A 72,089-nucleotide genomic window follows, 5' to 3' on the forward strand; every position below is an offset into this window, starting at 1 on the left:
TCTAAAACACAGATCTAAGTGTAATTCTGAAAATATTAAAATGTGCTTAACGTCAATTATAGTATATGCAACATAAAAACATCTGGATTAGCAGCAACTGTTGTCTTCTGTTTCTGAAAACAGCATAATGGAATTAGTGAACAAAGATGCTCTATTCCTTAGTAAAGGAAGATACTATTCCTTAGTAAAAAATATAAGTAGGTATTATATCTGTATTTATACAGCCCATTCTACCTAATTCACTGCACAAACTTCAGCACTGTAAGTCTGATAATTAGCAAATAGATGGAATTATAAGATTCATTCCGATATGTATCATCCTGGAAATCCTTTCTATTAGCTGTGTTGCATTTCTGACAGTAATGAGATTTTCTTCTCCCTTTTCATGTCATGTTTGTTTAATAAATAAGAGAGTTAACAATAATGTACTCAGAGGCTTACGGAGACCACCTATTACACATAAGAGAACTTTCACAGAGGCCTTTCTTTCCTGGCTGTACAGAGAGCTAATTTTCTTAGAGTTACCCTGAACATACACAAGTCAATGGGACCTGATGAAATCCATCTGTGGGTCCTGAAGGAGCTGGCAAATTAAGTTGCTAAGCCACTGTACATCATATTTGAAAAATCATGGCAATCAGGTGAAGTTCCCGATGAGTGGAAAAAGGGAAATATAACCCCCATTTTCAAGAAGGGGAAAATGGATGACCCAGTCAGTCTCACCTCTGTGCCTGGGAAATCTTGGAGCAGATTCCCCTCGAAGGCATGCTCAGGCACGTGAAAAACAACAAGGTGCTTGGTGACAGCCAGCATGGCTTCAGTAAGGGGAAATCCTTCCTGACCAATTTGGTGGCCTTCCATGGTGGGGCTACAGAACTGACGGACAGGGGTAGAGCAGTTGATGTCATCTATCTGGACTTGTGCAAAGCAGTCGACACTGTCCTGCATGATATCCTTGTCTCTAAATTGGAGCGACATCAATTTGATGGGTGGACCACTCAGTGGATAAAGAACTGGCGGGATGGCTGCACACAAAGAGTTGTGGTCAATGGCTCAATGTCCAGTTCGAAACCAGTAACGAGTGGTGTCCCTCAGGGATCGGTGTTGGGACCAGTCTTGTTCAACATCTTTGTCGCTGACATGGACAGTGGGATTGAGTGCGCCCTCAGCAAGTTTGCCAATGACACCAAGCTGTGTGGTTTGGTTGACACATTGGAATGCCATCCAGAGGGACCTCAACATGCTTGTGAGGTGGGCTGATGCCAACCTCATGAAGTTTAACCATGCCAAGTGCAAGGTCCTACACCTGGGTTGGAGCAATCCCAGGCACAGCTACAGGTTGGGCAGAGAAGAGATTCAGAGCAGCCCTGCGGAGAAGGACTTGGGGGTGTTGGTTGATGAGAAAATGAACACGAGCCAGCTTCAGTGTGCGCTTGCAGCCCAGAAAGCCAACCATATCCTGGGCTGCATCAAAGGGAGCGTGACCAGCAGATCAAAGGAGGTGATCCTGCCCCTCTACTCTGCTCTTGTGAGACCTCACCTGTGTGCAGTTCTGGTGTCCTTAACATAAAAAGGACATGGAACTGTTGGAACAAGTCCAGAGGAGGGCCACGAGGATGATCAGGGGGCTGGAGCTCCTTCCATATGGAGACAGGCTGAGAAAGTTGGAGCTGTTCAGCCTAAAGAAGAGAACATTACATGGAGTCCTCATATCAGCCTGCAGCCTTCCAGTATCTGAAGGGGGCCTACAAGGACACTGGACAGGGACTCTTCATTAGGGACTGTAGTGACAGGACAAGGGGTAACGGGTTAAAACTTAAACAGGGGAAGTTTAGATTGGATATAAGGGGGAAGTTCTTTTCTGTGAGGATGGTGAGGCACTGGAATGGGTTGCCCAGGGAAGCTGTGAATGCTTCATCCCTGCTGATGTTCAAGGCCAGGCTGGACAAAGCCTTGGGTGAGATGGTTTAGTGTGAGGTGTCCCTGCCCATGGCAGGGGGGTTGGAACTTGGTGATCTCAATGTCCTTTCCAACCCTAATTATTCTATGTTTCTACGATTCTATGATCTTAAGTTCCTTTCTAACCCTAGCTATTCTATGATTCTACCCTGAGTCTAGATATTAAAGTTATGAGACAGCACTTATATAGCAAGAAGAATTAATATGGCTTATGACCCCTAACTGCTGGACTTAGAGTGTAACACTTCAAATTGCTACCCTTCCATAACAAGTTCCACTTACTTAAAAAATAGCTTATATTACTGAAGAAATGAGTTAATTTTCAGACAGCTATCTAATAAGTGTACACTATAAGGCGAAGTAAGTGTTGATATGAGTACTTTTCTTAAGTGGGTCTGCATCTTCAGCTTATTGAGTTACAGAATTCTCTGTTCAGGAAAAAATGTTTAATGGTTGCATGATGATGGGCATAGTATAAAAGTAGCCTGAGAAAAACAAAATCAGGGAAAAAAAAAGGCAAAAACAAAACCAAATGAAGCCAATAACATTAGTTTTATGTGAATGTCTTGTTTTTTCTCAGCTTTAAATTTGAAGGGTTGTACTTGTTCTTGGGTATGAATTATGAATGTTCACAGAAGCTGCATATATCTCTGCAATAAAATAATACTTGTATTTATTATGTAGGCCTTGTTTAACTGTTTCAGAAGTTCTTCATCTATTTGGTTTAGTACTGCATTTAATTTTCTTCAGCTCACTAGATTAGCCATCAAAAGACATCAAGAGACATTAAAAAATAATAATAATATTTAAATGTTTCATTCTTAAAACCGTTTCCCTAGTGATAATCTGAGATCTTCATTATTACTCCACAGGCATTGATCCTTGTTAACAACAAAATCAACAAAATAAGCCCACAAGCTTTTGCTCCTCTGAAGAAACTGGAGAGACTTTACCTGTCCAAGAACAACCTGAAGGAACTCCCAGAAAACATGCCGAAGTCTCTTCAGGAGATACGGGCTCATGAGAATGAGATCTCCAAGTTGAGGAAAGCTGTCTTTAATGGACTGAATCAAGTGATTGTCTTAGGTATGAGCATAAGAAATTATAACAAAAACAACTCAGTGTTCTTTCAAGATGTTGTTTTTTAGCTCAATAGGTGATTTTTGGTAGAAAACAAAGAAATGTTCCAATAAATTGTACCTCCAAATTAGCTTTGACCTGAAGGATATACGTACCTACACTGCAGTACAGCTCATGACCATGTTTTGTTGGCAGAACTAGGCACCAATCCAATCAAGAGTTCAGGCATTGAAAATGGAGCTTTTCAGGGGATGAAGAGGCTCTCCTACGTCCGTATTGCGGACACCAACATTACTAGCATTCCAAAAGGTAAGAAATTCAATTAGTATTTCAGAGATTTGCAGAGGTATAATGCTACTTCTAGTCAGCTGGCAAAAACTGGTTATGGAAGCCTTTTGAGTCAGTCCCTAGAGTAGCCATTCCTTGAGTATTTCTCCTTTTTTGGTTAGTTGTTTTTTATTGGTTTGAAAAAAATTAGTTTTCGATTATGAGAAGCTCCACAATAGGTGTACTGTCGAAAGGAAGCCATTTGATGTTATTTTGTTTTTCTTGTCTCATGGCTGAAATATAAAGTGGAAGAATGTTTTCACCTTCCAACCGTGGCTGGTGAAGCTGATCAGCATTACACAGATGTATACTCATGTAGTATTAAGTGAAGTTCTACAAACATAAAATCAGCCCTCTACAAGTCTCTGGGTTTGAAGCCAAAAATACTATTCCTATAAAACCCAGAAACATATGCTTTTCTTAAAAGTACTTTATTGCAAATTGTTGCAAAAGAAGAGCAATTTCAATTTAACCTGTTAAGAAAAAACAAAAAACCAAACCAGAATGGTTCCAATCCAGAGGAAATTATATTGTTTATTCATACTTTATTCAGCAGATTGTTTTGAAATAGATGAAAACTTTTTGAAGATTAATACTAGTTGTTATTTCTTTCTTCCCACATTTCCTGTTTTGGATGTTCCTTTCAGGGACCTCCAATAGGTAAAATATTTTTTTCCTATTTTTTTTCCTGATAAACAGAATTTGCTAATTATTATATGCCTTACCTAAAATAACATTAAAATTATTTTACCGCTCTTTATATTCTCACTTTCTGCTACTGCTCTTTGTTTACTATCTAGGTGCAAAATATTTGTAGACTTATGTATGCTGATAGTCTGGTTAAAATGAAGGCACTTTTACACAATTATATGTGTACCACTTGCATAATCATGAAGGCTAGAATTCATATCTGAGAAGAATTTCATTTAGCTATTTTTAAAGAATTAACTGTTCTATAATTGACTTTAGGAGCTTAGTCTTATTTCATGCCAAATATGTTGCTAGTTTCCATGATTGTGTAAGTTCCTTGCTTCATTCAGTGAATTGTTCTTGGCACCGTCTAGTGAAAATATTTTTTTTACTGTAGAAGTGCCTCAGTATAACACAAGTCTCTTTAAAAAAATACTAATCCAGTTTTATCAAAAGTAAATTGATGGTGTGCTCTCTTTCAGGCCTCCCCCCATCCCTTACTGAACTTCACCTTGATGGCAACAAAATCACCAAAATTGATGCTGAAAGTCTGTCTGGACTCACCAACTTGGCAAAGTAAGAATTATTTTCTTCATTTCAAATAAAATATTGGTTGAAGTTGCAACCACTATGCACACAATTAGAAAACATCATTCTGGGCTTCATGAGTGTTATCATTGAAGCGGTACAAAATTTAGCAGCACAAGTTTCTATGGATTTGTGTACTTAAGAACAAAATTTATTTATTTATTAAAAAAAATAGATGATACAGCATAAATTAAAAAGTGAAATTTTTTTTTAGGGTGATTGCACCTTGCTAATTTGTGAATATGTTCTTGAATGTTTTTCTAACTTTAGGAAATGTAAGGAGAATTCCCAAAGATCAGTTATAAATATACAGAATTATTTGTGAATTAGTTCACAGTAGATAACATGATAAAAAAGTGATATGGGACTTTATTAAAAGGTATTTTAATACTATGATACTTTGAAACTTTTTTATGAAAATAGTAGTGTAATTGACCATTAATCAGATTACTGAATCTAATTCCTTGATCTTCATTTTAATCATTCTGCTTGTCATAGTCAAAGAAATCAAAAAAAGATTACTGAAAAACAGGAGTTAAGTTTACCACTTGGTAAACCACACTGGACATCAGTGTAGTGCAATGAAGTACATAGTAACTTAACACTTACCTAGAATCTGGCAACTCCAAGAGATAAATCTTTCTAGAGGTAAGTAAGACATCTCAACTCATGTTTGATGTTCATATTTGATTCATCCCCAATTAAAAAGAAGCTGCCCCTGGATTTTAATGAAAAAGTAAAAATACCATAATTATAAGTGGGGAGACTATGAAGCAGTGGTGTGGAAATGTAGGGCTTCTCAAAGCAGGTTTTAAGCTGTTCTATTCCTCTGAATTGCTCTTAGGCAGGCAACCTAAGCATAGTCAGAAATCCTGCTTAGCAAAGTTGAAAAGTAAGGCAGAATACAGACTGGTGGAAAAAGGAACACATTGGACATAACAGAGCATATAGTTTTAAATCTTCAGGAACATCAGTACAGGGTCAGATCGCTCTTCTCCTGGATCATATCAACTCATGCTCAACAGTGTAATAGCTGCCCTAAAGTACAGTCAGACCTAGAGAAACAGGTCATTATTCTGACTGTGTTAAGGTGTGTTTTGAACTTTAAAATGCTCCACACAAGAGCTTGGTGTAGATCTAGTGCTCATTCTCTTTGAGTTCTTCAGTTCTAGAAGGCCAGCAATATATGTCCTTTTCGTTCGGTTTTTCCTTGTAAAATTACTCTTAAGTCTTTCAAAAACCTTCATATAGTGCTTCTAATAAATCTCATTAATGTAAACCATACAAAGACTTTGCTGGTTACATGCAGAAATGAGCCTCACAGGAAGGTATACACATTACATAACTGATGTTTCTAATGTCTATAAGCTATTAAAGTTTACTGAAAAGATATAGCTACATACAGTGGGAGTTGCATCAAGCCCAAGGATGTTGAGCAGTGTGAAGTTTGTTTTTAAAAAGTGAAAATGAGCCAGTAGGGTTGCTAGAGACAAAAGAAAGTGTAAAATATTTGAGAATTTATTCAATTTTTAGATATGTTTTTGATGATGCTCTTCAATGATTTAGAACACCATTCCCATTTCAGGCTGAGGAAGTTGGGGCTTTTCAGCCTGGAGAAGAGAAGGCTGCATGGAGACCTCATAGCAGCCTTCCAGTATCTGAAGGGGTCCTAGAGGGATGCTGGAGAGGGACTCTTCATTAGGGACTGTAGTGATAGGACAAGGGGTAACGGGTTAAAATTTAAACAGGGGAAGTTTAGATTGGATATAAGGAAATTCTTTCCTGTGAGGCTGGTGAGGCACTGGAATGGGTTGCCCAGGGAGGTTGTGAATGCTCCATCCCTGGCAGTGTTCAAGACCAGGTTGGACGAAGCCTTGGGTGATGATTTAGCGTAAGGTGTCCCTGCCCAAGGCAGGGGGGTTGGAACTAGATGATCTTAAGGTCCTTTCCAACCCTAACTATTCTATGATTCTATGACTAAATCGGCTAAAACATTGGAGAAATTTATATTGACTAATATAAAAGGAAGCAATATGCCAACATATTAAACAAGACTGATTTTTTCAAATTCTTCCCTTCTTTTTTCCCATGGGAAAAAAAAGAGAGATTATATTCTTTCCAAACATTCTTAATCACCCTGTATTTTACACCCTAATCTTGATTTATTTCATTTGTAAACATAGCCCCAGGTGATGGAGAGTTTGTTTGTAACACATTTAGATGAAATGTAATTACATATAATATCACTGCTTACGGGAGTTAGACTCACTTTTCTACAGACTCCTCCAATTTCACTCTTTCCCTTAAAGGCTTTTCCTGCATGAGATAATGCAAGGTCGGATCTTTTCCGTCCTTATAGTATATGTACTTTTGCTTCAACAGACCAGTATGGAGTCAGACCTGCTTTTTTCGTGCTGGTCTCCTCATGTGTGACACATCTGCTTGTAGACCTGCATGTATAGCAAGTATATATATTTAGATATGTGACAACCAAGAATTTATAGCCTTCTGCCTAAGTGTTGTTTTTTGGTTTTTTTTCCCAGTCCTATTAAAAATGTTCACTATGAGCACCCATCACTGAAGTCCTTTATAGACGTTCTGTAGATCTTCAAACCAAATTACTCTGTAGGATCAAATACTACATGTACTCTACTCAAAAGTAAAAAGTTCTAATGATTTTTAAATATAAATTATATATTAATATAAATTCATATAAATTAATAAAAATTATATTAAGATGATTTTTAGATTATTATGAAAATTTTTCCAAACTCTAGAAAATATATGGGATACTGTGAACTGATATCTGAATGAAAGAAATCCATTAATGTCAGTGGGAGATCTCACTAAGCTCTCCTTTGATATTAAATATTTTGACAACACTGCAATGTTTAAATGAGTATGATATGGCTATTTTGTTTTATATGTATAATACTGAGAGCTTGCTTTGTTTATTTTTAAAAGGAAAAGAATAAAATACACTTCCATTCTTGGATAGCATTATTTCTGGGAACATCTCTGCCATAAAGATCAAACAAGAATTTTTAGTTCTGTGATTCTATACCAGGTCCCGATTCTGACTTTCGAATCTCTCACAAGCCACATAAAATTGCAGGTAGTAGATTACTGTTCATCAGACTTTCTTTAAAAGTGCTCATCCATAGCAAATTATTAAGCAAATTATTATATCATAAGGCCTCCACTATTTAAAGGATGGCTACAAGGAAGATGAAGACCACCTTTTTACGAGAAGTCCCATGGATAAGATGTGGGCAAGGGCACAAATTACTCTTGGGGAGATTCCGACTGGACACAAGTGGAAAAGTTTTTACAACGAGAACAACCAGCCATTGGAATAATCTCTCCAGGGAAGCAGTGGATTCCCCAGAACTGGACACTTTTAAGATTCAGCTGGACATCTAGTCTTGGTCATGCTTTGCCTAGAAAGATTGGACCTGATATTCTATGATTCTGATTACCTATTTTAGATTTGTGAATTGATTCAGTTAGTAATAAGTCTCAGAGTATTTTTTTTCCCTCAAAATTAAGAAAGATTGCTTAAAGAAAGAAGATAAAGCAAACTAGATGAAGTAAATTTAGCCCTTACAGAAATAATTTCCACAAAATTATACTCCTGATGTTGGCAACATCTGCAGAATAACTACTGAATTCCTCACTGCAACACAGAGCACTGTAACTTAGGAGTTTCTTGTAAAAATTCTGCAGTTAAGTAATTGCAAACCAAAATAGTATTAACACAGAAATACATACGTAGGACTAGATTTTCCAAATTGGACATAAATGTGCTAGTAAACCCAGAATGTGGATTTATGAAGGCAGGAAGGATGATTTTGTAATGAAAACTCTGGACTGGAACCTAGGAGAAATGTGTATATCCCACTTCTGTCTCCTGCTGAATAGATCATTACTTACGACAACTCCTGTTTCCAGCCTGTAACATGGCTCTAACTACATAAGTATCTGATAAGGATGGGGCAGACATTTAAACTTAACAGTTCTGGTCACTTTGGTTTATGTAGTTTGACAAAGCAAGTTACAGCCAGTGTTTCTAAAGTCATACAAGAAACTCTTATTCAGTTTTTGGAGAAAGACTTGTGCCAGTGTACATACACAGTATGTGCTTGCAGTGGGATTCATCATGTAGCTCATGGAAGCATGCAGTACCATGAGCACATGTTTAATGAATATAACAATAATTATGATAGTTCACATCAGATGTCAAACATTTAAACAAATTTATCTAAACTAGTTGTAAGTGGTGACTCTGTACCTCGTGTAATACTGAAAATTAGCTGGTCTAGTCTACAGCAGTGATATAAAGAACTAACCCAAGAAAGATGGTTAAGTGGGCAATTTAACCTATTTGTTTGTTTGTTTCAGATTGGGTCTCAGTTTCAACAGCATTTCTTCAGTTGAAAATGGCTCTCTTAACAATGTACCTCACCTAAGAGAGCTCCATTTGAACAACAATGAACTTGTCAGAGTACCTGGTGGGCTGGGTGAACACAAATATATCCAGGTACTTATAATATGGCTTTTGAGAGCAATAGTTGAAAGATTCCAAATGGTATTTGTGCGGTTATTCAGTCTTGAACAAAAACATATACAGTATTTGTGAAAAAGTAACTTAGTGAATGTTTCATAAACTGTTGAATAGGCATGGAAAAGTTGCATATGACAAGATGACTCTTATTCTGATTTTTGTGTGGATGTGTATAGATCTGGAGGTGTGCATTCGTTGTCTCTGTGTGTCTGAGGGGACACAAGAAAGATGGAATTATGTGTGTACTTCAATTTCTTTTTTAACTCGAAAAATGCTTTCAAAGAACATTTCTTCTGTTGATTTTTTTTTTTTTTAAATTCTACTCAATGACATTTCTCAACTTTTACCAAGACCCTTCCATTTGGCGTCTCACAAAGCTGTGCCTTCAGGATAACAAAGAGACACAATGTGCATTTCACATCTGCAGTATTTTTGATGTCTGTGTGGCTGGGTAGCTAGAAATATAACCTCTGGGAACAATTAAAATTTGTCTTCAAGTGGACTAACATTTTACAAAGAAAACTCCCAAAGAATGAAGACTCTCAAAACTAAATCATCTCTTGCATGTAGCTTGGGAATAGTAATCAGAAATGGTGATTCTCAAGCAGAGTAATATTCATGAGATATCTTAAATTATCATTAGTGATTACTTTGGCTCTGAGTCCTGTTCAGTTGCACTCATGAGAGTGAAAGCATTAGAGCTAGAGAGAAATCAATTAGCACCAAATGCATTCTTTATTCAGAAGCACATGCTTCTGAACCACAGCACTGTATTAATAATTCCACATCTTTGACTCCTGTTTGGCTACAGTATGATCAATTGATAGAAATATTAGATTGCCTTGCACATTTTCTGCTCTTTCTGTAGAAATAATTTCTAATTGGGTATGCTCTAAGTATTTCAAAAAGTAAGAAGAATCAAACATTCGTTTGGAAAAAAGGATATATTGTTACTCCATATAACATTGGACAATACCTATCAAGCATTTGATACCAAATCATCTTATTTGTCACAGTAGCTCTGTTTCTCACTTCTGTACTTTTATGCTTTTCAGGTGGTCTATCTTCATAACAACAAAATTGCTTCAGTTGGAATCAACGACTTTTGCCCTCTTGGCTACAACACCAAAAAGGCTAGCTATTCTGGTGTGAGTCTCTTCAGCAACCCCGTGCAGTACTGGGAAATCCAGCCCTCTGCTTTCCGATGTATCCATGAACGCTCTGCTGTACAGATTGGAAATTACAAATAGATATCTAAAGATGGGGTTCGGTTGTGTTTCAGCTAAAGTACCTGTTGTTATAGGCCTGTTCAAAAAAATTGTTGCTAACTATTAATGCCAAATACCAGAAAGTTCACTTTAAAGTGGAGATGATCCACTGATGTAGAATAAAAAAATCATTACAGATGTACAAGATCAAGCATACCATCAAAAGGAATTGCCGACTGTGCTTTAAACTGATTTATTTCAGCCTTCTTTTACAGCATGCTTTCTGTGGTATTTTTCAGTTTGCTGAATGCTACAGGTTTTCAGATTCCACTGTATATGAGATTCGGAGTAAATATTTGTCAAGCTATGATATTAAAAAAAAAAAGAAAAGATAGTAATTAAGGTTATTTTTATAGCCACACACTCAAAAATAGTAGAGGAAATAAGGACTCTCAAGTCATCTTGAGACCTGAGAAGGCGAGAGTTACCTCCTTTAAATTTATTTCAAACCCTGGAGGTTTAAAAATATCCACTAGAACACTAAGCCAATTCTGAATGTATCTGTTTAGCAGAGCAAATAAAGTTGTTGCTAATGTTATTATTTTGGAAAAAAATACAATAAATTCATATTGTACACATAATTCTCTAAAGTTTGCAATTCTTCTAGAGCAATGCTATTCAGGATTAGCCTAACATAATCCTACTGAACAAAATAATGAGTAGTCTGCAGTACAAAACCTGTAACCTCTGTCTGGAGCTCTAGGACAAATCCCTCTCACCTTAGTCACAAGAGCAGTTATAATGACTTCAGTGAGACTGCCTTGCAGAGTATGGTATTAGGGTTTGGTCATTGGTATCAATCCATGTATATATCTAAACCAAAACCAATCGCAGTTCACTGTTCACTTGTTCTGCATTGTACATTTGTCAGCATCCTTTACTGTTTTTGTTTTTTAAACGTTTTTAATTGCCAAGTAGAGATATGCAAGCTTCCCATGTGACGAATTTGTGGAATTTAGGTTGTAAGAAAAAAAGTAAGGTATAGCAAATATGAAGTGAAATAACTGCAAGACCTAGCTGGACATTACCGGGACATCATTTGTAGAAAAGTCTTAGAACAATTTGAAGCCCTCTGCAAATTGGGATTCTTCAATCCATACCAGTGGGTAGCAAGCACATCAAAGGTAGGCTGCACATTTCTACTATCAATCTACAAAGCTAAACATATACTCAATAAAAATGTCACCTTAAAAGAATTTTCTGCAGCCTTTTAATACTCCTAGGTCAATCTCTCTAATTTGTAAAACTTATATGTCATTTATATTAAAGAATAATGTAATACAGGCAAACTCCAAAGTGTTTGTCTTTATTTTCTGTTTTGATAAGAGTAACAGAACATACTGTGTCACAGTGTTAATCATTCTTAAGTCTTGAAAACCGAACATCCTTGTAATGGTGATAGTTAAAATAAGAAAAAATTGTGTGAAATTCACTTCCCTCAAGACAATTTTTCATGCCTAACACTCATAGTTTTTTTTTTCTATAAAATTATTATATTTTCTTTATAGCTGTCATTTCTACAGGTAGTAAATAATTGGAAGCAATCGTGAATCACTAAAGCCATTACACATTAAAAAATGTTTACATTCTTGTTAGCTGTCTTCTTCATGTAGTAGTCACTGATTTTCCCCATTTGCCTCTGTTTTTTGTTTCTCTTTCACATTTTCTGAGTGTTTTTTTTTAAACAAAACTAACAGTATGTGATATCCTTCTGTCACTGGAGGGAAAACCCTCCAGAAAGCAGTTAGATTTTTTCTTTTGGTTCTTGGTTGGATATTTGTTATCATTTAAAGAGAGATTTGATACAAAAGGGAAGCACTGGCATTTCAAAAGAGAACTAAGGCATTGTCTTAGCCTGAACAACTCCACAGGGTTTGTATGTTCAAATTAGATATAGCTAAAATCTTACAGCAAGAGATTTATTCAATAAATGATAACAATCACATATGACATAAAACTTCATATTACATAAAACTTCACATAACATGCATGTAAACTTCCCATTTCTCCCTCCGTGGCTTTCAAGTCTCTACATACTAACGCTTTTCTTTCAAACCAGAAGCAACTTTAAGTCCAGAAGAAAATACCTGAGCCTGCTCCTCCTCTGTAATACACATGTATGTCTCACAGAAAGCTCGCTGCCCTCTGTGCTAATGCACAAGTTATTCCTCATAAAATAGAATTATCAAACCATGAAATAGTTTGTGTTTGAAAGGACCTTCAAAGGTCATCTAGTCCACCTCCCCTGCAATGAGCAGGTTGCATCTTTGAATGAGATCAGGTCACCCAGAACCACATCCGGCCTGGCCTTGAATGTCTCCAGGGGTGGTGCATCCACCACCTCTCTGGGCAACCTCTGCCAGTATTTTACTATTCTCATTGTAAAGAGTTTTCTCCTCATGTCCAGTCTGAATTTCCCCTCTGTAGTTAAAAAAACATTCTGTGATAGTAACCATTGGCTGCAAACATTGCAGGATGTTCCTAATTCCCAGTCCTGTGAAATAAAACTGAATAAACAAATCCTATAATATGAGACCTCAGCAAGATCATGACAAATTCGAAAGGTAAACACACTGTTGGCTTCCCATAAATTGTGCAACCATACCTACAATGTCTGACCAACAGGACCCTGTCCATATACAGCATCTGCAAAGACTTCAAAGCAGTGGGAAGCCCTATACTTTTAGAACTGTTTTTCATATAAATACAGAACAGATGGCTCTTCTACTTAAAAACAAAATTAAAAAAAAGAAAAAGAAAACGAAAACAAAAAAAGAAAGAAAAAAAGAACAAACCCAAACAAACTATAAACAGTTGGGAAGAAAGAAATAAGAGACCTAAACTGGAAAGCCTTTAAGCCGAAGAGTGCATCTCTGATCCTTCCATAAAGTACAAAGATGGTAAATAGTCACAATCTCAAACACATAAGGAACTAACCTGTTGTTTCCAGGTGCAGCCTGAGGCATCTCATGCTATACAGCAGGCAAGGGTGTGACTGTCTCTTGGGTGCGAGAATAGACCCTGAAAGGAAGCCTGAAACAAAACATATCCTAATATTCAGAAAAGTCAAGCCAGTGTAAACAAGAGATATGAGAATAAATAGTTGCATTGACAAATCCTCAGCTAAAAGATTATATTAAAGGCAGAAAAATAAAATTATAGACAGCAGTGTATTTTCTGCTATCTTAAATTCATAATGCCTGTGATTCACCACACTACTCAGGAACATGCCTGAGTAAATATTTGAACTTCCCTTTTTCTTATTTAAAGTGCTTTTTGCAATTATGGACAGTATTTTCTGCTACTTTTTGCTATCTAAATGTATCATTCTTCCCCTAGTTGTGAATTATTATTAAAGAGTTAATTAAAATTCCTGTAAGAGGTTTTTAACTGAATTGACTAAATAAGTTGGAAATTAAAATGATGTGTTGCAGAAGTGATGCTTTTTTAAGTTTTTACTGCAGTTTGATGGCAATCCTGTAAATTTATTCTTTTGCTTTTGTTGTATCCTTCCCACATTATTTTCTTTTTTTAATTAACAATATCCCTCAGGTTTAGGTTTTCCAAAAGTACATACACATTTTTTGTTAGCAAAAGCATATGTTGCTAAAGAACATTACTTTTCAAAACTTGACTACAAATCAACTAGCTCTTTCATACTGCCCTGGTCTTTTAAGGCCAGAAGGGAGCTGGCTGGTTTCTCCTAAAGTGCATCAGGTTATGGATAGTCATCAGGTACTATGCTGACGTATCAAATGCTGATGACATGAAATGTAATTTAATTTCCAGGAAAGGATCAGTTCTTAAGTCCCTTGCACCAGTGTGCTGTTCTGCTTTCAGGCTCTATAGATCTTTTTTTCGGTTCTCTCCACAAAATGCTTCTCAAATCCTCTAAACACAATGCCTGGTAACATCATTTTGGCCCATAACTTGGGGTTTTAACCTGTTAGTGAACCACGCTTTTATAATCTCTTTCTGCTTATGCTTGTTATTTTTTGAAACAGATAGTATCATCCAGCTCACAGTCATACATACAAATTAGCAGAAAGCTGGGAGATTGCTTTTGTTTGATGTAATCATTATTTTCATGTATCTTTAATATCATAAGGGAAGTAACTAGAAAAGATTGCAGAAAACTGATCCCATGACTACTCTGAAGTGCCATCTAGTGTCACTGAGGGACAGTACAAAGTTACTGTTCACTAATTGCGAAAACCAGGAGGAAAGATGCTTATGAAGTTTTACGAAAAGAAGCTACACAAATTCACATACTTTAGTCTTTTTGTACATCCACAGTCAAATATGCTGGCTTTGCAGATGGATGTGGTTTTACTCATCCTGTCTGAAAGCACACATTGCTCTGAAGTCAGTTTTGCTGCAGGGACTGTCCTAGAGTTCTGTTTCTTTGTTTTTTTGTTTTCTTTTCAAACGAGTTTGCCTTATTTTCCATGGTCATTACCAAGCTATTGCTAGGTGTTCTTTTCCATTTCAAATTTTAAACCAGCAAAGGGGTTTAGTCAGTGCTAATTTAGTTGGGAGCAGTTTATTCAGTAAAAAATAAATCAGAAAAGTAAGGAATATGTTAGTGACCAGTCTACACAGCACTGAAGAAGAAACATGGGGTGTAAGATGTTCAGTATTAAGTTCATCATCTTCAAACTAAAATAGCGGAACTAAAAATAGTTGATAAATTTTAGCATAAAATATTATGCTAACAGTGCTCCCACAGCTCCAACTGCAATAGAACAAAGTATTTGTGCATCTCCTGAAAAGGCACAAAGACTGTTTTATTGTTTGAATTACACTCAACACAAACACTCAAACAGCTAGGTTCATCAATGGATACATTTCAAGTGACATAAACCACCCTTTGGCTTCCTGCCCCTCTTCCTGCTCTGGAAGTTCGGGGCTGTTAGTGCACTGTGAGTGCCTAAGGATCGGTCTGGATGCAGGTACTACAGAGGGCTGCTTTCCCTGCCTGTTGAATTCCACGCTTCCCTTTCTGAGATACAAAGATGTGGTTTCTTCAAAACTGCTTTGTCAGGCTGTTCTCTTACTCAGTGTGTACATCATGCTGCCTGAAAGCTTTGGAGATGATTACCTCTATCTGGGTGCCTTAAGTCAGCAGACCAGAAGAATGTTAATGCTGTGTTACTGCCTGCTTAAACCAAGACTTAAATCTGTGGCAAAAAAAGTGGCAAAACTATAGCAAAATATATTGGTCTAATTATATATATATGCACACACACACATATCTTTTTAGACTAAAAAAAATATAATAAAGGGGACTAATAAAATCATGGAATCTGCAGCAATGGTCATGTTTCTGAATCCACGCATACAGATGCAGCAAGCAATACAATGCAGAACTTTTTGGAAATTGACAAATATTGTAGGTCTTGCATTTACAAATATTTATCAACATGAATAGTTACAGTGTTTTCAGTCAAAGGAACTGAAAGCTGCAGATGGGTACTCAATTGTGAAGGGAACTTAAAAAAATGCCACCCACTGTCTAAATATAATGGGCACTTTTCAAACAAACAAAAAACTGCTGAAACCACCTTTTGTTTCATCCAGAACAATTGTCCCAAAAGGTACTGTCTTTGGTTAAAACCCAGTCAAAGACAGATAAGATAAATACTTGGTAATTATGATTTCTGGTGATAAATGGCATGATATTTTATTTATATGCACAAATATTAATAGATAGATTTTATTCGTCCTACTATTTGGCAGAATGGACAACAGAATATGTACTGGTTTATTATATACAAATGGTTACAATTTACTATAATTTTTATTTTCATAGCTGACATGAAAACAGTCAAAATTCCATACTTTTTTCCCAGCTCTTTATGTTATTGACTCAGCAGCATTGAGGCATATAATTTGTGATAAATCATACTTACATCTTTTATTAATTTTTCAACTATTACGTTAAACTACGCATTATATTTGAATGAAAAAGCCTTAAGGATTTTGCTACTATTTTTGCAAACTTCAGATTTGGACAACTTACATTATTGCTTCCAGATGAAGACATAATTGAGATGAATTAAGCTAGTGCTTCTCCACACTGTAACTTTATGAATGTGTTTGAATTCCAATATAAAGGCATAGAAAATAAGGATCATGTGTCTACTACTAAATGCATATTAGAAAGCCCAATCAACAGGAAACCTCAGAATCAGCTAAGTTAATCATTTAGTATTCTGCTGATGAATCCTTTAATCTTTTAATTTCAAGGTATTGAATCTTCACTGGAATCAAAAGATTATAAAAAATAAGCTAAAATCCTGAGGGCAGGGGGGAAAAAAAAAGGAGTTTCAAAATGCATAAAATAATCTTGACATGAAAGACAGAATAATTCTAAATATTGCTTGGCTATGTTAGAAACTCCAGACAAGTGAAATATTTCAAAAGGCTCATTTGCTTCTGAGAATAATCCTTCAGAGTTTCATCCATACACATCATTTTAATGTGGAAGGAGAAAGTGGGTATGTTGCAATGAAGTCCTGAAACAAAGCATTGTCTTTGAAGTGTTGGCTAATGGAGAGCAATTTAGAGGTTCTAAACCTCAGGCAATTTAATATTTAATCATGGCATCACGAAAATTAAATAAAAATGTTAACCTTTTGGGTGTTTTTCTCTTTTCTGTCCCTTACTGCTCATTTCCAGCACCAAGTTCTTTAAAGACTTGCCAATCATTTTTGATATATAGTAGGAGTTACTGCATGTGTAGTTTAAAAGGATATAGAGAAGATTGTCCGAATTTCTGTTCAACAGATGCAGATAATTGGATTGTTCTGGAAGAAGTTAAATATTTGGACTCCTTACTACTGTCAAAGGACTAAATTACTGTGAAATGTTAGTATTTCCTTTGAACTTCCTTGTCAAACTTCTGACGCACAGGATTGTTGTGTTCCTTGCATCTTATGCCGTGGGAATGTGCTCACACTATGGAAAAATACAACTGCACAATGATTTTAGATTCTTGTGCAGAGCTGAACACAGAAAAAGGTAGCAGGAACTAGAACTGGAGAAGATGTCCCATTTACCAAAGCTCTGCCTTACAAAGGAGGAAGCTAAGGGGATGTTTCCCACCCACTCCACCTTTCCTCACAGTTCAAGTCAGAGAGGGGAGATAAAAGATCTTTCTAGCTACTTGGCTACATCACGGACAGTTTTTGGGCTGGTAGGAGAGCATGTGCAGTCGTACATGAACATACGTGAACCTCATGAAGGTTGAAGCAATCACAGTATCAGTATAGACTGGGTGATGGATTGAGATCATCCTTGCAGAAGACTTTGGTATACTGGTGGATGAGAAATTGGATATGAGTTGGCAATGTGTTCTCGCAATGAAGAAAGCCAATCACATCTTGAGATGCATAATGAGCAGCATGGACAGCCAGTCAAGTGATTCTTACCCTCTACTCAGCTCTGATGAGAACCACACCTGGAATACTGCGTTCAGCTCTAGGGTCCCCAGCACAAGGGAGACATGGGCCTATTACAGTAAATCCAGAGGAGGGACACAAGAACTGTCAGAGGGCTGGGATACCTCTCCTAGGAAGAAAGGCGGAGAGAAATGTGCTGTTCAGCCCAGAGAGGAGAAGGCTCTGGGTAGACCCCATTGAAGCATTTCAATATATAAAGGAGGCTTACAAGAAGGTGGAGAGAGAGGTTTTGCCAATATTTAAGTTGGACATAAGGAGACATTCTTTATAATGCGGGTGTTGAGACATTGGAACAGGTTGCCCAGAGAAGCTGTGGATGTCTCATCACTGGAAGTGTCCAAGGCCAAGTTGGATGGGGGTTTGAGCGAACAAGTGAAAGATGGTCATGTCAGGGGAATTGGACTAGATAAAATTTAGGTTCCTTCCAACCCCAAGCATTCTGTGATTCTATATGTAGTGCCAAAGCCCTGAGTATACCGGGAGGCTGTTGCCTCTTCCTGATGAGCGTCTTCCTACCTGGACATCCACCACTTATTGTCCCAGGAGCTAGACTTAAGCTCAAGTCCTTGTTCTTTTCTTGAGCTTATTATTGGAGCTCAGCAAGATAAGGCTAGCTGTGCAAAGGAAGGCAAGCTGGGAGCCAGCAGTTACACCTCATGAGCAAAATGCATAGTCCCACAGCAACCTCATGAGCAAGGCGCACAGTCCCACAGCATCTAACAGAGAAGAGCAGAGCTGTTTTGGCGACTGTAATGAGGACTAGCCAACCATCCGGTGACAGATGTCCCCTGAGGAGGCAGGTCCAAGGTCAAGCTCATCTATGAAGTCAATAAGATAAGTCCAGGTACAAAACCAGGCACAGCATACCCATAACACAGCTAGGACTGGGACTTCAGCTTAAATACAGCTGTTGGGTCTATGAGGAGAGACAGCATGGCTGGAGAACATGGATGAGCCTGGTCAGGGCAATCAGAGCCTGCTGGTGTGCTCAAGGTGCAGAATGTGGTGTGTTGTCACATGCAGAGATTGCAGAAGTTCCCAGTCACTCCAACAGCCTTGTTTGCAGGCTTGAAATAGGGGAAATAAATTAGTTTCTTCCCTCAGGACACTCTTAGCTCCAAGTTGAACAGGCAGTTCAGGCATAAACAAGATGGCTTTTACTAAGCACATAGGCATGGAGTAAAATATTAACCATCACCTGAGTGATTTAGAAGCCCAAAAGTCATTTTCCAAGACCTTGAAAGACACATTTCTGATAAAGTTTTGACATGTGAGTATGTGACAAGTCATTGACAGTGGCTTTCAGGAGAAGGATACCATGCTCATTGATAAAGCAAACAGCTTCTTCTCTTCACCTGACTTTAAATCAAAATGTCATGGGCTATCACCTGTACATCTATTCCCTACCTATGTGAAAGAATGACCTTCGTGGGTTCCTTGGAAAAGCCAGCAATCTGAAACAGCACAAACCTCTGGTGGGTCTGGATGCAGGGGGCATGAGGATGCAGGGTCACATACGTGCTCAGAAATAGCCTTGCACATTCATCAACATTCACATGCCTTAAAAAACTTTCTACTAAGTCCTAGAAAGAGGGAAGAGCAAAAGGGGGAATGGACAAAAGCAGGAAAGCCTCAGCAAATCTCTTTAACAAAAGATGTAGGTCTTTCTAATGTGATCACATTGTTTATATTGTTTTTCTTACACCAGGTACTTTCAGTGTTATTCAATGATTGTGTTGTGCTAAAACTTCCATAATAAATGTGAGGATTTAACAGCTAAAACACAGTGTAAAACTGTAAAACTTTTCCATTCATGATCAAAGTTATCACAAATGTGTGATGTTCAGCTCTGGAAACAAGATCTTGTTCTTCTTTCATGAGATAGGAATAGGTGCAATGGCTTTTGCTATACTACAACTGTCTAACCATATTATCAAAGTTATCTATGGGACAGGAACATGACCTAAATTATAGTGTTGCTCACTGGTAGAGCTGTAGCTAAGTTTGTGTCAGCAGTTCTATGCAAAACCAGCTTTTCCACTTAAAAAATATTACTCTGCTAAAGCTTGTAATCAGGTCTTATTTCTGGACCATGTTTTCTTCTCTTTTGAAAATTAAAAATAATCCATGTATCTTCATCGAAACTTCAGTGTATAGCAAGAGTGACATGCAGGCACACATGCAAACACACATAATTTTTGAGAAAATGGTGAAAGCAATGGAAGTATAATTTGATAAAATTCAAATTGTGGGTCAGCTAATGTCAGCAGACCTTAGGACCTAAATGTCTATTTTTGTATTGATGACCAAGGTTATAATCAAGAGACTAAGCTGCATCTGTATTACAAAGAGAAATCATGCCATTTTCCAGGTCTGGACCAGCTATTATGACTTAACCCAGTCTCGTCTCTATGACTATCTTACCCCACAAAACAGAGTGACTTCATTTAAACTCTCTATTGAGAGTGTTAAGTACTAAGCTATGGCTAGGAATTGTTCAGATCAGGCTAGAATCATGATAAATCCCAATCTAACAACTTAATACTATAAGGAATGTCTTGTCAGTGCCAGGAGCACTGTGCGATTTACTGGTGGAGGCAGAGCCTTAAGGGGAGATAAGTCATCCATTTGTTTATATACCATAGTTTTAAGTGTAGTGACATTAATATTTTGCTTTAATCCATCCAAATATTGACAATTACCTGCTTGCTATCTAAATGCTTTCTTATTTTTTTCTTCTCAGTCAGTTGTAATACTTTCTTCAGCCCTTCATGACAAAAGTTTAACTCTTTTTTTTATATCTTTGAACAGCTGATAACATGGAGTTTTGATCTGACTGAGTTTTGAGGAGATACAGCACCTGATTGTTTTAGTCAAGTGTTTTACTTTCCATACCTACAATCCAAAAGAAATTACAATCCAGCATTTGAAGAGAGAAGGAAAGAATTTTCCTCTAGCTTAGCTTTACATCACTATCTCAAAAAGGAGGAGCACCTTTGAGAATACTATTCTGGTTTGTATTACAATGTACCTATATAAACAAAAATAATTTTAAATATTAAGAAAACACAAAAAAGACTACTGGGAAGCTAAAGGGATAGTCATTGATTTCAGGTTTTGGTCCAAATCAGGTTGCCATTTAGCAAACAGACATACATATGTATAAATGTGCAGAAACTATCCAAATAGAATTGCTAAGTGGTTAATGAGGTCCAAAACCCACAAAAAGGTAAAGAAAAAAGAGTCAAGCTAAGCAGGCACAGATATAAAATCTATGGAAAGGACAAAGAATACTTGGGAAGTGGTGTATTCTCCTTAATCAGAACAGGATTATGGAAATGTTGCTCCATCTTGTCCCTTCTTGGGGTGGATGGAGAGCACATTAGACCTTTAAGCACTTATGTGTCAATTCAAAATAAGCCTATGAAGCTTGTGACACAAAAATCTCTTAAATTGCTTCTGTCCTTTTTAATGTGTGTAACTTATGCAATTATATATGAAATCTATTGAAAAGCTTTGCTTGTCTAAAACAGTCGGTGGGGCTCGGGTGATGATTTAATGGAAGCAGAGGACTGTCTTCTAAAGCTTGATTTGACTTTCAAAAAATTCCCTATTTTATTTCTTTTAGTATTATGATTTTTAAAGGTGGTAAGAAAATGGAAAATACCTTTGGTGGAATAGAACATGACTGTTTCCAGTCTTGCACATCTCATTTTGCTTGGCTCTGTTTCTGTGACATTTCTTTGCAGACATTGTGCTGAATGATCAGTTAAGAGAAGTCTACAGAGAAAACTGTTGGAGAAAATAATCTTCAGACAGTTTACGTAAAGTAAGGATATTACCTCACAGGAGACTGACTATCTCCCCGACTGGCACTCCAAGGGTATCAAAACACGTCTAATGTCATTCTAGATTACTTAGATGTATCTGGCCTTCAGCCACTACTTCAGGACAGAGCAGGTTTCTTCAAGATCCTGAGTCACAGCAGCTAGCCCCATTTGGATGCGCTGTAGTGTCCAAGGCATGTGAGACAGTGGTAGATGTCTTTGCATCACCAGCTCACTGAAGCCCTTTGAAAACAAGCAATTGCCTAAATGCAGATGCCTTGCTATTAGGCACTGTGGGGTACAGTGCTTTATCATCAGCTGCCACTTGAAAGGTGACAGGTCTTCATGTCCTTTTTCATAACTTATACAAATGAGTTGAATGCCTTAGAGCTTCTCAAATGATACAAGATGCCTACATTCAGGTAACTGAAGACTTTTATTGCATCTATGTTAAGGAGTTGAACCACTTCCTAGGCTCTATAACTCTATATACTAGAACCCCATTGACCTTGAAGAATGCTTGGCCTACTAGCACACATGTAGACACCTATGTCTGCTGTTTTTCAGGACCAAGTGTGAGATACAGTATCTGAGACCATTTATAAAAGAGGTGGTCTGCATCACACAGAGAAATGGAGGTAATCTTCATATAGGATGGAGCAATTTATGGAATAAACATCTTTTGTAATGGGAATTTTTTTTCCATGAGATGTTGCTAGGAGTGCTATGCAGCCCATAATAGAACATTAGTAGAGTTTCGCAACACTGCATAATTCCTAAGACAAAAGGTATTGGATACAACATGAGGTAAATACATCCTGGACCTCATTATGATGAATAAAGACAAGTTAATCACTGGATTGGAATATGTGGTTGCCAAAGCTGTCCATTTAATATGGTTAAAAGCATATTTCCAGCCAGTATTTCAGAGAAGCTGAATGTCCCAAAACAGGAAAAGGATGATCACATTTGTCTGGAAGAAAAAAATTACAAGAAAAATAAGAATACCTATAATTGAAAAGAATTTAAGAGATTGTCCTCAAATATCTTATCCCCCTTGAGTTTAAAAAAAAAAAAAAAAAAAAAAAAAAAAAGACCAAATTTAGCACAAAAATGTTACATTGAAAAATGTGGGATCTGAGCATGATGTATGGAATGGTATGGGATAAGGGGTGGATACTGTCCTGCGTTCAGCTGTCACAGTTATTTTTCTTCTTCCTAGTGTCTGGTGCAGTGCTGTGGTTTTGACTTTCAGCCTGGGAGCAGTGCTGCTAACACACCAATGGTTTTATTTGTTGCTAAGTAATGCTTACATTGATCAAGGACTTTTCAGTCTCATGCTCTATCAGTGAGGAGGGACATGAGAAGTTGGGAGGGAACAGAGACAGGAAACCTGAGCCAAACTATCCAAAGGGGTATTCCATACCACAGCACGTCATACCCAGTATATCAACTGGGGGAGAGTTACCCAGAAGGCCCAGATTGCTGCTCAGGTTGGGTTGGGTGTCTGTCAGTGGGTGATGAGCAATTGCATTGATCATCACTGCTGTTTGTTGTTGGGATTTTTTTACCTTTCCCTTTTAGTTTTATATTCTGTCCCATTGTTATTTCCCTTATCATTATTATTATTGATGGCAGCAGCAGTGGTTTTGTGTTATACCTTAGTTACTGGACTGTTGTTATCTCAAGCCATGGGATTTACATTCTTTTGTTTCTTCTCCCCATCCCTCTGGGAGTGGTGGGGGGGGGAAAGGAGCAGAGTAACCAAGAGGATGTGTGGTGCTGAGTTACCAGCAGGGCTTAAACCATGACACCTGGGAACAAGCCCTCTTCTTCTGGGTACTGCCTGCAAGAATAACAAGGATAAAAACTAATAAATAAGCCTCACTCAATTGGCAGTCTAATTATGTCAGTTGCCACACCAGGATGCAACCTTCTGCCCACAGGTAGGAAAGTTCTGAGCACCTGTCATAACCGGCCATATCCTGAAACCAGCCTGGGCAAAAATTAATAGATTCTTGCACCAAACTAGAGACCTCCCAAGCTTTCCATGTCTTGACCATGGTCATACGTTTTCTGAAGCATAAGTAGGCAAATATGTTTTGTTGAACTCAGTATAGCTGTAACAGGACGAGGTTCAGTGGTTTGTGTTATACAGCACATTGGGGTAGACAATGCAACATCCCATCTGACCTTAAACAATAGCAATCTGAAAACAGGCAGACGTTACTAATGCTTAGATTAGGGGAAAGTGTTTAGCACCCGATTATTTTCAAAGGAGGTCTATGTTGATACAGAATTAGTATACACAAACAATAGACAGTAAGCAAGCCAAGTCTGCCAAGTTCACCTCTTTCTATTCCTACAGATTAACTGTACTGTTTAAAAAAGAGCTGCTACTAAAATTTTTATCTGTAACCACAACTTTCCCACAAACTCAACAACTCCTTGAGATCCTCTTACAGTCTTTACATTAGCAATCGTTTAAATTGGTTCATGTTTCAGGGCCACCTGACTTTCTTTTATACATGGATCAGCATGTAACTTTAATACAATATGCAGTATATATACATAGAAATCTGTTTTAAAAACAGTATTTTGCCCTCATCTGTGAAGCTCTTGTCATAGAAGAAGTTCAATCAAAGAGTTTTGAATCAACTCAAGGGAATTTTGCCGTTGACAATTCAAGTAAAATTAAGTGCAGTATCGTGCAAAAACAGTCTGAAAAGCAGTGGAGAGGAGGCTAAACAGTATTAGAATACAGACACTGTCAAGTTTGAGGCAAAACAGTGAACAATTTTTTTAGAATGACAAAAACAAAGATTCATGCACAAGTAAAATATGTGTTGTGGTCTGCTAATAGGTTGTACCGCTATTACCATTTTTGTAAATTTCCAAAGCTGTTATTTCCTTTTTAGGAGAGAGGGAAAAAAAGGTTTGGATTACCACAAATTTTGTAATGCTTATAGTATGTGTTCTAACACTTTCCATTTAGCATGGAAGTGCAGTGTAGAGGCTGAACAAATAAAATTTCAATTTGGAGGGATGGAAGTTTTTAGATGAAAAAATAATAAGCACCCACAGCCTTCAGAGTCTGGAACTGAATTGTTTTTAGTGGAACTCATTTGATATGAGCCAGCCTTAAGTGTTATTTCCAATATGCTGCAGGACTTCACAAAAACATTGAACTAATTATTACTGGAGATTGAGTTAATATCATATTTTTGTTTATTCAGCCTGTATTGGCTATCAGGCTATATATTCATTATTTAGAGATATGGAAAACTATGTAAAAATAGTAACTATGTAAAAATATGTAAACACTATTACGTTATAATTAAGTGGCTTGCTGCATGGCGCCCATGGAATTGCCTTTTTCCTTAATGGAGATTTCTTTACCTTCTGTTGCAAGTAGCCAATTAAATTGTATTAATCTTCATTTCATCTTGAGAGTTATATTTATTTTAAGTTATGAGTGATTGGTGGGAAAACTCATTGCTCGTTTTGTGTGGCAATGTGAAAATTTCCACAAGTACTTTTTCTGGAGCTATATGCTCCTAAGATCCAGATCTCCTACCCCTAATTCTGGGCACCCAAATGGCTTGTTTTTTAGTGTACACAGCTGGTAAGATGACTTAAGACTAGAAAAAAGTGGTTGATGTAGCTAATATCTGTTAGGTTTTAGTAACTTAAATTGTTTGTGAAAAATGGGATTAAAAGCAAAAGAAGATTGGGAAGAGTTTCCATTCCTTCAGTGTATCAGTTATAAAGAAGGTTTTCTTACAGGAGAGAGAAAGCAGAAAGTGTGTCACTTCTGAGTGAAGAGAGAAAACTGATGCTGTAACTTGACAATATCTGAATGCTAGAACTAGTGACTACAAAGTGATATACAGATGCAGTGATCTCTGCTTTCAGGTTTTTTCACTGTAATCTATCAGACTTCTTGGCCATCTCCAGCTGTGAAAATATGAATCAGCAAGAAAAGAGCTTTGAAACAAATAAAAGGAATATTTCTGTTCATGTCTCAGAAGCTGAAGAAAACTAGATGAGAACAGGTTTTGATGACATTTTACATCAACAAAAGATGAATAAATAAATAATAGGAAGAAAATTAATTTTAGATAAAACATACTGAGATGGCTTAATTAGGAGCACAGTTGCCCTAAAGGTAAAATATCAACTACCAGGTGTGAAGCGTATTCATAACCCTTTTTCAACTTAGATGTCATAGGTGAATTTACATAGTATTTTGTGTATTCCTTGGAAATTAGCTAGACTATGTTCACATGCTGTTCAATGGCTTTTGAGAGCTACAAAAAAAAAACACAACAAACCATCACCAAAACCCATGAAATAAAGCCAGAAAGACAAAATCACCCACTTGCTTTCCTACCCTTTGCTGCAGAAGAAGCCATACCTTCATTTTTTGGACTTCAGTTCCTACCCGATCTCCCTCCCATACAGAGGTTTAGGAGGTGAGTGCTTCATGATTCAGAACAATAAAATCAGAAAAGCATATAAAATTATGCTGAAGGGACAGTATTAAATAACAGAGTGGGAAGATTAAAAAGAAATCTTATTAAAAAAGGGAAAAAAAATCTATTGTTTAATATTTTATCTTTGGAAGGCACATGATTCTTCATCTCAACTATGCAATTCTAGCTAATTTAAACCACTTAGCAACACAAGAATATTATGAATGAAAAAGTCTCAGCTGAATTTTATGTGACCCAAACATTTACCATGTGTTAATTGCAAAAACCACTTCTGTTTAATAATATTTTTCTACAATTTATAAATATATGCATGTTTTGTAATTCTGTTAATAGAATGAGAAAAAGGGTACATATTGGACCTACAGAAATCAGTGTAATAAAAAACTGGTGCATAAATATAACAGGGCCAAAAACATTTTAAGCCTGCACTATCCTGTATTTGCAGACAATGTGCAGTTGTACTGTAAATATAAATCTACATCTATTATCAAAAATCAAAATATGTATTAATCTATTACAATATCAAGCTTCAAAACAAATCTCTACTGACAGAAAACACAAAGAATGATTTTTACTGTGAATTTTAAAATTCTCTTTACAAACATTGTGCTCCATTGCTCAGCTTGCTGCACCCTTCTTCAAAAGAACAAACCTCAGTACTTCCTTAATGGGAAAATATTTAAAAATATTTTCTTTATTCCAGTTGATCTTTTGCTGAATGCCTCTGCTTGTTGTCCCATTTGTCAAAGCTACAGTTCAGCCTTTCCTTGGTCTGCGGAAACTAATTCAGATAAGAATCATACTGTGCATGAGAAACTCCATCTGGTCTCTGGTTGTCCACAGCCAGAACAGCTTTGCCCACTTTTACATGTCTAGTTCTGATACCATGCATCTCAGTGTTTCACATTCATTTACTTGCATCATTTGGTAGTTATAACCTGTCATCAGCATGTTTCCTAATGTGTAAATAGTTCTCCCATGATAGGAATAATGTCAGAACATCAAAAGAGTAGTGTTCACTCTCTATGGGCTGCACTGGTATTTAGTGCTCTTTCTTGAGAAACTTTGCTAATTCTGTTACTGCAGAAGCACGGGTCTGTAACTGTTTGGTGCCTTTCCTGTTCTCTGTGAAGGGCAGTGAATTATGCCAGGCCTTTCCCTGCTCCCAGTAACCTGCACTGACATGGAGGCCCAAATGCACCAGAAGCAGATTTTGGGGGAAGCTCACATCCAGGCTCCTCTTCTTCAGGAAGCTGTTAGGCTTCTCCAGCCCAGCCACATGCTGTACCACAACTTTTCATAAAGATAGCCAGTAGATAACAAAGAGACTTAACTTGTACGCACAACAACTAAACTTAAATACAATTAAACAGACAGGACACTTTAAAATGTCTTGCACATGCTTTCTATATGCACATTTCATGTTTGTCCCTATACAACTTTATAAGAAAGAGCTTGCCTCCCATAAAAAGGGAAGACATCCACCATTTAGAGATAAGGGAAGGTTCTCATGGAAATATTAAGACTCACTTTAAACAGTTACTTAGTGCATTATTTTTTGGCATTGCCTGGTGAAAATAACATCTTATCCAAGCCTTAAGATGCATTCTTGAACTACATCCATGGAATAAGAAACAGACAACATAAAGCTGAGTAGTTCCAGATTCTGAAAAGCAGGAGAAAGCTGTAAGTGCAAAAATGAACAAATGTATAAAGTGAGTTTACAGTAACTGCTGAAAAGCCGTTTCTGGGATGTGTTTTTATTAAGCAAACATACATTTAGTCATCAAAGAAAATCTCCAGACCAAATAAATTCCAATGCTTTGCAGAAGAAGCTTTAAACTCAGTATTTAGTGCTGTGGAAAAGGTTACAATTTAAAGATAATCCTGCATCTTTGGTACTGATCATTAAGCTAAAACTTTTATTAAGGGTGCTTTACTGTGGACATAAGATAGTTAAAAAAAAGGCAGAAAAAATGAATGAGTCACTTGGCTGAAGAAGCCCAGCAGCACTGAGGTCTGAGTGCTATTTGTTAGCTCATGTCTAGCAGCATAAAATAAGTTGGAAAAGAAAAGTCTGTTTGTAATTCATTTTACAAACTAAAATGTTTTCCCTCTAAAATACAAAAAAATCTTGTATAAGGTTATGGCTAGTGGTCTAAACTTTCTCAGGTTTGTGAAACACTGATCATTCCTTCATCCCGCAGGAATAACAGATGGGTTGTGCTTGTACAAAATATGGTATCCACCTGCACTTCATTAGAGGGCTGCATTTTTGTACATGCCACACCACAAGATCACCATGATGACATAGCAGCTTCAGAGAACAGCGTGACTAGGGCTTTTTTTTTTCTCTTGTAACACAGAGGATCTGGCAGACTTGTACCTCCTGACACCGTTTACAGCATATATTGGTCGATACAGTCCCTTATTGCATCTGCTCTGGGAATTGAGGAAAGCAGCTTCAAGGAAGTAAGGTAAGTGCTGCTGCATGTTTTAACCGTAATATTCAGCTATTTAAAAGTGGCTATAATGGGAACGTGAAAACATGTCAGGCTAAGTTTGCCAATTTGTAAATTGAACACAAATCAACTGTTGCTTAGTGGATTCACTTTCTCTGTTTCCTTAAAACCTCACATATTTTGTGCATCAGCATTGGACTGTTGCACTTTTTTTACAGTCTGTTTGTTCTGTTTCAAAAGAGGAGCTGATGTACAGTCCAAAGACATTTTTAAGAATACTCACTGCTCACTTATTCATTCATAATTTGTTAAATCATTTTGCTTCATATACAAAAGAAAAGGTATCCTGATATTTAAATAATTAATCAAGTAAACAATGAGAGGAAAGTTATAAGTATTTTGAAATTTTGTGTTAAATTTAAAGCACATTTTAAGCACACTATTGAAAATTTAACTTAAGGTATATTTAACTTAAGGCTGATTGAATGATACATTCATTTTTATTTTGTTTCACGACAACTTTAGTATTAAAGTGGCATAGAGTAGCTCCAAAATACTTTGAATAGTTTGTCTATATTGTAGTAAGCATTTTCCACAATCAGGGATTTGTCATTTAGTATATTTTGGCAAGTCGCCTGAGCAACTTCAAAAATATTTTCACAGGTATTTTACAGCATAACTGGTCAGAACAAACACAGGCAATTAGTTCAAGCATGTTTATGTTACAAGAGAAATGTCTAAGAATGTATTCTGATTTTATCTTTTGGATTCATACAGTTCAATGCAACAAACAACTATGTGTACCCAATCTATTTACCTTTTACACTTCTGACACAGAAACATGAATGAAAATCCACGAATAAAACAAGTTAACCATACTACATATGTACTTTACTGTGCTCTTTTATGTTACTTATATGCCCTTGTACTACAGAATTGTCACCCACATTTTAAAATGTTGCTGATAAAATAATTCAAAACACTTGATATTTAGCATTTTAAATTTCTTCCAGGGTTCTGCAGGGCAGTTAAACATTGTATGTTGCTTAAAAGAACTGTAAGCCTATGATATCAATAATAAAATTTAGCATTAAAAATATGATTTGAAACTAGAATAACAATAGAATTTGAATTTAAAATAGGATGTTTATGCCACTTTATCAGGAAGACTATAAAATGATACAGATGTCTAAAAATGTCATTGTGAGGCCAGAGTGTAGTCTAAGATGTTCATTACATTATACTTTGAATACAGAAGCAGTAGTTGTCCATCCTTAATGTTTAGTACTTAAACAGGACCAGATTTTGAGCTGAATTGGGCCACTGTAGTGTCTTTGCTCTCAGCAGAGCTGTACTTATTTATACCAGCAGGGGACTGAAGGTTGAGTTTGCATGTTCTCATGCAGCAGTGAAGAACAGACAAAGGAAATTACACTGATAACTCATACAATGATCACTATATTCTCTGTTTTGTGATGTAATGGGAGCAACACCATGGTAAAGGTATATTCCCCTTATTCAGGGAGCGGCAGCTCAATACATAGCAAAGGAACTTTGTGGGTAACTGGAGATAACATGATTTTTCAGAAATTTTGTGGTGTACTGTATGAGATCAACAGGCCCTGCCCACAGGTACCTCAGTTGAAATTATTAGCTAACCAGAATGCGATGTGGCTTTTAGCAAGTCAATAAAAGCAAAAAAATTTAGAATTAAGGAAGACTATCTAACTATGGTCCTGCATTTTACCACTATGTATTCTGTGTAACACTAAACAATGACAATAGCAAGGCAAACTTACTCTGCTGGAAGATTGCCCAGATCTGAGATTAGTGTCTGGTGGTCTGTTTACAGGCTTTGCATGCTTTCTGAAATTACTTGAGAATAAGAAGGTTCTAAGGATTTTCCTAATCATCTCACTCTCAGAACAGTAGTTTTCCACACAACAGCTATCTAGGTAGTAAGAAGTAAAAGCAAGGTACTAATCTTCACATATTAGCATCTTGTGGAGTATCTGATGAGAAATGCCCTTAAAAACTGAGGTGAGATGACTCACACTGGATCACAGCAAAACAGCTCCAAGGGCACTGAACATTCTTTTACTGTTATGTGAACTGGGAGACCAACTATATGAAGCTTTATGGCTCTATTGAATTAGAATGGTTCTGCAATATGATCAGTGCATTTATTGTTATATAAGAGAGTTTGCAAGAACACTTACCCTATCTCAAATCCAGTCATTTCAGATCTGTGGTAAATAGAATATACTCATGCACACATAGGCAGTGCTGCTGATTGTTTTGACATGCCCAGGAGAATATGTTATGTATTTTTATTAGTTTGTTCTTTAAGTGAATATGAAAATTAGTGGACCATGCTTTACTGGATGTGCTCCATGAGAAGATATTTCAAGCTACAGGCATCTTAACAACACACTATACAGTACAACATTACCCTCAGTTTGTAACTTCCCTGGCTTTTTTAAACTTTGGTAATTTCACAAAGTGTTATTTTTATATAAAGCAATTTAGTATATTAGGAATGCTTGATACAATCTAAGTGGCAGAACCGCCTCTGACCATGACCTTCAGCAAAACTCTTCTGTGCCAAGTTTAAAAACCTTGGATTTTATCATCCTTCTTGTGACTTAATGAATGAATTTGGGGAGATGTAAAGAACAGTTTAATTACAACAGCAGAATGGCCTGTAGTTTTCCATTGCAAAAGCAGATTATAACAAGAGAGGGACTGTAAGTTTATAGTAGTAACAATGTAATATTAACAATTTAATATACTTTTTCCTTAATTAATAGTTTTAGACAGGAAGTCTTAATTCATTTTTATTTGTAATACTTACATGGTAAAATATCAAATATTGCTGAAAGAGGAAAACAAATAAAGTTTTAACTTTTTTGTTTCCTTTTACCATACAGGTACAAGACGCATTGCAAAGATGGCTTTAAACTCCCTACCCATCTTTCTGTTACTGATTAGTGGCATTTGTTGCCAATATGACTATGGTCCTGCAGATGATTACGGTTATGATCCTTTTGGGCCATCTGCAGCAGTCTGTGCCCCAGAATGTAATTGTCCACTAAGCTACCCTACTGCCATGTATTGTGACAACCTTAAACTGAAAACCATTCCAATTGTACCAAGTGGAATAAAATACCTTTATCTTCGAAACAATATGATTGAGGGCATTGAGGAGAATACATTTGATAACGTAACAGACCTTCAGTGGCTGATCCTAGATCACAACCATTTGGAAAATTCAAAAATTAAGGGAAGAGTCTTCTCTAAACTAAAGAATCTGAAAAAACTTCACATTAACTACAACAATTTGACTGAAGCTGTTGGACCACTCCCCAAAACTCTGGATGACCTGCAGTTAAGTCACAACAAGATCACAAAAGTCAATCCTGGTGCACTTGAGGGGCTAGTGAATCTGACTGTCATTCACCTTCAGAACAACCAGCTGAAAGCAGATTCTATTTCTGGGGCTTTTAAAGGCCTGAATTCCCTTTTGTATCTTGACTTAAGCTTCAATCGACTTACAAAGCTACCAACAGGACTGCCTCACTCCTTACTCATGCTGTATTTTGATAATAACCAGATCTCAAATGTTCCTGATGAATACTTCCAAGGTTTTAAAGCCCTGCAATATTTACGGTTATCCCACAATAAATTAACAGATTCTGGAATACCAGGCAATGTCTTCAACATCACATCACTGGTTGAGTTGGATCTCTCCTTCAATCAGCTGAAGAGCATTCCAACTGTCAGTGAGAACCTCGAAAACTTCTACCTCCAAGTCAACAAAATTAACAGTGAGTTAAATTTAAGTATTTTCATTAGTATTTGCCACAGTCTAGACACCGATGGTCAACGCAAGTATCTAAAAAGGTAGATCAAGCCATCTGAAGAAATGGTACTGGTTAGATTGTTTAGTACACTGACACTTCTCTGTTGTCCACATTAATGTTAAAAGACAGACACTAAGCTGTTTAAATTATCCTTAAAGAGAGAAATTTCTGTCCTTGTACCACTGTGTGTATTACTGGGCAAAATCTCATGTAAATTGGAGTAAATCCATAGAAGACAATGGAGTTTTATTATACAGCTGAGGAAAAAGAATTGGGAAAGGATTGATCAGTGTGAAAGATGTTCAGGGTTAATAAGTCAGCAAAAAGAGACATATCAGCAGAGCATCAGACTATGGTATGTGTAACCTTTCAGGAGGCTGATAGAGAAAGTGCTGGAGGGAGGAAAGAGGGAGAAGACAACAAATTCATAAGGTATCAGGCACAAAGCACAGTGAAAAAGATACAACAAAGTAGCTGCTTTTCTCTCTTTCCTCTCTTCTCTCACGCAGAATTGCTCCAAACCCATCTTGAAATCCAAAGACCTGCAACTGTTTCTTTTAGTTTTCATTCCCATTTCACACATGGTATCATCAGGTGGCAAACTTTTCTCCAGTCGTGATTTGAAAAAATGTTTCTCCTGAAGTCAATAAATGTCACACCTTGCATGAGATCATGGAGGTTTTTTACTGAGATGGATTTTACAAGGTTGTCCTTATCCTGAGGTGGGAAGGAGGTGTTGGAGAGTGGTAGAGGCCTCAACATCATGTCGGAAGCTCTCCAGCTGCACCTGTGTCAGTGGTGGTCTCTGACAAAGAGGCAGATATGTCAGACATAACAGTGCTTCTGCAGGAGGACTTACATTATCTTGCTAGCTGTCATAAAACAAACCATAAACCCCTCTCTTCTGTTTGCCTGGTTGCGCCTATCAGGGTTTTAGAATGTCAGTGTTATCTATTCCATGCACAGCTAACTCCATGAAGATGTAGCCTTTAAAAGACAAATGTTTTACTGTAGATCGTACCAGCCACAGAGCAAGATCTTTCAAAAGGTTTTGTATTTACTATACTTCACATTTCTTTCAGTGTTCTAATTCTTTTTTTTTTTTATTTTTTTCCTATTAGATCTCAATCCCTTGTTTTGCTGAGGGGAAAAAAAAAAAAAAATATTTCTCACCTACGGCACCATATACAGTGACCTGGAGAATCTATCAGATACTCCTTCTCTCCTAAAAGAGCTAACAATGATGTTTAGTTTCTCATGAGATACATAAGGCAATTTTACACACTTAGAGTAGTTGTTCTGAGCCTCCTGCAAGGTACACACGTACTGAAGTTTGCTTTCCGTTCACATTTTCAAGGGCTTCCAAGTCAAAGGCTGAGACAACAATTTAATTTTGCAGTGAAAGCCGTACTTCCAGAATGGTGGTCAGCAGCAGAGCGCGTGCACCAGCTACTGCTGCACCATCATTGCTACCCTATGGACTCATGCAAGCTAGCGTAAGACCATGAAAGGTTTATAAAAGCCTTTGATTTTTCCATACCTCAAACCTGAACTGTCACTTCAAATAGAATCTTGATTTTTAAATATTTCTTATTAGTAGTAATTTAAGGGTGGAATTTTCTCTTTAATAACAACAGTGGTTTGCCACCATGTTTTAAGATGCCGTTAGGATTATGCACAGACTCATGCACACACACACAAACGCAGACACAGAAGCTTGTTTTACAGACTCCTCAAGGAGTGGAAAAAAGTGAAGGAATCAGAGAATCAGCGACACAAGAGCATCAAAGGCAGACTTCACCATATTTCATTTGTAATTGTAGGGGATAAAGGAGAGTTGTTGCTTCCACATGAAACCCCAGCAAGAAGACACCATGTGAATGAAGGGTAACAAGGGAGAATGTGAAAATGTTCCACGCAACAGTTAAGAGGCCACGTATTCTGCTCCAGTCCATTGTCTGAATCAGTACCTATACGATAAATCATACTTATTCTAAACCAGAGTTAGTTATGGAGGTTCTTTGAGGTTTTTCATAATGGCTCACTCCACCAGCCCAAAAAAAGATTTTTTACAATGGCCTGTGCAAAAATGACTAATGTATGATTACTGTGGGACCGCAAAACAGCAAAGATGACTATGGGACTTCAGATACCATTAGGATTGCCCACTGTATCGCACACCTGAACAAGGAAAATTTAACACAGTTAATCTTTCTCTCAGCTAAAGGCTACTTACACTGCTGGTGTAAAAGGGGTAGACTCTCACACAGCATATAGTAAAAAATTAATTCTGTCTGAGATATGTGTTTCTATACTCCCATTTTGCTCTATAGTCATGGAAGAGGAGGAGAAGGAGAGGAGAGAAGAGGAGAGGAGAGGAGAGGAGATGGAAAAGAGAGGAAATGCCTTTTCCTGTTTCCACCCACACACCCCCCAGATATTTCAAATATACATGTAGCTTGTTAGAATATCTGAATTTCTTATGGCAACAGACACTTTTCATGAGAAAGTAATTGTTCAGATGAAAAATCCAGTTTTCATTCAATTCTTTTTATCCTTAGTGTCTAGTTCATGCAGAAATTCTGTGTTGGGAAAATATGAATGCTACACTAATGGGAAAATTCCAGTTACACTGTCTCTGAGCCTGAGTATTAGAAAATCAGGAAGAGATTTTAACACCTGCAACATTAGTAAGTGTAATAAAGGAGGAAGTAAACTACTGACATATTTTATTCAACTATGCTATAGTCTCACAGACTGCAGCTTCCATACAGACCATGTAACAGTACATTAAATGTATTTACCAGATCCAAGTAGAGACTGAAATTAGAAAACAAACATTTTTAATACACTTCTAAAAGTGAAAATTATATGAGCTGTATAAAAATTTAATACCCAAATGAAAACAGTGCACATGAAATACTGGAGTCAAATCCCTCTGAAGTCTATGATAGAGTTCTTTTGACTTCTGTGAGGACTACATCAATATTCACTTCCAAAGTGGTTTCAGTCTCAAAAAATAATCAGCACAGGTTAGTATTTTGGGAACACAGAAAAATTCTGTGGTTTGCATGCACAAAATTTACATCCTTTGAGTAGTTAAACGTCTACCCAACTTCTATAAGCATACCTTGGTTTGCAACCAAATGCTAGCATTTTTGCTGAAAAGTAACAATATGGTAAAAAAAAAAAAAAAAAGTTTTTAAATGCCTAATTTCAATGAAAATTTACTTACAAGGTAGTTGTTGAATTACAAGAAAAATGGGAAGAAAAAAATCTATATTAGAATTTGTGTTTATTTTAATTTCTATAAATTACACCTAACTATCAGCAGAAAACTGGATCTAAATAGTTAATGGTATAGCCATTAAGCCAAACAAATGAGTTCAAAGTCTCAGGAACTTATGTTTTCACTTAACAAAATTCCACACAGATCTAACCCTATAAACATTTATGAAATTATTTGATCCTAACTCACAAGAATCATCAGTTCACTTCAGCTGGTACATTCTGAATCTGAAGAGTATCAGAATTGGTCTGCAGTCTTAAAATTATTGTAATATGGACTGCACAATAAATGTGCATTAAGGATGCATTTTATCTATCAGACTTCCAAAAGAAGGCTGTACAATATGCAAACTCTAGGAGATTGTTCTGATTTGCTTTAATCAAATTGGTGATCAAGGTCTAACATTTGAAATACATTTCCTTAATCCCTACTCAAAACAACTTAGTTTGGGAAAGATACAATCTTTACCCATTCTTCAACATGATATCTTACTGTCCAAAAAATTACCTAAGCTCTCAGACTTTACAAAGCTGCCTGTACAGATGGGCATAAATTTTTACTTAGTTTTCACAAGCCATATTTCATTAATGATAGCAGATTATCATAGTGCCTGAAAGTATCCAACTGAATTTAAAACGGAGATATAAAGATACTTCCTCCACTTCCTTTAGTAGTGGAGGTCATCACATTTTCTTAGATACATTAAATAGTTATGCAGAAAAGATGTACGAGGCGGTGCTTTCAAAACTCCATGAATGACCTATGATTGGTATCTAAAATGGCATTTGATTTTGAGAACACTACCTTGGTTTCTCAAAATTTATGAGGGCTAGTCATTTGCAACATAAAAGCAACTGAAGATATGAAATTTGGCTGCATACTGGTGAATGGGTTCATCAAAGGAGTCCCTGTAAAATATTTTCTATGATGTGAATTCAATGGATGTCAATGTCCTGAAGAAGAAGTCTCTCACACTGCTTCTTTAGTAGTGATGGAGCTTTTCAATAGACTAATCCTCTCTGACTCAAAGGAAGCACAAAGGATCATCTTTACAGAATTACACAATGTGGTGTGTAGGGGACATCAAGTTTATTCACATACATTCTCTCTTGAGGATAGATCTCTGCATGTTATAGGTGTATAATATGTATATGTATATATGTATGTATAATATGTGTGTTTATGAAACTGAGTACAGAACTCTATTTCATGTAATTTCTAGCTTACAGTTAATACTGCTCATAAGATGTGAGACAGTTTTACATTCAAGACTGGTCTGTTGCTGTGTGAATAAAATAATACTTCAACTGAATAGAGGCTACATATATCACTACATAAAAGTTATGATAAATATAAATACGTTTATAGATATTTTTTACATTTATACTCAACTTCCAATCCTGATGTTCTGGAAAGGTTCAACTGTACAATTTAAATAGAAAACTCTTCTCCAACCCCAGCCTCAAATTTCATTTTGAAAGTAGTAAATTGGAATGACACATCCAAAATGATATTTGACAAAAACATCTATTGAACAACCCATTCTTTGGTGAAAAGCTATATCATGATTTCAATTTCTCCAGAAACTTTTTCGTTCTTCAATATTTTACCCTTCCATCATAATGTATCCCTCCACAATTGATTCCTCCCTCTACACCTCCAGTTTTACTGGAGATTATTTTTCTTTGTTTTCTCTAACTGTCAGGTCAGACTTCCATATAAACTCAAAAAATCAAATGGGTACTGGGAGCATAGCACTTGAAAAACTCGTTCTTAAAATTCTGACCTCTCACAACTAATGGAAAGAACCTCTCCTAACAGAAGGCCCTCGAGTTCCAGTAAGTGCATGGAGAATTACACCAATGGACATGCAAAATATTGAAAAATATTTTAATAAATTAAAGCCACATTTCCCAAACAATATTAAGCAAGTAGAAAAATAGTGAGTTTGCCCTATTTGTCCTACTTATTAATGCTTTCTCTTGTTCATCTCCTTTTCTTTTCAGAGTTCCCATTGAGCAGCTTCTGTAAGGTTGTTGGGCCAACAACCTATTCCAGGATCACACATTTGCGCTTGGATGGAAACAATATCACTCGGGCTGACCTGCCACAAGAGATGTACAACTGCCTCCGGGTGGCTGCTGAGATATCACTGGAGTGAGATAGCTGGGAACATCCATATCCCTTCTAGGGGGAGTAACTACAGGAATTACATCATAATAGCTCTTTAAAACTAGGATATGTCTTAAAAAAGTGTCAATCTGCATATTATCCATGCTGTTTGTTAATATTTAGCATGCACTTGGCAACCTTAACAAAATGTGTGCGTATTTTTAGAAATGGTTGTATTTAGGAAGCGCAATAACCAAATGTGGTGCAAAATGTGCCTCCATCTGGATAGGCAAGCTGATGGCAAGCATTCAGCTTCATAGAAATTGATGTTCATGCATGCAACATATGCCAGCTGGTACCAGGCTTACATGGAATCAGGTAGGTTTAATCAGAGTGCTGAGCTGTATGGGCTAGCCTGTGTAAATACAAGATTTTTCTCCAACCAGTCCAACTTTGTTAATTATTCACACTTTTTCATATTGCTATAAGTTACAAAGGAAAAAAAAAAAAAAGAATTAATAATCTAAGAACAATTTGTGAAAATATGTTTTCAGAGGTCATGAATATTAAATTAACAGAATATGTGAAAGATAACAGAGAAACATTTTTCAGGTTAAAAAATTCTTTAGTCTTCTTTTTTGTCATACTTTCCTTTAAACTTTCATGGTAAGATTTTTATCCATTGCTGATAAAATTGTTATGTTGAAATAATTATATATACAACTATTTTTATTCAATTATTTGCATGCTACTTTTAACCAGACTGTAGAAAAAAAAACATAGCAAATTCAGGTTAAGACAAGATAAACTAAGCTATTCTATTATTATTAAAATTTATTGTAAGGTTAAATAAAATGTTTTCTCTACTTTCAAGTATCAAAATATTTGTAAGCATATAATTTAACGTACTCCACTGCACTTGTGTCGGCCTTTTAGTCAATGCTTTATGGAATTTGCAGTATTGGAGTCACAACACTATGAAATAGTGCAAATTAATTTCTCACTATTGCCAAAAGGAAATGTAGTCTCCAGAAGCCACAAGCAATGAGTAAAATGCAAGCCTAGCTACTGATGATAGAGAGATGATAGTATATGCCATCTGGGAATGGATAGTCCAAATATTGTCAGCATTTTGGAACACACAGTAAAATAAATGTGCTAGTAACCGAGAGACATACATGGTTTGCTTGCAAACACAGATCATCCCACAGCTACTATTTTCCTTTCAACTACTAGACTATTAAACCCTCAAACAGAAACTCTGCTAGTTCTTGTTGCAAAACCAGAAACAAACACCTCTGAATAAAAAAGCAAAACCCCATACCAAAACATTTAGTAGGCACATTGCTGATTCCAGATGTTTAGAATCAATACACAGTTCACAGAAAAACCTTGGACTGAAAAGGAGAGATGTAGGAGATAATAGAAATATTTCCCTCTTATTTTTTGTTATTTTGGAATTCATAAGTGTCATTTCTTTTATTATCCAGATACAGGAACAACTGAAAATAACCTTTGTAAGTAAGCCAGAATTTTTATAGAAGAATAAAGTCTAAAGCTGGGGCTTCCTGAACATATCAGGATGGGAATCATTATGGAGTAGTATTTTAGGCATTGTAATATAAGAGAAGAAGAAAGAAGAGCATGCAAAAAAAAAAAAAAAAAGAAAGAAAACAAACCCCAAAGCAACCTAAAGAACATAGAAAGAGATGGGAAAAAACCTGATACTGAATTGTGCCACCACACAGCTGTGATCTAGCAAACAGGACGTAAATGTTTTCTTTGCAGCTTGTTTCAGCAAACCAGTTATCTTTATGCAAAACAAAACAGCATGAACAGTGAAACTGAGAACAGTCCACTTCAGGATAGACTAAAACTTGCTGATCAGGGTATTTTCTACATACATGTATGTTGCAAATAAAACATCCACAGATATTCACAATGCATTTTGAAGTTCTGCTCAAGAGACACAGTAGAAAGAAGCCCTCTGTGAGAATATCAAAAAGTACCAATAATCTCTCACTGAAACTGGGAAACTTGCACCTTACAGTGAGCACTTGGACAGCTGAGAGAAAACGGTATTTGGCAATGCAATTTTCATCTTGAACACCTCTTTCCTGTAGTTCAGAAATTCCCAGTTAGTTGGGGAGAGATAACATTGCACAGCTTGCTCTTCACATTACCTGTGAAAAAAATACAAGGTCCTTCTGGTAAAAAACTGGGACACTGTAAATGTGCTTTCAGGAGCCACAGAAGCACGGGTTTCTACTTCTGCAGTAATGAATTGGTCTAAACCACTATAAAGTCTAAGTTCCCAGTCTCTACATATCTTACAAAACAAATAGGCAGCGATATACATGTATCTTTTTTTTCAGTTTATGAAAGCTACATGAATTGTTTTCTAGGCACTAGGCAGAAAGGCAGGTGTTTGGAATATTTAACAGAGCTTGATCCTTGGAAATTCAATCACTGCATCTTCATGGAAAGGAAGGTGATTGAACTTGGTTAGAAATCCCTCAGTATTCTGGATACTGAAAAACATGATGCATACATGCCTGATCCCACTTAAACTGATCATATTATAAAATACTTACATGTACAGGTGCAAACACATTGCTTAAAAGTAGGCAGACATGAACAGCTAATACCACAGCTGCAGTAGTATGGAGACAGCTGAGAGGGTAAGTTAGCCTAAACTAAATTCTGTTTAGGGCTACATAATATGTAGTCTACAGTATAGCTTTGCAACCTCTTTACAACATATGTCCCTCCTCCTTTCAGGTCAAAATGGGTAAATTTGCCAGGACACGTTCATGTGAAATTTCATATGGAAGAGTTGACAAAAATCAAGATCTTTTGGAAAGACTTGAGTTTGAAAGTATACATAAAAAAGAAAGTTTGCTACTAATGTCATGAAAAGCAGTATTACAACAATATACAAATTCAACAGACAAAAAATTTCTAAGAAATTTCAGGAACTGGTCTGCAAGCATATTCCACAGCCATTCACAAAGAGTTACCTTTCATACAAGTTTTGTCTGCCTTAAAAGACATTTTTCTTATTAGATTAAATTATAGACTTTTCCTAAAAGGAACAAGTAGGAACTCATGTGAATTTCTGGACATACACTGAAAGGAAAAATCCTACATGTCCTCTACTGCTTTATAAAGTCCAGCATAGTCGAATGCATCAAGAAAGGAGTGAGCAGTGGTTGATCACAGCTGTCCTTCTAGTGCAAGGAACCTGACAGGGTCCCATTGGTACTTGCACATCTTCAGTTTTACTGAAAGGTGATAAATAGTAGTTGCTTAGCATAAACCAACAAAAAACCCCAAAAAGCAACAAAAAAAACCAAACCAAAAACAAAAACAAACCCTGGAACAAGAAGATAAAAAATCATTAAGAAATGCAGACTGAATTGTTATACATACAGCTGCACCATGCATAGACCAAGGACAGTAGAGAAAGTGAAGTTCAAAAGCAAAATTAAGCTCAGTGGAGAGCCACTAAGATGCAAGGCTGCAAGGAGTTCTCTTAGAAAGTGTTCTAAAGAGAACACTCCTCAGCCTTCTTTTTTCCATGCTATGCCAAGTCACTTCCCTTAGCCTTTCTGAATATACCATACGCCTCAGTGCCGTGTTTGTTGCAGGCTTCTAGTGCCTAAAAGAGCACTATAGAAAAAGGAGCCAGATTCAGGGATGCACAATGAAATGAAAAGAAGGCAAAGGAAAAGTTCCAAAAAGGAAATTCAGGCTGGACATACAAAGTAATTTTTCACAATGAGCATGTAAAGCACTGACACAGATTACCCTATGGACTGCATCGTTGGAAATTTTCAGAACTTACAATGCCAGTGCCCTGAGGAACTGAGCTGGCTTTGAAGTTAACCATATTTTTAGGAGAAGGTTGAACTAAATGACCTTCAGGTGTTCCTTCAAACTTATTTAAGATTTCTGTGAACCTGTGATTCTAAGAATACTAATAGCCAGTGGGGGACAATGTCAATTTTAATAACCAGTTCTACAGCTAAAGAATTTTGAAGTAAATTCATGTGTAAAAATTATTATTTCAGGTCCCAGTCCATAATTCAGACTCCTGTGATACTCACAGAATCATAACTTAGCTAATATTTGGATATAGAATCCATAGGTAAAAAATGTGGAAACTTTCCTTCAATGCCCAGATGTCTGCAGCTGGTTTGTGCAAATCTGCTCTCATTTTGAAATGTGAGAGCTACTGAGTGAAATCAAAGATCCGTCCCACCTAACTGCCCCATGTGGGACAGCACAAGACAAATATGCTTAGATGTCTACATAAAATAAGGGAAATAGTCTATTGCAGTGGGCAGAGTGCTAGTGGAGGACAATTTGCTCTTGAAGTTTTTGCAGATTCAGATATGGATAAAAGATTCAATCTGTAAAAACACAACTTAATCAGTAGGCTATATAGCTTTCATGGATAATAGCTCTTAAATCTTTTCTATTTAGAGTGAACAGTTCGACATCAGTTAGTACAAAGAAAAGTAGTATTAGCTCTATGCTTTCGGATGTTCACCTTGAATGTAGGAACGTCAGGTTCAAGTTTCTGGGCAAACGGTTGCTTCATTATGCAAAGCAAAATAGCTTTAAAAGAAGAGGCTGAAGCACTTTAAATCTCTCTACTCTGCAGCATCTGAGGTAAAATTATGCTTGTGGGCTAGATAGGAAATAATTGTGCACCTATCTCCACATGTTGAAATCAGAAGGATCCCACCACACCTCTCTGAAAGGTAACCTGCCCGAAGGTCTCAAATAGGTACAGAGGTAAGGTTGAATTGCTCAAGGCTGTGTTCACTGAATCACATAAACACTGTGCCCTGAAAATTTCAGTTTGGGTACTTTGAGTTGTCATCAGTTTGACAGTTCTTGTGGATTCTTAAGGTTCTAGATGTTGTGTTTGTTTTGTTTTGCTTTATTTTTTGTCAGCCCTATATCCCTCCAACAATGTGTATGAAAGTACAGACTTATAATCAAGAGCTCTTGATTTCAGTTGGCAGCAGTGTATCTGTGAAGCTATGTATACTCTTTGGTATTATAAACTATGATTCTTTGTGTTTGTTAGTTTTCTTTTCAGAATTTGAAATCTTAATCTGCAGATCAGAAAACACAGCATTTATAATTTTATGTATAATTTATAATTATTTATATATTTAATTTATATATATAATTTATAATTATTATTTAACTATAATCCCCCTTATGCAGTATGTCCATGGTACAGCATATCTTTTCATTGTGGAACTGTTAAAGAAAAACAGAAAATGAAGTCTTAATTAGAAGCCTGTGAAGAAATGCGGTAAATACATGAAGGAAGAAATGTTATTTATAGTTCAGATGACAGTGTGGAAGCACAGAGATCTGGTCAAATGCACCCAAATTCTGAACCAAAGGAATTTTGGAAAAAGTACTACTGTTCTGGTAAAAGGGAGAAAATCAAGCCCACCTCAAAAGATAAAAAGGATCACAGAGTTTTTTATTCCCCCAGGAAAGCAACTTTAGTGACATTTTGAACAATAGTGTCTAAATCCATTGTTTAAGATGTTTAAAAATATTTTAAATATTCATGAAAGGAATCCCACATTGTTTAAAATGGTTTATAGGTGCTGCCTATACCTTCCGTCAGATATGGTTGTAACAGTGAAACCACTATAAGGTTATTCTGATTAGCATATAACCCATGCTCTTATAGTTGCAGAGAGATCCCTACTACAGTATCTCAGGCGGGAAAAATCATCCAAGTATTTTCTCAGAATCATGGCCTGCAAGTGGAGGGTTTTTTGTTCCCTAGGGGACAGGCGTGAATGTTGGTGACAGAAAGCAAATGAAGTCTGGGATACTAATGTGAATTGTAGCACATTTCTTTTCCAGAAAACATAACTAGCTGCTTAATATTACAGAATTTACAGGGTTTAGCCTTCTATTCTTCTCTCCTTCATCTGTAACACAAAACCTCGCATATCTCATATCTGTTGAGGAGCTGCTTGCTAGGTCCACCTCTGGGCATAGCTGAGCTGCCTACAGGGCAGGTAATATGCATTTTCTCAATAGATAGATGGACCCCTTGCTGGGGCAGATGTACCAGCACTCAGCAGAGAAATATATTAGTAGATCATTGGCCTGGAGAGCTTTCATGTCAGGAGTTCCATGCTAGTACAGAAGTTGTGGCTCCTGTTATCTTTCTTAGTCAGCTCTATCAACTTTCCAGTATGTCATTGTGTTCATCCATCTCACTCTGTAGTCTGGTTTCCAAACTAGATAAACAAATGTTTCCTGAACTTCAGGTTTGAAATTCATTATAACCATTTTGCTGTAAAAAAAACACACACAAAAAAAAAAAAACAAAAAAAAAAACCCAAACAAAAAAAACAGTAAAATTAATAAGGTCTCAAAATTATGTGCAAGATCACATAGTTTTCAAGAAGAACTTGTGATACCATGTGTAAAAATTAGATGTTTCTATTAAGGTTCCTATGTTTGGGTAAGAAAAGTAATTCCCTGCAGTGTTTTCATTCCCACCCTAGATTCAAAAGATGACAAGTATGTTGTTCCTAATGAAAACCACAGCCCTGAAATGAGGTGCATATTATTCACAGAAAATGGAAAGGAGCTGGACATTCACCTCTGGGATTCACAACAGCCACTACAATAAGCAGGAAACCCTTTAAATTAAGCTAAGGTAATGCTGAAGCACAGCCCTATCTGTTTAGGGCTTCTGGAGTGCTGCATGGTAACTGGAAAGGGAAGGATGCATGAATTCTCCCTGGAGCTAGGTTCCAGAGCTTCCTCGAAGAAAAAGGTGGTGTCAGCACCAAAGTGCTGGGTATTGAGGACTTTCATCTGTAGTATAGTTTCAATATGTTCCATCTGAAAGGATAATTAGTGACTGGAGTATTCATGGTCAGTGATATCCTAGCTTCAAGTCAGGACTCTGGAAGAAAACTTGAGTGCTTTGGGAAATGCAAACTCTCAAAAATTATGACCAACATGAGAGTTTAAGAAAACAAAATCACATATTCTAATGTTTAATTTCAGGAATATCTGCATTAAAAATTAGACTAAACCCGCTACAATTAATGGAAAATAAAATATGGGCTGGTTTTTCACATATGCTATTTGGCTTTTCTTTTTAAATAGTAAAAAATCACCTGAACCTTGAATTTCTAATTTGTCAGAATCACTATAGCAGAGCTTATTATAGGGGGACTAAAATATTCTTTTCAATTAGGTTGTGGGAATACTTTTTTATGAAACCATTGTCTTGTATTTTAGAGGACAGATCTTTCTACAAGTCTAAGCTTCTCAGAATTTATCATCCTATGGTGAGAATCTAATATATAGCAGTATTAAACTATTTTTGGACTTTAACAACAGAACTAAAATAAGGGAACAAAAGTAACACACTTCACAGCCTGTTTTCACTGTCTGTATGCTGTCTTAGAATACTTAAATCATGATTTTTTACTTTTCAAAGCTATGTATTTACAGAATGGGCATCAGATAACTAGTTCATATTCTAACTTACAAGTAGTTGCTTGGAAAAGATTAATCATCTAAATATCAGGTGCAAGAAGCCAATGTATGTGTTTATTTGATAAATAAATGTATGTGTGTAATTAATAAATGCGTGTCAGCTTTTTAATTTAAAATACGTTTAGTTATATATCTAGCATTTTAAAATTGAGGTTTCTGTGTAGTACAATTTTTTTTCAGTGTTGAAATTGTTGAAAGCGTGAAAACAAATTCAGGGAAGAGATAGTCAGACACATTTACATAGTAGGTATACTAAACCTAGCTAGCCAAGATAAATACGAGATCTTGGCACTGTGTTCTGGAACCTTTATGATGTCAGACTGGTAACGAGCTCAAAATAGAGAGAGAAATGAAAGAGACAGCCAAAAGGTTCCTTAATGAAGCATATTTAGGAGGTCAGTATATTCCCCATAAAATCTGAGCCCTTTTCCATAGTTATTCTCTTCTGAAATGTTTTGGTCTGCAAGGATCTCTTCAAGCTGAGCTATTCTGTTCTCACTGTGATTTTTACAAGGGAGTGAAGGTGTGCAGAAAGCAAACTGACAGAATCTTGCTTCTGGACTTTTAGAATAGAGTCTCATCATCCTAAATCCTATAGAAAAAAGGGCTCAGATGACGTTTACATTTCGCAAATCAAACCAGCCCAACTATTTTCCAGTGTTTCTTTAAACAATATACCCTGGTCTTACCTGAAAGCTCCCCAGGTAAATACACTATGCTTTAGCTGCCTGTATATGCAGCTATTTAAGCAAGAGATGCAATTTCTCCTACTGAGTGGTCTAGGCAGGCAATTCTAGGCTTTTAGGAGAGGTTCAGAGCTTCTGCTCCTATGTCTGTTTTTTTTTTTCACCAGGAATGATGTAAACTAAGATCCATCCATAAGGGAAGAATCTGGAACATCTGTGTTGGCCCTTTTGATCTGTCTGTACTGTCCTTTAGGCTAGCCTGAAGGGATCTGAAGCTCATCTGTTTTATTTTAGACTCTTTGGACTTGCTCACCTTTTATGGCCTCTTTAAAAAGCAGTAGCAGATATTAGTCATTAGGATATATCACTGTCTGGTGCCCAGAGACCTATTTGTAAACAGAAGTTTTGTTTTTCTGATTCTGAGTAAAACTCAGAACTTTTTCCTCTCGATTTCATGCAGCAATGCAAAACAGAGAGAGATATCACTGCTGCATGACAGTCGGAAGTGAAAGGGCAGACTCAACCTTGAGTAAATATTAAAACCTGCCTTAAATGGTCTGCATGGCTGCCTGGAGGTACCAGTAGAGTATATGGTTAGAGTTAGGTACATAAACTGGACTTACTCTCTTCTTCAGGTTCTGAAGCATCAAAATTTTACCTTTTCTCTAGTCACCATGAAACAGATTTAAGTGCCTGTTTTAGATAAACTGATTGTCCTTTGGATCAAGACGCCTAACATTTCACTAAAGTACCACGCTAACTGGGCACATTGGACTGCAGCCTTTGCTAAATAGAGCAATCCACAGGGTCAGTGAATTAGTCCTGCTTGTAGTATACTCCTGGGTTTGCTGGGGATGAACCATACACGTGCTTGATGGTTAACAGACCTTGCCTTGTGTTAAATCTGAGACATATGGCAGCCATTACTGAAAGAAAAAAGTGCATTTTTTCACTGTCAGCAACTTCGATGCTGAAAGAGAACAACAGCTCTTACAGCACTCCCAGTTGTCCACATCTCCTCCCAGTGAGTCTTTCTAGTCTATCTCTTTAGCCCTTCTAGACTTAAGCTTGTGGGCTCTTCTAATCTCAAACACGAACATCAGTCTGCTCAAGGAGATGTTACCACCCTCTGAGGTTTTTGGTGCTCCTCACTTTTTGATTTTTTTTTTCTAATACAGATTCTTTTATTACACTGATTAACAACGTGGACTGCCATATGGAGACATATGGAGCAAAAGTCCTGTAAGGGCTTGAGATATCTTCCTCAAACTAGACTACTCCCAACAGTATGTTTTAAAAGGTCTCCAAAATTCAGAGAGGAGACTTTCACAGTATTTTTACTGTAATAACTTTTCTACTTCCTTTCATTGTTATGCAAATACATTGCATACTGTTACTTTTGGGGAGGTTGCTCATGGTCTCAGGAGCAGTTTATGTTTCAATGATATTTGCCTTTGCTCAGCTTCACAAGCTAAAAATTACCTCATTACTACAAATTCCTAGTCCTCTCTTACTGAAATAATTAAAAGAAATAAAGCCCTGGGAAGTGTTTCAGATTGGATACTCAAAACAAAAACCTCCCAAACCATTAGTCATTTTTTAAAAATCCTGGCTGTGGTCCTGTATCAGCTTGTAAAACTTTATCACCATATATTGCACCCTTTAAATAATAAATGGTACACCAGATCATAGAGGACTGAACAAAACAAATGCATGACTGAGTATATGTGTATAATATTGAAGGTTTCTGGAAAGCAAACCTTTCTGCAAGGTCTACTTGGGCACCCAAGCAACCACTTGTTCCTGCAGAAATCTTTTCAAAATTTTTGAGCGCACATAAGAATACATATTAGAGTAGTTGCATTGTTTTTTCCTGATTTTGAAGATATTTCTTGTCATTTTTTTCTGGTCTTTGTTTGCATCAGGAGAAATGAAAACTCACATTATTGAGAAAGTCTTAACAAATGTTTTTGTTGTTTTCTTTTCCTAGTGAAGAACTGCTTCTGTGAATGGGCTAGCAGGTTATGTGCTTGATAAGGATACCTGTCCTCTAAATCCACAAAGGGTAGACTGTGGTGTGCCTCTCTCTTGCTGAAGAGTAGTACATACAAAAAGTCCCACTGCCTATCACAAGGTGACTTCTGTGTTAATATAATGAACATCTGAACATGATTAGAAGGTTAAAGGGTAAATTCAGACCTCCATGAAGCATAAGATAAATCACTCTTTCTTTTTTTTTTTTGTTAAATGTGCAACATCTGGCAACTTGCATTTAAGTGTGTCACAACGTATCTACCACCAGGACTCGCCATTTTAAATCCTTCAGTGTAACATCTGTGAATGTCTTGGCTCGTTCTTTAACGGTAAGCACACCTGAGTGCCTCCATATTCTCCCTACACATGCTGAAAATTTAGCATAGATGCAAAATATTACACTGCCTGGCTTTTACAATAATCATAGATCTACTTTTCATGGTGAAGCCTCTTTAAATTGCTTACAACTTAACACACAAGTATTTTAACCTTCATACAAGGGTGCCTCTGTCTCTTCCCACTTCTCTTCTGAGGACTCCAGCTGAAAAGCCTCCTCATCATGCATGTGTGGTATCACGTCTTCTGTGGGAGGTCAAAGAAGAAGTTTTAAGCCCAGGTGTTTAGAGTCATATTCACAATGAAAAGGTTGATACATCACGTCTAATTTTTATGCTTATAATTAGTACATCTCTTTAAAGCTAGAGCCTTTATTTTTAGGTATAAATTGATTTCATCTAATTTAAACCTTTTGAGTATTTAGTTTAGTATTCATGAAGGAATCAGTTTTAAACCTGGCTTATACGACAGCTCTAATAATCTCCAAGAAATGCTGAAGGGTCTGTAGTTCTAGCAGAATGAAACACTTACTTAAGCACTGGGGTTTTTAAGCACACACTTAAGCCCTGTAAAAATTACTGGTACTATATATTTCCTAAACAAAAACCAAAGTAGTACAAACATACACTTATGAAAAAAAATATTATGACTTATTTAACATTAGACTTGCTTAAGTCAGTGAAAGCTGCCCCTGTACTTAAGGGTTGCTTTCCTTCTTTTGATTACTTATCTTATTACTTTTGTTTATTTCTAGAATTCTTCTGAGATATTTTTAGTTTAGGAAACAAAGTATTAAACATTACAAAATATGTGGATAGAGATTTTTATTCCTAAAATGTTAGATGAAACTGAATTAAAATAATTATATAATTTAGTTTTAAAACTAATATAAACTTATAAAAGGTACCAAGATATATTTTCTGTTTTCAGTATCTTCATTAGTTTTTTTCCTTAAAATACATATGGCTATTGTTCTGGCTTTGAACATGGCTGGTTTTCCTGATATTAAGTTGTAGCTTTAAGTTTAAACTAAAAAAGAAAACAAAAATCTTCCAAAATACTTAATATGAGAAATATGTGTCTTTGCCTTGAATAGCAAGTTGGCTGGAAAGGGTTTACTTTAGATCAATGATCAGCCAAGTTCATTAATTTGTACCTTGGTAATTAAAACCAGACCTTACTGCAGGAGGCACTGGAGAGTATGAGAACTTTGTAGAAATTTATGTAAATCTCTCTCAAGAAAAAGGAAAACATATGGTTTAATTTTTTAATGAAAATAAGTTATTAAAAAATTCTTAGCAAATGTTTTGCTATCTCCTTCTCCTAATCAAGAATTTTCTTTAAATGTCATGGCAGCATCTGCATTTGATAAAAATCAAATAAAATATTTCCCTAGAAACAGATGGCACTGTTTTTAATTCTCTGTGGCCAGTTCAGTTATTATGAGAATGAATTATGATGCAAGTGAGGTTTGCATGTAAAGTATCTTTTGACACAAATTTTGAATAAAGGTACATTTTGTGTTACCTGTTTCAGCTAGACCAGTTCATCTCATCAACTAAACTGTAAGAAACAGATATCTTCAGCTCTGTGGCAGCTTATTATTAAAGTCAGGATTTCCTGTCTTTTCCTGCCTAGGTGCTGAGGTGCCTTAGTTATTTTAGGGGTTAAAAGCTGTAGCCACTGATGCGTATATATTAGGCTGTATTCATAGAACACGGCTTGTAGCCTGACTCAAGCTATTACAGTCTGACAACAGTGACCAATAGAAAGAAAAGGAGATCCAAGAAAGCTGAGGTAAGCCCAAACTCTGAAGAAATGTCAAATTAGAGACAATAGCTAATAAGGTGTATATGGTAATACATCAGGGAATACTAGCACGTGCGTCAAGTTTTATATGCTATTAATACTTGGGAGGACAGGAAGTTAACATAGAGGTTAGCAGCCAAAAAGCTGCAAATTTACAGTGATTTCTAACTGGCTTCAGATAGCTCCAGGAACTTGACTAACAAGGTAAATTACTTTACATTCTTTTTTAAAAATGCTATTAAAGTTATGAATATTTACATAGAGAGAAGGTGCCATTTCACTGTGTAAACTGGAGATGTTATTCTTTAGAAACATTTTATTTGTCCTTTTTTTGGAATGTTTCCAGATAGCAATTTCTGAGGCTAGAAGGTCTGTAGGATTTTGCACTTGTTACTGCTAATAATGTTGAAAACTATAAAATGCGTACATATATGTATCAACTTAAATGAGCTTTTAACCTTACTGGTTCATTAATCCTTTTAATACGTTTGTTTTTTGTTTTTTTTTTTTTTTTGCCAACACTAGACTCCTAATTTTGACTAGAAATTTCAGCTATCAATCTCTTACCTCTGCAAGCAAAATGCTTGCTAATCTTCATCAGGAAGCAAGCAGGTTAACAGAGTTTGTGAAGCACTTGTTTTGTGCTGCACAAATATTTCTTTCTGGAGTAAATTATCATTGATTATTCTGTTCGCCCTTTAAGGGTGGAACAAGCTAAACAAAGCAAATAATTAAGTAAGTAAAAGAGATACAAGATGCGTGAATGCATATGATATAATTTAGCTAGGACTTACTTTTTGTGTTATTTAGATCAGGCATTTGTTCTGGCTGTTTGCTTTAGAGAAAGAAATTCGTAACTTTGGATATGAGAGTGAATGCAGGAGGAAAATGGATTACTCAAACATATTCCCTCTAAGCTTTTTAAGAACATGTCCAACAAACAGCTGTTAAAACAGTCTTTGATCTTTCACTTCTCTGTGATGAGAAAGGACCCTGGAAAATCTGATCCAGATGACATTAGAATTTGAAAGGAAAAACAGAAAAGAGTGTATGATTAATTTTAAAAGGAGAAACACTGAGTATAACAGTATTTATATCATCATGGTATTGATAGCTTTACTGAAAATGGCACATTATATAGAGTAATGTATAGCTTTATACAGGAAAAACAAATTTATACGAAACAGTGATTTAATGTCAGGAAAACGATGCTTGCTTTCATGATCTTTGAAATGACATTTGCATGAATATCAGTTAAACTGGTAGCCAATGTGGAGTCTAAGTTGAATCAGGAAAATGTTCTTCAACATATAGCACTGAAATTTATATATCTCTTATATTTCTGATCAGTTTTTTTCCTTAGCATACCATAAGTAATATCGCAGATGACAGAATTTGGCTGTTTACAAAGTACTATTTTCTATTTAATATTGGTTTGTTAATCTAATCTAGCATGCTGTTAGAGAGTTCTGTTGAGAGTTGGCTAACTGTTTTTTTTCCCTTCCAAGGCAAATAATGACTCTAAAAGTCTGTACAAGCCTTTTGATCTTATTCTTATTCAATTCTGCATGGACTCGAATTGTGAGGCAAGTTTATGATGAGCTGGACCCTGAGCACTGGTCTCGCTACACTTCTGAGTGTCCACGAGAGTGCTTTTGTCCTCCTAGTTTCCCCAATGCATTATATTGTGATAACAAAGGACTTAAAGAAATACCTGCAATCCCAGCAAGAATTTGGTACCTCTATCTTCAAAACAATCTAATTGAAACAATTTCAGAGAAGTCTTTTGTGAATGCCACTTATCTGAGATGGATAAATCTGAACAAGAATAAGATCACCAACAGTGGAATTGAGAGTGGTGTACTGAGCAAGCTGAAAAGGCTGCTTTACTTATTCCTTGAAGATAACGAATTGGAGGAAGTGCCTGCCCCATTACCAGTGGGCCTGGAACAGCTAAGACTGGCTAGAAACAGAATCTCCAGAATCCCAGAAGGAGCCTTCAGCAACTTGGAAAACCTTACTATGTTAGATCTGCACCAGAACAGTTTGTTGGACAGCGCTCTTCAAAGCAACACATTCCAAGGACTCAACAATCTCATGCAACTCAACATAGCAAAAAATTCACTCAAGAAAATGCCTTTAAGCATCCCAGCTAACACACTGCAGTTGTTTTTGGACAACAACTCCATTGAAGTGATACCAGAAAACTACTTCAGTGCAATACCCAAAGTGACTTTCCTCAGGCTGAACTACAATAAATTATCTGATGATGGTATTCCCCCAAATGGGTTTAATGTTTCATCTATCCTAGATCTACAGCTGTCTCACAACCAGCTCACTAAAATTCCACCAATCAATGCTCATCTAGAGCACCTTCACCTTGACCACAACAGAATCAAAAGTAAGTGTGTATTGTCAATGTGGGATCCTACCAAGACAGTTATTTTAAAATGTTTATATAACCACAAAAAAAAATGCTCATTTAAATAAAAAAGTTGAAATGTGCTGTAGATTATAGGAAGAAGACAAAGAGGACCTCCCACAGGCCAGTTTTCAAGTCAGGTCTAAGATATGACAACCAAATATGTGCATGGAACTAATACCATACGTAAAAAAATGTTCGTATGCATACAGATAAACCACTTTGCAAGCAGATTAGAAATATGTGGGGATTAAGGAGAATTTGTGCATTCACATTTCACTGTATACATGCCAGTAACTATTTTGTAGAAACAAATTAATTATGCACAGAAGAGGCAGGAACAAAAAAGCAAGAAACAACAACTAAAAAGTGAGTGCCACAAATGAGGATATTCAATCCACATCTGTATTGACTGTCAGATTTTCAAAATTCCTGCACCTTAGGGACTCCATTAAACTTACAGAACTGCTGTATGCTCAGTTTTGAGTATCTCTCTGTCCACCTAAAGTAGTAGAACTCTTAATGTGATGCACCCTTAAGAGAGAATACAATGTTGCCTGTAGTCAACAAAATCTATTTTAAATATGAATAATTAGAATGTGGATATTGAACATTTTAGGCTTGAATATATTCTTCATACTTTGCTTTTTCATGAAAAATGTAGCCTGTTCAGTTTAAGAAGTGTTTTGTGTCTAGGTAGTATTTAAAGGACTGCCAAATTATCTTCCTTTACTAAGTAAGTTAAAAAGAAGTTAAAACCATGAAAATCAGCCTCCGAAGTATGTCCAAACTCAAATCCTGTTTTCCAATGACACATAGGTACCCACAAGCATAAATCAGAGTAGTTTTCCACAAGCCTCATATTTCTTAATGACTTTACCACTTTTCAAAATTAATCACTATCTTAAGCACAACACTGTTCTTAATTAAAAATGAAGTCTTTACTGTTAATAACTATTTATAAAGTAGCACAGAAACATTTAAAAAGGCAACCTGACACTTTAAATGAAATGCAGATATTATATATTTTATCACAAAATATATTTGTTCAAGAGGTAAGTGATAATGACACCATCTCCAGGAGACACTGCTCTAATAGACAATATCTCAAAGGGCCTTCAGGATTGCAAACAAGGAATGTGATTCCATCAGGCAAGAGTAATAAAATGTGGCATTAATTCTGCAGATTGTTTTTGTCTTCTTAAACCCTGGAAGTTCATGATCAATCATACTTTAAGATAGCCAACGTAAATGATTTGAGAAAAATAGCTGTAAAATCCTGGGTCTGGTTTCTCTGCAAAGGAGTCTTCCTAAGGGCTTACTTTTATGTGTGCAGAACAAGCCCTTTTTACAGTACTAATTGTCAGATACCCCTGTACACCTGCCAATTGCTGCTTTATTTTCTCTTGGCAGCTCACAGTTACACTGCTGGCACTCCAAGCTCTAGAACATCAAAAGTTCTATGTTAATTGCATTTGCCTGCTTTAAAATCAGTTCTTCACATAAGTCCAAGGCCTTATTCCTCCAGAAAAAAATTATAAAGATATAAGGCAATATCCTGAAGCCCAGTGAAATCAGTGATGGCCTCATCAGTGGTCTCAGTGGAACCAGGGCTTCTCCTGTGGTCTCTACCCTAAGAATCAAAATGTGCAGACTATAAAAAAAAAAAAAAAGGCAAACTTAAAATTTGGAAGCAAAATCAACATAAACTTTAAATTATTTATGGCTACAACTCACCACACTTGCTCCATTTAATTTTAGTTTTCTTTTTTTTAAACATATTTTCTTAAGCAGGAGGGTCAGGGCAATCCATCTACATGTTGACAATTCACCCTACCTGTTTATTTATGAGATATACAGGTGAGGCTATGGGGAGACGTCAAATGATGAAAAAGGGAGTGTTAGAGGAAATAAAAAGAGGAGAAGGCATGAAACGATGTGGAGAGTGAGCCAGGGTAAGCAGGTGGTGTTACAGTGCTATCAAAGGAGTGGTAAAAAGAAGTGGGCAGTAACTTCCCCTAGAGGAACACCAGGAGTTTGGGGTATGTCCTCTGAGATAGTACTATACTATCTTAGAGAAAGGGAAAAGTCCTTGGGCCAAGTAGCAGTGCCAGTCTGTCAGAATCCATTATAGGATGTTGAAAAGAAATGGCTGAAGTTACAGAACCTGACTTACTGTCAGACCTCTCTGCTATTGGACGGTACTAGCTTCTTTGCTAGAAGAGCCCAGAAAGGTAAAGATTTCCTGCCTGATCTGTGGCTGCTGCACTCAAATATTATGTGTCAAGGAGAAGGGGAGTCCAAATATTTGAGCTGGATTACAGTAAGTGCAGCTAGATGTTGCAAGAATAGAACAGAAATACGCTCGCACTCATATGTCAGAATGTATCTACCTTCTTGCCGAACTTATTTTCTGAATGTTTCTAAATTATGACTTTTACTGGAAAAGAAACAATATCTTCTGTGTTCAGATGTGTTCTTCAGCAGACGTGCTGTTAGCCATTAATGAGAACCTCTTCTGCAGTTTGCCCCTACAGCAGCTCAAGTCTGAGTTTTAACTATTACACCATTTAACAATACTGTTGACAACAGGTGGAATTCATCTTATTTGAATTAATGATCCTAGATTTTTGCATCTAGTTTGGACTACTGATACAGACTATCTTCTCAATTAATGGAAAGACATACATAATTCTAGAGGGAAAATCAACCCTTCTTAAGGAGATGTGAACCACCATTTGGAAGTGTTCATCTCTCTCCAGAGTTTATAAAAAGAGTCTAAATGGTTTACTTATAATGACATTTACCCTCTACATAGATCAGTCTAGGTAGGGTGAATTGTAAACATGTAGATAGGTTGCCCTGACCCTCCTGATTAAGCAAAATTCAGCGGTCTACTTATGAACAGGATAACAAGGGAAGAGCAGAGTGGGAGGCTTTCACTCATCTGGTAGCTTGGGTAGGGTTCACTGTTCATGGGAAGAGAATAATAACCCAAAGTACTTCATACCACACATCATCAGGAAGTTACTTCTTCATAGGTGGCCTGTGGTTAGATAACTGCTTCCTCACTTTAAGATTGGAGTAATTAATCCAGTGAAAACTTGTGGAGTGGGATAACTTTTTAGTCAGAGAACACAGAGCTTTAGAACACATCTTGTCCCCTAAGGACAGCAATACTGACCTGAAGAGGCAGATATTGAGTCACTTATAAAATGTTAATAACTGCTTTAATAATAAAACCTCACTCTCCAGCTTCCTGCTTCAGACATAAAAATAAGTTGTAGTTTGTTTCTTCCAAGAATATCAAGTGCTTTACAAACACTAAACAAGTTTCACAACATAGACAAGGACATTTTGATATCATGGATATAATAAACGTTTTAGGCCTTGGCCAACTGGATGTATTTGTCTGATTTCCATGGCAAAGATAAAGTCCATTTCCAAGATGTTTCAAGCATCTTGTCAGTTTTTCAAAATACAATTTTTTTTAATTTAAAAAAACTAAACAACCCAACCCAAAAGAAACCAATCAAACAAAAACTAAAACCATGGCAGTTTTTATTTATTAACAGTTAACTAATTTGTGGTATTGTAATCAAAAACTGTATGCATATTATCATTTCTAAATATATGGGGAGAAAAGTTTTTGTAAAAAGCTTTCCTTTTCTTATTTATGGGCTTAAAAAAAAAACCCAAACAAACCAAAACTGTGCTCAAATAAATCTGTTATGCACACATTCTTCATGCAACCACTTTTTGCAGGTGATCTGGGCACAACAAGATCCTCAGGCAGTCAGACCAATAATTAAATGCCATAATTTTGTCAACGGAATCTGACATCTTTCATAATAAAGCACCACTCTAGTGTTTTCTAGAATAAGGCCATTTTAAGGCTGAAATAGGGCAGCAGCAGCCTCACTAAGACAAAATATGAGAAGAATTTTAGGCAATTGACAGTGCAGAAGTAACTTAGGGGACACTATGTAAAGAACCCAATCTATTCAACTCTTATAAAACAGGTAACAATTTAAGCCATAGTTTCACATTTTATCTGAATTGTAACAAGCTTTGTGTTATTTATAAAGTATTTTAAGGACTTGGCTTTCAGATTATGAAGAGAAATATCCCACTGCGCTCATTATATTCCCACAGTTAAAACCAACTGTACTGAAGAATTTGAGAGAACAGGAAAGTACAGATGTTAAAAGTTTCAGACATTATATAAAAAGCTCCTCTGATTCAATATTGCGATTATTTTGAAGGCAAGCTATTCGGTGGAGAGTATTATCTGCTAAAATTAATGTATTGTAATTGCAGTAAGATGTTCAAAATCCATCAGCATTAACCTTGCTTTGCTCTTTCTGAGGGCAGAGAGCTATTTCTCAATGAATATTTACCCAATAGTTGTCTAAATTAGAATCTCCTCTCCAAGGTAAAACTATGCATCCAGTGGCCTTCATTCGCGATTCCATTATGTTAAATATTGTGATTCAATGATCTAGATTACATTATGCTAAGATGCTCTCTTGCTTGATCAAAAAAGCAATTTGTTATTGATTCAGTATTTTCCAACTCTGATAGGAGAAATTGTCTCCCTTACAAATATCATTGGAAGCCTGTTTTATTTGTTTTCTTAATGAACTTTGTCATCATGAGCCTTTCCCATGAAAATTACCTAACATGTTGATCTATATTTTCAGGTGTCAATGGTACTCAAATATGCCCAGTCTCAATTGCTATAGCAGAAGACCATGGTTTTTATGGCAACATCCCTCGCCTCCGATACCTTCGCCTGGATGGTAATGAAATTCAACCTCCAATCCCACTGGACATCATGATATGCTTCCGACTACTTCAAGCTGTTGTCATATAAAGATATCACAGTGTCACTTTTGTACTGTAAGAGTGCTAAAATACAAGTATTGCTGGTATCAAACTCATCAAGAAGTAACAGCTTTATTTTGACTTTAACTTTTTTCCTTCTTCGCATCTTTTCTACAACTGGAATGTAGTTCTTTCAGAAGAGATTTTGGATGTACATGAAACATTTGCTTAATGCTTTACCTAAGAATTCCTAATGCAAATATATTGAAAGTCATCTGTGTAAGACCCCAGATATTCCAAAGCAAATTCTTGTCTACTCCATCTTTTTTTGTCAAGTGTTACACTATCCTGTTCATATCATTGCTACAGACAAATTCTATTTCCTCAATTTCTTACGTAGTAACTAACACAGTGAATTTAAGCGCACTTAGCTAAATACATATGCTAGAAAATTATGAGTTGCATGACTACTACTTATCAGAATTTCCACTGTCTTTTTTAAGATAGTGACTAATGGAGAGCAACCACTTAATATGTAAATAACTCATAAATTGCTGTCGTCTTATGAAGACTGATACTTTTAAGGCATAAGTGTATGAGGCTCAGAGTCCAATATACTGAATATATATATTGTTGTATGGATTCATTTGGTGTACGATTTCAGAATTGCAATACACTTATCAAAACTCAAAACCAGGGACAAGGGAACATGAGATAAAACCTTGGTTTATCAAACAATTTTCTGCTGTTTCATTCTTCACTATTTAATTTCTAGATTTGACATAATTTCTTCCTATAGCTTTGTGATAGCCATTGAATATTTGGTTTATTTTAGTTTCCATAGGTATAAAACCAAGAACAGTAATGATTACATATTTTGCAGACTAGGTACTTTACAAAAATTGGAATGGCTACTTAATATAATGGTCATAAAGAGAAAATTAAAAAATTAAGAGGTATGTCTCCTCCTAATTATTACCGAACTAGTCAAATATCTGCAAAGGAATTGTATCAGTTTAGCCAAATGTAATGAACTCAGGGCAGTATTTAGCTATCTGCTGACTCATACACACACAAGTAATAACAACGCATTTTAGAAAAGTCCAGGTATTTAGAATACAACACATTCACAATTCACTAACAAGGGCAATATCAGCGGTCATCTTTTTATGAAAACTCTTTTATTTGTGAGTTTGGTTTTGCTTTTTTTTTTCCTATTTTTATAAAATAACAGTATTTCAGAGCAGAACTTAAATATTACAGTCAACTATTCACTGGGAGAGTATCACATTTTTATTTCTGATAGCCAGCACAACAGACTCTCCATCAGTCATATTATTTTAGTCTTCTTGTAGTTGTAGATAAAAGCAATTAGGTGCTCTTTGATAGCTTGTATCTATTTAAGACATTTTAAGACTGACCTCAGTAGCAAGCATTTATAGACTACATGTATGGTAAAATTTTTCTTGGAAGTTGAAACATTTTCTTAAATACAGATTTTTAAAAGGGTTGACAACTTTAATTTCTAATATTCAGCTCTTTTACCTGAAAAATCAGGCCTTACTCTGTTCCACTGCACTTGTAGAAATAACCCAGTATAGAAACCCAACATAGAAATAACCCACTCAGAAATCCTATAACAAAAAACATTTATTTTTGCAGTTCTTTTTATGTGATTGTTGAGAAACTCCCGCCTTTCTAACAAAATATTTTCTGTACCTCTGTGTTCACCCTATATGAAAAAATACAGATTCTAAAAGTCTCTGCAACATGTATGTGTGTTTACCTATATTCTTCACTCAATAATAGCATAGTAATTATTTCTTTTGACAAAAAAAAAAACAAACAACTGACAATATTACTAATTAAATTATAACAATAATCACGCTTGTTTTTGGAAATCAAATTCTACTTTAAAAAAAGAACAAACATACATACTACAAAGTGAATATTTACAGGCATATATGCATATTATTAACATTATTTGCAGTTCTAACTGTATAGCAAAGTGTCTTGACATTCCAGCCAAAGATTATGACCTTTTTAGACATTATATACATATTAAAACAGAAAACCCTTTCCCAAAGAGATGTCAAGCTTATATATGAAAAGCAGTGATATGCAAAATCATATTGGAACACTGAAGCATCAATGTACTCAATTTTCTGGGTAGGAGCATTATATGATGAAATTAGGGGCATATAATCTGATGAAATCACTTTTAACAGTTATTTTCCACCAGCTGACCTTACAGTAATGGGTTTTTCCAATCCACTGTAGGGTGGAAGGCCTCATAAGTTAGTTCTTCAAAGGTCACTACTATCTTGTGGAACAATCTTTGGACACATGCAGGTCGATGCTTAAGACTTGTCCCTGTCAAATCCCAGTTAATCTGAGTGAAGACAAAAATTCATGATACATCCTTGGACAAAATTCTATTGGGCTGAAGTTTTTGAAGTTATTTACTGCTGCCAAGTGCCCTGTTTTCTATACTTGGAATGCAACCTGCTGATTCCTCATCTAGTAACTGTTTAATAAAGAGAAAATCCTATGTATCCTCATTTAGCAATTTGCTCCATCTTGATTGCCTCTCCCAGAACCAGCATAAGGTGGAATGAAAAAGTTACTGCAGTGACCTTCACAAGATAAATGAACCCTGGCTGGGATTTGAGCTGCTTTATTGCATGCATGTGTCTACTTGCAACAGTCTTAATATTCTTAAACTTTCTGGGAAAGTTGGTGAAATTTCCCAATAGGTTACAATAGCAGGTCTAAATTGCATTACTGTGTGGAACTAAACAACGTAGGTTTTCAGCCACACCTCATTCAATGCATTCATTAAGCCAGAGAACTATTGAGGAAAATGTAAAACACAATATCCTTTTCCCTGTGAAGAGGGCCCCTAAAACAATGTAAAAAGCATCACTGTGCATGTAAGTCTGATGTTAACTCTTCGTAATATGAAGATGGTCTAAGACTCTGCCAAAATTTCCTAGATCAGAAAAAAATTGCGGTCTATTCTATTGCAAGGAGGAAGGAACAGGCTTTTTAGTTGTCACATCAGAACCCACAGCTGCTTTCATAAAGCAGGCATTGATTTCATTGAATTGTCCCAGCACATCACAAACAGTTTTAAATGTACAGAGACAAAGACATTTACAAGTATGAGCAGCTGAGAGCAAAGCAGGTCACCTTAAACACACTACAGTTGTGGTCAATCGCAAACCAAACGATGAACAGCTAGTGCTTTGCCAGAAATGTGTATTATGTGTGAGTTAATTTTGAAATCATGGTCGTTAACACAGATGTGCTACCACCTCAGCTGAGGGTATAGACAGCTGCTCTGTAAAGAAAAGCATAAAAACAAAGTGAGAGGCTCAAGAACTGAGAAAGACCCAGACATTTCTGACGTGTCTGCCAGTTTGATTGCTTGATGTTTTATCAAAAGACTGTGTGGTTTTATAATGCAGCTGGCTCTGCAGAAAGAAAAGTCCTTTAGAGATGCTGCCAGCATAGTTAAAAATTCAGCCATATGCCTGAATCTCCCTGTTCCATACTCTGGCACTTTCTGTTTCTTTCTCAATATTGCAAACAGTTTGCTACCAGTTTCTTCTTCAACATTTTAAATGAAAAACACCACCACAACAATCATCTGCAGATGCCAGGGACCACAGCAGCTTGTTTGACATTTGAAGGAAGAAACACAGACACTGAGAGGTAAAAATTTGTAAGACAACTAGAAAGCAAATTTGCATGATTGTAATTACTAAGTCCAACACATATCATGTGCCTTGTTGCACCCAAATGGTTTCCAGTGTTTGCCACGAATGCTTGCTATCACTTTTCCTGCCTAGAAAAACTCTTTGTTGGTATAATATTGCAACTAGTTTCATTAGCTATCTGTAATCACAGTACTGTAACATTTAAACTGCGGTATTGGTTGCTGAAAAGCTAATATCACACTTCTGCTGTTTGTGGCAGAGAATCTCTGGCATTGTTGAAGTCAGCACATAAACATCCTCCTGTTGCCTGAAAGTCTCCTAGTTACATCTTTTTCCTCCAGAATTGCTTACCCATTTAAATAGAACAGGTAGCTCCACAACGCACCATACTGTGTAGAATGATATTCAGGAACAGTACTAACCACTTCAGGTCAAGCATATGAAGCAATATGCAGTGTCTATATCATGTTCTGCCTTAGCTAATTTACTTTTTTCCCCATTAGTATAGGAAATATTGCTTCTGAGTCCTGTGCTTGCTCTGTCAGTACTGGTTCAAACAACTCTATACTGTAATGAATTTGAAACCTTTCCCAATATAATTATTTCTTATACCCCTTGCACTGTTGCCAGCTTCTTGTTTTTGTCTTGGTTTCTGCAGCATACACATTTGACAAACTTATCTGCCTCTCAGCTTGAATTAGTTTTGTTTCTTCAGTGTTTTCCAGATTCAGCATGTTTACGCATGCTGCACTAATGGCTGTTCTGATGTCCTCAATTTCAGATGCAGTTCACTTGCATCTGTTTTTTTCCAGGGGAAGCTCCATCCGGACTACCACAGCTGAACAGCATGCCCCTTTCCTCACAGCATTCACACCTCCTCCTTCACACCTATGTGGACTCAAGCTAATGCTGCTGTGTAGATGAGGTAAACCTGGAAACCTCTTTTCCCAGGCTTCCTCTCCTGTCCCCAGTCTTTTCTGTAGGAAAATTAGTGAATCACATCTTCCACAAACAAGAGCTGTTCCTAGTCAAGGGCTGGAGTAATGAAAGTTACGTGTGGAATTAGCAGCTCTTAGTGAAGCTAGGCTTCTTCAATAAATCATTTATTCATTAAAATGCTCTACCACGGTTTTTATGATCAGTGATTTCAGAAAAAAATATGCAAATACTTTCAGACATGGGAAATTTAAAAAAAAAAAAACCCACACCTCAAAACCAAACAACAAATCATTGCTCATTTCATTATTTAAGAAGCCTGTTGCTAAGTCATCCATGTAGCATGGTATATCCTTCTCCAGGAAATGAAACCCCTGAATTTGAAATTATATTACTACTGCTAGGAAGAGTATTTCAAAGAGGGTAATCTCCTTATGATTCTCTGCTTTGTTTCAGGACTTCAAATAATCACTGATTCTCTATCCTGGCAGTGAGAATAGCCTTTATGGTATTATAGGATCTAGGCTCAAATCCTTGTCCGAATCAGAAGCAGTGAATTGGAGCACAGATTCTTTTTCTCTGAGGAGGCTGTTTTGAGCACCAGACTGGAGGTCCACTCCATTTTTGGAATCCTAATATTTGTTTCTTTTAATGACAAGACCTGCTTCAAATTAGAAGACTGGTAGCAAGCCTTCCCAACACTGCTTAGCAGCAGAATGAGCAGGCACAGGGCCCCCAGATTTCCTGTCTCTGAATTACTGGCCAAATGGGAAAATGAAAGCTGTTAGTGAGGATTTTTTCAGAAGGTCAAGGTGTTATGGGTCTTTTAAAAAGCTATTCATTTATATGTTTGTTTTGGTTTGATAGGAGTTTTTCAACATTCAATTTAAAGTACAATATATAAACAAGGTGCAAGGTTTCTTTTCCATTTCAATAAGATGAAAATTAATTCTTAGTCAGATATACATAAATATTTTTATATTGGCCTGACAATCAAATAAACATTTTTGGCTCTGTTCTTGAGCCAAGATTTCCATGCTTTCCTTTTCTCCTCTCTTATTTTTTTTTTTTTACAACAGCCACCCACACAGACTGATCTGAATGTCCATGAGCTACCTGGAGAAAGACACCTTGCACTTCCTGACCTTCTATTCCTACAAAGGAGTCTGGAGGCTGAATGAGGGGGAAGGGAAGGAAGGATCCTGAGTTGGCTGAGGAAATTTTTATGTCAGCCACTATACTGAGACATGAACCAAGCCTCTTAGATTAGGACATCTAAACAAAAGGGGAAGGTAACCTAAAAACAGGAGATTCTTTTTAACTAACTTTTGGATTTTAAGTTTTTCATAGGGTTTATAGAATCATACATTGTCCATGTGAAACAGGACTAAAAATTTTACCTTTTTTTTTTTTTTTTTTTAAACCAAAGCTGAAATTCTCTATAATCAGTGACTTGAGCTGAGGAACAGAATTTTACCAGTTACTCCCCCACCCTCACCTGGTTCAGTGACATTTTTCAGAGTGAATGTAATGATTTGTTACAGCTGCCTCGAGTCATGGTAGCTTAACTCATGTGTGCAGAGATCTTTGAGATCTTTGGAAACCTGTGCATGAAGCTTGGACAGTTCAGTGCTGAGGCGTAAAACCAGGAAGAATGTTTCTTCAGAGAGAAGAAACAGTGAAAACTTGTGAATGTAGAAATGGCTTTTCCCATTCCCCAAAACTGGATCTTTTGTTTTCATTGACTTACTTGAGATTTGCAGAGTTTTCTGAAAATGCACAATGATTTGTCCCTTCTCGTTTACCTTCTCAGGCGTAAAGAATATAACGGTGACACGAATGGGTTTGTGACAGCATTTTTTTTTCCATACTGACCATTGTGATCAGGTTTATACTGTCATCAGCCAGCTCTCCCAAGACTCCAGAAACTGTTTAAATATAACTGTGCAGGAACAGCCCAGAAGTTATAAGTGATGCTTATGTAATCTTATATTTTGTTTAAAAAAAAACAAACCAACCAACCAACCCAAAAACCCCAAAACCCCACATCACCTTTGAAAGCTGTTATGTTATTTCTTTCAGGGAGAATATGTCAAATACATCTAGAGTTTTCATTAACTTTCTATCATTTCAGAAACCATTTCCATAACAGTCCCAAATGAATTCCTGCATCTTATTTAAACAAAAATAAACTTTGAAAAGCATATCTCATCATTAGCAAACAAATTGAAATGTTTTAGATAAATCTTTTCACACTGACTGTCTAAAAACACATATCCAATTGAATATTTACATACCATTACAACGAAAACACTTTAAATTTCTAATTTGTCCTTTTTCTGTTTGAATGTAGAGACACATATTTTAATTTTAATATTCTTTTTAAATTCAGAAAAATGCCTGAAGAACTGGAAACTGCCTGAGCTGGTGACTGCAATCTACTTGCTTGCTGGGTATAGAAACTTCTGTTCTTTCATGAGAGTAAGTTCTTGGACCAAAGCCTCTTAGCTGTCTAAAGATGAGTGGGACATGCTGAAGCTTTGTGCTTTCTACAGCTAAAAAAAAAGCTGAAAGCACTGCAAGTTAGCTAGTTTACACAGCCCTTGATCAGGATTAGGTGCCGTTTCCCCATTTGCATCTCAAGATCATGGGGTTATCACTTGTTATCTGTGAGCAAATGCAAACATTGTGGAAAGGGAAGTGATATGATAAAACCAGGTCATATGAATAAATTGGAAACCAGTTATTAGGTTACAGCCAAAATGTGAATGGTATTCTTTACTTAGAAGGATATATTAGCTTTTGCCGCACTGATGGTCTTTTCAACTTTAAAAAAAAAAGAAAGCCTCTTTACAGTATTGTAGTTGTGGAAAAACTGCCTGTTTAGGGATAATTCTTAGAGTTCTCAAAAATCTGTGCTAGACCTCCAGCCATTGTTGGTATCAATTTTAGACAGGACTTCCAGATACATGAAAAGGCTTTTGTTGCAGCAAACATCTGGCCAAGAAGTTAAACAACTGTATTTGTCATTTGCCATGTCACCAGTATAACCGCAATTTGACAAGGAAGGAGACAAAGGAAGTCAAGTACTTCAAGAAAGAAGTTACGAGATGTGAAAAAGAAGACTAGGGAGGGAAGATAAGACATTTGGGATATAGGATGAAAGAAGAAGAAGGAAAATAAAACCGATTTAGAAAAGAAGGAAGATTGGGAGATGTCTTTTTCAGCACCCCTTTACATGTGAGGAAAACGTGAGGAAAAGAGACAAAGAGCTCAGATGTTTTTTGGGAGAAAAACTGAGAGCCTGGAAGCTTGGAAGCTACTGGTTGACAATTTCTCTTATAGCAGAGCTGTGCTTTTTCCCTAAAACCTGAGACTCATAATGCCTCAGCCTAGTCTAGTGTTACTTCTTTTGGGAACCGGCAGGACAGCAACAGCTGATAGTGAGTGTTTAATATTTGTAATGCTGTCTAAAGTGCTGTGATTAATATATAATCCAACATTTGAGCCCTGTCCAAGCACAAAGAAACTGTGCGGATGTGAAAATAACACCCATGAGCTTTCTTCAGATCATGCATTACTATATTCTGTGCACTGTTTCATGCTGATGTGGAGTTGCCTTTTAGAAGGAATTCCAGAAGGAATATGGTAATATGCCACAACCATGAATTTCTTTACAGTTTTGTTGGAAACTACATGAAGATGCAATGTCAGCTGGCAAATCAACTCTGCAGTGTTCTCAGGCTTAACCTTTATCCTGTAAAGCACGTGCTTCTCCCTGTGCTTAGTTTTACCAGCTGATGTTTCATACTGGCTGATATAAGGTCCATGGTCCATAAATTTTCAGTGGCATGCTAACTTGTTGGGTTTTCAGAAATGCTATGGCACTTTTAGTACTTTCAGGTGCTGAATCATGGCTCAGAAGTACTACAAGCTCAAAAGCAAAGTTTTGCTACTTGCCAGCCTCCACTGAACATCATGCAATGAAAAAGCCCTCATTTAATATGAATTCAGGATAAAAGGGTGCCCATGCAGAAGAAGAAAAGTCAACATTGATTGGTTATAGAAACAACATTTAAAGAAGTTTTAAGTACAATCACAATACTGGTTAACTATGAAATATACGACATTTTTACTCTCATAAATGGCTTTGTAAATTCAACTTATACATGACACATACAGAACTGAATACTTAATCTTGACATTATGGATCAAATTTAGATTTAAATTCAGATTGCAGAATATCAGAAAGCCAACTCACAGGAATGTTTTCACTAAAGAACAGGTTAACTTTTCAGATAAACATTTTTCAGTTTTTTTTTTTTATTTGTATTTTTTTTCTTTATGCAAGTAATCTAAGAATGAATCACTTACTACATAGATAGATCAGGTTACTTTGGTCCCAGACTGATTCCTGTTAACAAAGAGACAGTGAAAACAACAGCACTGTTTTGATATGGCCATGGCTGCATTAGCGACAAAATTTAGCTGTTCCTTCCTCTGGACTATGAAGTCAGCAAAGGAGTCATACCCAGATACTGAGGGAGACCTTATGTGTTCCTATTGAAAAATGAAGGGAAAAGAAAAGGATAAAAGGAAAACTGTGTGAATTTCCCTAAGTCGCTTTCTACTTTAACAGTATCTAGAACAGCACAAAAAGAGATTAACTTTGAGAGCCGAATTTCAGTGACAGAAAGATGAGAAAGGACTTGATAGCTCTTGTATCAATTCCCTCTACCCACAATATTGCTTTTTTGGCTCAACCTTGGCATGATATTTTTATTTCAATGCATAATCTAGTTAAGAAAAAAAAAGTTGTTATGGATCATGCATTCGCTGTCCATATCTGCACACCATCTTGTCAGTATCCCACAGTGGTAGGGTTGTTCTTTATGTCAGTAGCACATAATTGAGTGATATGTACTCTTGTTTCAGTATGTTGTTTTCCAATTCAATGCATGTGTAGTACACAAAAGGAACACATTGCATATGCATAAGACACCGGGTAAAGGAAGGGACACCAGACTGAATAAAAGATATTATGAAATTAAGGTTTCCATGAAACTGGTTGCAGCTAGAGAAAAATGAACTTTTAGCCATAATCAATGCTTCAAGCTATTCAGGAAATAATCCAAGAGAAATTAAATGAGAATAAGATACATGAAAGCTTCTAGGTTTTCAATAGTAACAGCTGTGCCTAGAGAACCTGGGCAAGGGGGGTTGTTATTCAAATATGTCTGTTTTAAATAGTATTTTCAAGCTTACGTCTAAGTCCATTAAAGCAAAGGAAAAAGCCAGGACAAGCATGCAGGACGCAGTCTGATAATCAAACACCATGTAATTAGAGTAAGAATTGAATGCCAAAAATGCATTGTGATTCCATGAAATGTACCCTTAAGGATTCGTGAAAGAGAATAGATATTCTAGGACCTGTGCCCATTTATCCAGTTCTGTTCCACATGAAAGAAATTATATTAAATCAACTGAATATCTGGAAAGAATTAAATCATCGTCTCTCATTGGCAAGCCTAAAGGAAAAAATCGCAAGAAAGCAGTTTAATATAATAAAAGTTCTCATGTTTCATGGAGTAAAAGGGAAAAAAATAACTGCCAAAAGGAAAGGTTTTGTTGCTTTTGGTTATTCTTCTTCTCAGACATTATATTATGGAGTTCTCCTCTGCTCCCTTTCATTATCTTTATTCAACAGTCTAAAGTTGCAGACATAGTACCCAGAGTTATTTAAATGAAACCATTTCAAACTCTATCATAGAAAATTCTACAGGAACTAATTTTTTTTCTAGCAGCTGATACGGTGACAGTCATTGGCACTATGCAATAGCAACCAAAAGAGACCAGTCCCCTCAGCAGGATTCTTTTTAATGATAGAAATGTGTGGCCTTTTTACTGCCCTTGAGTTCTTTTTAAAGTAGCATGTGGGCAAGAATCTGCCTTTATTAATGGTGTTTCAGAGGTGTAAATGAAAGCAAGAACTTTCTCCAGCAGACTAAGCTCACTATGGGCTCCAAATGATTTATCTCAGATATGGCTTTAGTTTGGTAATGGAGTTTTACAAGTCACACTGCACTATTGTTAATGTATATTTAGTTTTGGCATATCATGCTTATGTATTATCATTATAACACCATAAAAGTTTCAGGGCTCAACTTTCATAAACACAAAAATCTGGTGATTGTCACTAGGTGAGGATGTGTCCCTCAGACTTTACTAAGTAGAAGACATAATCATCAAAATACTAGAGATTGCAAATGAGATGCACACTTCCATGTCTGCATAAAAGAGAGAAGCTGAAATTTCTGTTCTCTTTCCAGAAAATGATCATGTGAGCAACTGGTGATTTAGTGCCTTATTTATGGTTTTTGAAGCAACACCCATTCCTAGGTGTCCTCAGGTAATTCTACAGTAGATCTTAGCTCTAACCTTACTCTCTCCCATGCCCTGCTGATCTCCTATTGCTCATTTTCCTTAGACTACTGAATTTATTCACACTACTTGATCTTTAACCTCTGTGATGAGGATTCCCTAATCTCCTGCTGAAAGCTGTGTTATAGAAACTAGAATTTAGAATGAAAAAAAGCATGGAGCCGGATCTTTTTCTTCTGTATTTCTTCACAGTGCTAATTTTGTGTCTTGCTGTTATTAATTTCTCCTCACCTCTTCTTTTGAACCCTCCTTCTTTCTGCTGTTGTCTGAATTTTGTCACTACATACTATACTGTTTCCTATGCCTGAACTATTATTCCTATGCATGGCTTTTGTCAGTTGCTCCAAAACCTATTGCTCTTACAGTTAGAAAACTTTTGAGTTCCCACCTCAATTTATATGTGGCTGGTGTAGGCCCTTTTGCCATGGTGCCAGCAGATTTTCCTTTTTCTGGTTACTTGCAGTGGACCAACTGACTACCAAAAGGAATCAGCAAAATAACTGTGGGCATCTGGGCAAACAGCACTATAATCACCACATTGCTCATCAAAGGACAGAAACAGAAAGCACCATTGGTACAATGAAACTTAACACTGTTTCCCTTATGCTTGGATGGAGAATTTTGCTCTGCACCAGAGCTGGAGTAATTCCCTCAGTCTAAAGCTGGATGAATCTGGATTATTCTGACTTTCCTGATTTCAGGAGACTTGTAAAATGAAAATGTTCATCGGCACAGATTTGCGTGAAAACAAGATATGAGGAATCTTGAAATAGCCCTGAGACACACTACATGTGCAGTTACTTTGAACCTTAAAACTTTCCTTTTCCCTTCTATGTCTTATCCAGTCCTTGAGTATTTTCCCAACAGCTGCTTAGAGCCAGTGCTTAAGGTTTGGTTTGTCTCCTTTGGGCAATATACACCAGTGAAATTTCACTGGACAAAGAATTTTACCTGTATTTTAGCTGTATTTGCTGTGCTAGATAAAAGGCCTTTCATCAGCTAACTCTGATCCTGTTTCTGTTCATGGCAATGCAGAGATGACAGAGCTCACAGAGCAGAGACCACATGGTAACTTGTTGCAGATGGTGAGCTGAGCTAATGCTGATTGTAGTTTAATTTTAAGCAGTGAGAGTCAATAACACATTGTGAAGGCAATGAAGAAAAAACAAACAAAACCCCCCAAAAGGCAGTCTCGCAAATTAGACTTTTTGAGGCCATTTGATTGCACTACCTTGAGATCCTGTGATCTATCAGTATCTGTCTGTGTGTCTTCTGTATGTGTATGTGCATAAATTAGCAAAAACACTTTTGGGAAATACCACGTATATTTCAAACAGAAACTGAAAAGTGTCTTAATACTTCAGTTCAACCACAAATAATCAAAGTACCAAGTTATGTATTTTTCTTGGGTACTTGCCTTTATAAATCTAACCAATTTCTGACCTGTAAAATGGTAGAGAGAAATTTACATGTTGCTCTTCAACCTGTGAAGAGTTATTCAACCCATTTACTGTCATGCTAATAGTAATCTGCAGTTTTGCTGAACTGGGTCGATATTTCATATAAGTTAATATTTTTTAAAATATGTTTTTCAAATATTTAAATTATAGAAATGGAGTTCTGGCTAATGTTGTATTTCATTCTTCTTTACAGCCACAGTATTTTGTAGATCATAGATAAAACACTATGGTAATTCTAACAGCTAAAGAAAATTAATATTCTTTCTTAAAGCCTGTGAGAAAAATCTAGAGCCTCACATTCTTTGTGAAATACTGTCTCAAGGGATATGTTCCCAAGTCTACTCAGAAAAAAAAACAACAGTTTAAAGCAGAAATTAAAATCAAATAAACAGAAATATTGGCTGAAGGGTGGTGTGTCTCTCATTTACAGTGCCAGAGGTCCTGGAGTCAGGCTGCGGTTAGCCATTGCACAGACCAGCTATGCCTGTCTCATTCTGTGTGACTGGCTCAGAGCTCTGCCCCATGCTCCCCGGCCACATCATCCACCTCCCACACTCACTACTGACTGCCACAGTTCCTCCTGTGCCTCTCAGCTGTGCTGGAAGCCTGGTGACTGCTGAGAAACTGGAACCATGAGTCCAAAAGACGGGAGAGCCTGAAATACTGTAGTAGACTTTGGGTTGGATCATTTAACAGGGCGCATACTTTTTCAGAAGCTCTCCTGGGAAATATATCTTTGGTTTTAGCCTGGTCGCTCACTCATCAGATGACCTAGTGCTGATGTAGATATAGCAATTTTATCACCCAGGCTACATACATGTACCTGTGCAGCAGACAATAGTCTTTCTATCACATGAAATAATCTGTGAATTCTGTCTTTTGCTAGGAGGAGCTGTAAGGAGGGTTACTAAGGCTGGCACATCTTCTCCCCTCCCCCTTGCTCCCTCTCTGATGCCACAAGTCGTCCTGTAGGACATGGTGGTGAAGATGCTCCTCTTCTCTACAGTTTGTCTAAAACTGTTGGTACTATTCCTGCGACCGTGGAGCAAGCTTGGATGATGGCCTTTTTCTTTTTTCTTTTTTTTTTTTATAATATAAAATATTTCAAAATAAGAAACTGGTGGTTAACAGAAAATAAAAACTGGAGACTGTAATGAGGGGGAGGGGAAGAAAAACACTATGAAAACATGCAATTTCAAAAGGTCATTTCCATGTTATTAGAGTAATGGTAAGAGAGTGTAGTGTAGACAGTCAGCTGGACTGGCAATAGCAATCCTGGTGAAGTTCAGCTCAACTCTGGATATACCGATAAATCTATTTTGCTACAATCACTCTCAACTATCATATGCAGCTATAATCTACAGTGCACATGCTTAAATTAATTAGAAAAATAATCTGCTTTACAGACTTGTATATTTTGAGAACCTTAGATTTACAATTTTCATATTTTATAAATGCATTTCAATAATATACACACTTTGTTCCTTGTTTTTACAATGGGATAAAAATTATTTTTATTAGAATTTAAAATAACTTTTAAGACAAAGGACTTTTTTTTTTATTTTGTTTGAAGACAGTAAAACTGTAAAAACAGTTGAAGAAAAAAGAGAGTTATTTTATTGTTTGTACAGCAGCTTTATAATGAGCATTTTTCTAGCTTTTTTCTTTCTTCCAGAAGAAGAAGACACTCTTATATTCAATCCATGATTCCACAATAGATTAAGAGAATGAATATATTTTCCAAATGCCAGGCCAGAGCAATGTAGGTTAATGTCAGTGGAGCTTTCCTTGAGATCAGCGCCATCAGAGATGTTAACATGGCTACTGTTAGAAAGAGACAATCAAAAGGAGACAGTGCA

General features: G+C 36.5%; 2 protein-coding genes across 2 annotated transcripts in view; both read left to right on the forward strand.

Moving 5' to 3' along the window:
• DCN (decorin) overlaps window positions 1-11,057 on the forward strand; it is a 41,855-nt gene extending 30,798 nt beyond the window's left edge. The window contains exons 4-8 of the mRNA XM_057423624.1: window positions 2,832-3,045; window positions 3,235-3,348; window positions 4,539-4,632; window positions 9,046-9,184; window positions 10,264-11,057. Coding sequence (XP_057279607.1) covers window positions 2,832-3,045; window positions 3,235-3,348; window positions 4,539-4,632; window positions 9,046-9,184; window positions 10,264-10,458 — 756 coding nt within the window. The 3' untranslated portion in view covers window positions 10,459-11,057. The remainder of the gene's footprint in view (window positions 1-2,831; window positions 3,046-3,234; window positions 3,349-4,538; window positions 4,633-9,045; window positions 9,185-10,263) is intronic.
• Window positions 11,058-28,418: 17,361 nt separating this feature from the next.
• On the forward strand, window positions 28,419-57,735 carry LOC130607087 (keratocan). Its single transcript, XM_057423900.1, has 5 exons — window positions 28,419-28,739; window positions 31,655-32,551; window positions 37,883-38,033; window positions 51,931-52,823; window positions 57,548-57,735. Exons 2-5 carry the CDS (start codon window positions 31,675-31,677, stop codon window positions 57,718-57,720), a joined length of 2,094 nt encoding a protein of 697 aa, XP_057279883.1. The 5' UTR covers window positions 28,419-28,739; window positions 31,655-31,674; the 3' UTR covers window positions 57,721-57,735.
• Window positions 57,736-72,089: the final 14,354 nt, after the last annotated feature.

Source organism: Pezoporus wallicus, unplaced genomic scaffold (genome assembly GCF_028554395.1).
Source record: "Pezoporus wallicus isolate ANWC-B61680 ecotype Strahan unplaced genomic scaffold, APGP_CSIRO_Pwel_v1 contig_7722, whole genome shotgun sequence".
In the NCBI taxonomy this organism is placed as follows: domain Eukaryota; kingdom Metazoa; phylum Chordata; class Aves; order Psittaciformes; family Psittacidae; genus Pezoporus; species Pezoporus wallicus.

What these genes read in the sequence shown, in the direction of transcription:
- LOC130607087 (XM_057423900.1), top strand. Translation starts at nt 31,675, where the DNA reads ATGGCTTTAAACTCCCTACCCATCTTTCTGTTACTGATTAGTGGCATT. An exon ending in CCAAGTCAACAAAATTAACA is followed by an intron (nt 32,552 to 37,882) that starts GTGAGTTAAATT and finishes TTTTCTTTTCAG; the next exon opens with AGTTCCCATTGAGCAGCTTC. An exon ending in TGACCACAACAGAATCAAAA is followed by an intron (nt 52,824 to 57,547) that starts GTAAGTGTGTAT and finishes CTATATTTTCAG; the next exon opens with GTGTCAATGGTACTCAAATA.